This window comes from Lolium perenne, chromosome 2 (genome assembly GCF_019359855.2).
Source record: "Lolium perenne isolate Kyuss_39 chromosome 2, Kyuss_2.0, whole genome shotgun sequence".
In the NCBI taxonomy this organism is placed as follows: domain Eukaryota; kingdom Viridiplantae; phylum Streptophyta; class Magnoliopsida; order Poales; family Poaceae; genus Lolium; species Lolium perenne.
In genome coordinates this window covers 244,078,046-244,149,189 of record NC_067245.2, presented here as the reverse complement: position 1 = coordinate 244,149,189, position 71,144 = coordinate 244,078,046, and the positions used below count along the sequence as shown (strand labels likewise).

The window sequence follows — 71,144 nt, the reverse complement described above, 5'->3', positions numbered from 1 at the left end:
CTCATGAGCTGCTTTACATGATTGAGATTCATATGAGTTTTGTATCACAATTCATCTATGTGCTACTCTAGTGATGTTATTAAAGTAGTTCTATTCCTCCCCGCACGTGTGTAAAGGTGACTAGTGTGTGCACCGTGTGGTTCTTGTCGTAGGCTATGATCATGATCTCTTGTAGATTGTGGAGTTAATTATCATTATGATGGTATTGATGTGATCTATCTGGTTATGTTGATCTATCTTACACTATAAGGTTACTTAAATATGAACAAATTGTGGAGCTTGTTAACTCCGGCATTGAGGGTTCGTGTAATCCTACGCAATGCGTTCATCATCCAACAAGAGTGTAGAGTATGCATTTATCTATTCTGTTATGTGATCAATGTTGAGAGTGTCCACTAGTGAAAGTATAATCCCTAGGCCTTGTTCCTAAATACTGCTGAGTTACTACTGCTTGTTTCTTGTTTCTTTGCGTTACTACTGCTGCAATACTACCACCATCAACTACACACCATCAAGCTATTTCCTGGCACCGTTGCTACTGCTCATATATATTCATACCACCTGTATTTCACTATCTCTTCGCCGAACTAGTGCACCTATTAGGTGTGTTGGGGACACAAGAGACTTCTTGCTTTGTGGTTGCAGGGGTGCATGAGAGGGTTATCTTTGACCTCTTCCTGCCGGAGTTCGATAAACCTTGGGTGATCCACTTAAGGGAAAACTTGCTGCTGTTCTACAAACCTCTGCTCTTGGAGGCCCAACACTGTCTACGAGGAAAGGAGGGGAACGTAGACATCAAGCACTTTTAAAGGCGCCGTTGCAGGGAGGAAAGGTAAAGGTACTCACACTCGGACTTCGGCTACCAAGCTATTTTCCGCCATTGTAAGTACTCGAAGCTATTTCCTTTAGATCCTGCAATTGCAACTTTTTGTTTCTTGTTTACACTAGTTAGGCATAATGGAAAACAACAAAAAAATTGGTGAGCTTTTTAGTCTTTTTCCTGATTTAGAATTGTTTGATGCGAAAATTAAAAAACCTATGGAACCTTATTTGCATGCTAGTAGCGATGTTATTAGTATGAACGCAATTACTGCTAATGCTATGAAGAAGTCTAAGCTTGGGGAAGCTAGTTTTTGTGATCTTTTTAGCTTCCCATCTTTAGGGGAGAAAATTTGTTACGATAATGCTTTATCTCCCATATGCGATAACTCTAATGATGCTTCGATATTTTGAATCCACCTGCTGAAAGTATTCCGTATAAAATACCTATGAAAATTATTGAACGTGTTATGGACAATCACTATAAAGGGGATGGAACTGTCCATCCTAGAGATCATTTCTTGTTTTTGCACGAATTATGCGGGTTATTCAAGTGTGCAGGTATCTCTATGGATGAAGTGAAGAAGAAGCTATTCTCCGTTTCATTTGTGCAGTAAAGCGGCGCATTGGTATAAATTGTTGGAGAATAGGCATTCTCTTGGTTGGGAGGAAATTGCATCTCTCTTTTATTCTAAATTTTATCCTCCGCATGAAGTGCATATTGATAGGAATTATATTTATAACTTTTATCCTCGTGATGGAGAGAGTATTTCTCAAGCGTGGGGGAGATTGAAATCTCTAATGCTCAAATGTCCCATTCATGAGCTCCCCCGTAATGTTATTGTTAATAATTTTTATGCGAGACTTTCAGGACAACACAAGGACTATCTGGACGCGTGTTCGGAAGGATCTTTCACAAGCAAAGAGGTTGAAGCTAGGTGGGATCTTCTTGATCGGATTGAGGACAACGCTGAAGGATGGGAGAACGATAAAGGTAAAGAGTCAGGTATAAATTATGATTATGAATGCATTGAAGCTTTTATGGATACCGATAAATTTCGAAATATGAGTGCTACTTATGGTCTTGACTCTCAAGTTGCTGCAAATCTTTATAAAGCCTTTGCTTCTCATTTTGAATTGCCTAAAAATAATTTTGATAAGTATCATGAACCTTTTAAAGAGGCTTGCATGAAGAATGAAATTTTTGTTAATTATTGCAATAAGCATGCTCAAACTCCTAAAAATGCTATTTCTTATAAGCATGTTAATTTTTGTGGAATACATAGACCTTGTGGAATTAATCAAATCAAAGATGAATATTGTATCCATCATGCTAATGAAAAAACTAGAAAGTGGTTTAGGGCTCTAGATGATCTTGGTAAAAAAGTTTGTGCCCTCTATCCTTTTATTTGTGAAGTTTGCCATGAAGTGGGTCATTTTAATTTTCAATGCTCCTCCAATGATAATTTGAACCCAATGAGTGCTGCAAATTTGTATTGTGATGATGAAATTTCTCCTAATCAGCATGATGAACTTACTTTATTTTTGGGGTGTGAAGAACTATCGAGAAAAATCTCCTTGTTACATATGAGTGATCTTGATATTGATGATGTCCTGCATGGGTGTTTTTCTTATTGCATTGATAATAGCCATACAAATACTTACATACAAAGTATTTTAGAAGATGACACCTTGCCAAAATATGATGGGACCGCTGTGTGTTTTCAACTAATTAATGAAAAGGAGGGAACCTCCCAAGTTTCTTCTATTGTTTCTGAAAGTAAATCAGGTTATGCGGACAAGCCACCCTTCAAGCCTCTTCCTCCTGAAGAAGGGAACGAGGAGAAGGAAGAGAAGAAGAAGAAGGGAAAGAAGAAGAAGAAGAAGAAGAAGAAGAAGAAGGAGAATAAAAAGAAAGAGGTAACGGCGTATCCCCGCGTGAATGAGATAACGCTAGGTAACCGTAAGTATGTTGCTCCTAATGATTATTGTGATAATGAATCTGAATATGATGATCTTCCTATGCCCTTTACATACATTAGCAATCATGATTTGAATGAGCACACTACTTTTGATATCGCAAATCTCTGGGAAACTAATTCTGAAAATGATGATGATAATAATTGTCATAGTATCAGTACTATCCATGCTTCCTCCCATAATGATATAGAAAGCTCTAAGCTTGGGGAAGAGGTTTTTGCAAATCCTTTAGCTACTGGTCATTATGTTCTTGATACATCTCCTTCTAATAACAATAATGGTGTGGACACAGATAAACCGATTGTGAAGGATAACTATTCTATTTCTTATGATGACACTATGCCTCCGATCTCTAATGATTATTATAAAGAATGCTATGATATAGGTTCTAACTATCCTTATGAAACTTGTCATAGTCATGATTGGATTACCAAAAACAATTCCCTTAATAGGCAACTTGTTTACCATGTTCAAATTCTTGATAATAATCTTGGGTAAATACTATATAACGGAGTCCGATGGTAGCTCTTTCGTCGGACCTCTCCGGAGACGTCGATTTAGCTCCCGATCGTGCGGCTCCCCTTCTTTTTTTACTCCTAACCTTCCGAAAAATAATGACGTTTTTGGAGAGTAAATTAGCGGCAGTTATTGCTTCCCTTACCACGCCCAGGCCCAGTTCAGCGCTAACGCCGCCCAGTCGGCCGTCGTCCTCGCCCAGACCCCCATCCCGCTGCTCCCCATCCCGTCGTCCTCGCCCTGTTCCTCGTCGTCCTCGCCCTGCTCCCCATCTCGCCCTGCTCCCCATCCCGCTGCTCCCCATCTCGGGTATCCATGGACGCCGCCGTCCGGCGCCCTAGATCGGCAGCGAAGGCTTAGCCGGGTTGACCAGGCCACAGTCTGGCTGAAGCATCGAGGCTGGAGGCTGCTTCCACGGCAAACGTGCTTCCCCGCCGTTCTTTGATGACGCAGGTGTAGACGGCGCCGTTCACCAGCGAGGGCTGGGCACTCCAGGCAGGTTGCTGCAGCCTAAGTCCCAGCTTGCACGGACCATTCTATGCAGTGATGGCAACATGTGTGGTAGTGCCTCTATTCCTCCATTGGCATAGCTTTTATCCATCTAATTTCTTGTCACTTTTATAGTTTAGATTTGTAAATTCCAAACCATTGATACTTGAAGCACGTTTTTGCGACCATTAGATTACCATTTATTCTGATATCATATATTTTTCTACCTCGTTTTAGTGTGTGTAAGCTCACAAAACCCCCCTTTAATTTGTTGAGTGGTTTGTACATCACACATGATGTGCCCATTTTCTGATAGTAAAGAACTGCTTAATTTCCGATTTCAAGTTTTCTATGCTTCCACTAAAGAATTGTTCTGTCGAGATAGCCCTCATTTCATGCTTCCTTGTTATATCCACTAAAGAATTGTTATGTTGTGATAGCGCTAAAACGATTCCATTTTTGGAAACAAAATCCATGTTTTCCTTTATACATGCATTTCTGAAATCAATTTCACCAATTGATTCATATAACCTATGTGGTCATATCTTGCATGTGCTAGATTTTAGTATTTTCTATAGTGACTACTAATGTTCATGGTGGGGCTTATGTGATTCTGGTTTTGCTGCTTAAATGATAGATTAGGCTTCCATGTGAAATCAATTTTACTAGCAGATTCGCTTATAATTTTTCTGCTTCCATGTGTTGCTTGTTTCGCTGTGTGAGATTTATATGCATGCTTCGAGTTGGGAAAATATACAGATAATTTGGTGGCAACCATTCTATATTTATTTTTTTCAAAGATGTATGCTTCTACAGAGAGCACATGAGATAACCCTGTTTAGTCCTTTCCAATGAGCAATTCTACGTTTTCCACTCCAATGTATTCATGTGCTTCTAATGTACACATGTTCCGTCACAAGGAAATGAATTTGCCAATTCAAATAAGTATGCTTTCACTTCTTGTCGAGTAAGCTTTCTTGATTTTTAGCTTATGCTTCCAATATACTCAAATCACAGATTCAGTACCCAAAATTTGACCGGAAGCATGCCAATTTGGAAAAACTAAATTTTCTCTAGTGCTAGTGCAAGTTATATATGCTCTGATGGCATCAAATCGTTGCTTTACTCCAGCCAAGTTTTCCTACTTGATATTTTCTTCAACTAGTGCCATTGTGTGATGCTCTTATAGTACAATAATTTTGCTTCAACGGCTACGAGTATGTGCTTCCACCATGTGTATTGGCTTGACACACAGTTTTTTACTGTCGCTTCAACATTCCTTACGTGTGCTTCGTGTTATTAACTGATGCTTCTATTATATACACATAATTTTGCCTAACCTGATTCTAATTGTATAGTTAGTGATGTTGCTATACTGCCGACACGCCGCTGCTGGGACACAAATGACTTATTGAGGAGCTTGGAGCGCATGGGAGATCGTCCATGATTAACCCATACAACGGTCAATAATGCTGGTTAAGGAGAAGTGAAAAACTTGTTGTAATAGTGTTTCATTTTGTCAACACAAGAGTTATAATTTTTTGTTTAAATCAAACTAATTTGTTCATTGCTTCGTGCTTCATGGTGTGCTTCCACAGATTTCTCTTGTGAAGCAAATATTTTCATGAGACTAAAATTTGCTTGGTGGCATCAAAAGTAGTATTGGTAGATCAAAATATTACCATGTATAAATAAATATTTGTATTTGTCACAGAAAGAATGTCCCATGATGCGAACAATATGTCTCTAGCGCCACAAAAAAGATGCTTCCATTTGTCTAGATGTGTGCTTTCTTGGTCCAAAAACATGTCGCCATGACGCCATTGCACACGAATGGAGAATAAAGAAAAATGATGCTTCCATCTATCAAGGTGAAAGCTTCTGTCATCAAGAAAAATGCATCCAAATTCCTTTTGTTCAAAACGAATTACTAGAAGCACGCTCCCATTGCTGTTTAAGAAAAAATATTTTTACTGTGAAATATCAAATAATAATTGAAACAAAAATTGTTCCGTAAGAAACCAAATAAGGAAACAGATTGAGCTGGTTGGAAACACAGTTAATCAGAATTAGTCGCCTAAAAATCTGGAAACATTTTTGGAAGTATTTAGTAGGAAACAAATTTTAATTCACAATTAGCTGATATCCCGTGATCTGTTCCATAGAACATGCAATCTGGCCCACGTTCTGTGGAAGCATGCAATCTGGCACTCGATTAACGGAGGCAATCACGCGCGGCACTGGTTCATAATCTGGACAGCTTCAACATCGTATGGCCGTCATCTATTTGATCGTGTGGCCACAGCCTGGTCCGATGGGAAGCGATCCATCGGGTTCCGATGCCTAGCGCTGCCCATAATCTTGCTCCAATTACTATTAATGAGAATAACTCTTCTTATGCCAAATTTAATGATACTTCTATGCATATGAACCATGATAAGAATGTTTTAAGTGATGGGTATATTGTGGATTTCATCAATGATGCTACTGAAAGTTATTATGAGAGAGGGAAATATGGTCGTATGCATCTTAATAATATTAAGTTTCCCCTCTTTATGTTGAGAATCTTGAAGTTATTCGTGTTTTATCCTCTTATGCTTGTCACTTTGTTCTTCATGAATTCATTTGTGTATAAGATTCCTCTTCATAGGAAGCATGTTAGACTTAAATTTGTTTTGAATTTGCCTCTTGAAGCTCTCTCTTGCTTCAAATACTATTTCCCGCGAATGGATTATTAAAACTGCTGAGCCCATCTTAATGGCTATAAAGAAAGAACTTCTTGGGAGATAACCCATGTGTTATTTTGCTACAGTACTTTGTTTTATATTTGTGTCTTGGAAGTTGTTTACTACTGTAGCAACCTCTCCTTATCTTAGTTTTGTGTTTTGTTGTGCCAAGTAAAGCCTCTAATCGAAGGTTGATACTAGATTTGGATTTCTGCGCAGAAACAGATTTCTATCTGTCACGAATCTGGGATTTTCTCTCTGTAGAAAAATCAGAAAAATATGCCAATTTACGTGCGTGTTCCTCAGATATGTACGCAACTTTCATTAGTTTTGAGTTTTCTGATCTGAGCAACGGAAGTATTTATTAGAAATTCATCTTTACGGACTGTTCTGTTTTGACAGATTCTGCCTTTTATTTCGCATTGCTTCTTTCGCTGTGTTGGGTGGATTTCTTTGTTTAATTACCTTCCAGTAGCTTTGAGCAATGTCCAGAAGTGTTAAGAATGATTGTGTCACCTCTGAACATGTGAGTTTTTGATTATGTACTAACCCCTCTAATGAAGTTTATGAGAAGTTTGGTGTGAAGGAAGTTTTCAAGGGTCAAGAGAGGAGGATGATATACTATGATCAAGAAGAGTGAAAGCTCTAAGCTTGGGGATGCCCCGGTGGTTCACCCCTGCAAATTTCAAGAAGACTCAAGCGTCTAAGCTTGGGGATGCCCAAGGCATCCCCTTCTTCATCGACAAATTATCAGGTTCCTCCCCTGAAACTATATTTTTATTCCATCACATCTTATGTGCTTTACTTGGAGCGTCTGTATGCTTTTGTTTTTGTTTTTGTTTGAATAAATGCTTGTGTGGGAGAGAGACACGCTCCGCTGGTTCGTATGAACACATGTGTTCTTAGCTCATAGTATTCATGGCGAAGTTTCTTCTTCGTTAAATTGTTATATGGTTGGAATTGGAAAATGCTACATGTAGTAATTGCTATAATGTCTTGGGTAATGTGATACTTGGCAATTGTTGTGCTCTTGTTTAAGCTCTTGCATCATATACTTTGCACCTATTAGTGAAGAAATACATAGAGCTTGTTAAAATTTGGTTTGCATGAGTGGTTTCTCTAGAGTCTAGATATTTTCTAGTGAGGTGTTTGAACAACAAGGAAGACGATGTATAGTCTTATAATGCTTGTAATATGTCTTTTATGTGAGTTTTGCTGTACCGGTTTATACTTGTGTCTGCTTCAAACAACCTTGCTAGCCTAAGCCTTGTATCGAGAGGGAATACTTCTCATGCATCCAAAATCCTTGAGCCAACCACTATGCCATTTGTGTCCACCATACCTACCTACTATGTGGTATTTCCTGCCATTCCAAAGTAAATTGCTTGAGTGCTACCTTTAAACAATTCAAAATTTATCACCTCTGATTTGTGTCAATGTTTTATAGCTCATGAGGAAGTATGTGGTGTTTAGCTTTCAACCTTGTCATTTACTTTTGACGGACTCTCATATGGACTAGTGGCACATCCGCTTATCCAATAATTTTGCAAAAAGAGCTGGCAATGGGATTCCCAGTCCCAAATTAATTAACAAAAATAGACACTCCTTCATGGTATGAGATTGTTGGCAGGCACCTGAGGATTCGGTTAGCCATGGTTTGTGAAAGAAAGGTTGGAAGGAGTGCCACCCAAAAATAAAATAATTCATGGGAGCCGCTCTTGGAAGTCCGGTTGGCGAGGTAGTTAGTGTACCCATTACCATTCGTTGACAACAACAAACACCTCTCAAAACTTTACTTTTTTATGCTCTCTATATGTTTTCAAAACCAAAGCTCTAGCACAAATATAGCAATCGATGCTTTCCTCTTTGAAGGACCATTCTTTTACTTTTATTGTTGAGTCAGTTCACCTATTTCTCTCCACCTCAAGAAGCAAACATTCGTGTGAACTGCGCATTGATTCTTACATACTTGCTTATTGCATTTGTTATATTGCTCTGCATTGACAACTATCTATGAGATATACATGTTACAAGTTGAAAGCAACCGCTGAAACTTAATCTTCCATTGTGTTGCTTCAATACCTTTACTAAGAATTTATTGCTTTATGAGTAACTCTTATGCAAGACTTGTTGATGCTTGTCTCGAAAGTACTATTCATGAAAAGTCTTTGCTATATGATTCAATTGTTTACTCATTGCATTTACATTGTTTTGAATCGCTGCATTCATCTCATATGCTTTACAATGGTATGATTAAGATTATGTTGGTAGCATGTCACCTCAGAAATTATCTTTTATCGTTTACCTACTCGAGGACGAGTAGGAACTAAGCTTGGGGATGCTGATACGTCTCCAACGTATCTATAATTTCCGATGTTCCATGCTTGTTTTATGACAATACCAACATGTTTTGTTCACACTTTATATCATTTTCATGCATTTTCCGGAACTAACCTATTAACAAGATGCCACAGTGCCAGTTCCTGTTTTCTGCTGTTTTTGGTTCACGTAAGGCGGTGGGGGCAATATTCTCGGACTTGGACGAAATCAACGCCAAACCTCCTATTTTTCCCGGAAGCGTCCGTAACACCGAAGAAGAGTCGGAGAGCGGCCTGGGGGCCACCACACCACATGTCGGCGCGGGCCGGGCCTAGGCCGCGCCGGCCTGGGGTGTGGCACCCCAGTGCCCCCTGCGCCGCCTCTTCGCCTATAAAAGCCCTTTCGACCTAAAAACGCAGTACCAATTGACGAAACTCCGTAAAGACTCCAGGGCGCCGCCACCGTCGCGAAACTCCAATTCGGGGGACAGAACTGCATTCCGGCACCCTGCCGGACGGGGAAGTGCCCCGGAAGGCTTCTCCATCGACACCGCTGCCATCTCCACCGCCATCTTCATCACCGCTGCTGCTCCCATGAGGAGGGAGTAGTTCTCCATCGAGGCTCGGGGCTGTACCGGTAGCTCTGTGGTTAATCTCTCTCCATGTACTTCAATACAATGATCTCATGAGCTGCTTTACATGATTGAGATTCATATGAGTTTTGTATCACAATTCATCTATGTGCTACTCTAGTGATGTTATTAAAGTAGTTCTATTCCTCCTGCACGTGTGTAAAGGTGACTAGTGTGTGCACCGTGTGGTTCTTGTCGTAGGCTATGATCATGATCTCTTGTAGATTGTGGAGTTAATTATCATTATGATGGTATTGATGTGATCTATCCGGTTATGTTGATCTATCTTACACTATAAGGTTACTTAAATATGAACAAATTGTGGAGCTTGTTAACTCCGGCATTGAGGGTTCGTGTAATCCTACGCAATGCGTTCATCATCCAACAAGAGTGTAGAGTATGCATTTATCTATTCTGTTATGTGATCAATGTTGAGAGTGTCCACTAGTGAAAGTATAATCCCTAGGCCTTGTTCCTAAATACTGCTGAGTTACTACTGCTTGTTTACTTGTTTCTTTGCGTTACTCTTCTTTGCAATACTACCACCATCAACTACACACCATCAAGCTATTTCCTGGCACCGTTGCTACTGCTCATATATATTCATACCACCTGTATTTCACTATCTCTTCGCCGAACTAGTGCACCTATTAGGTGTGTTGGGGACACAAGAGACTTCTTGCTTTGTGGTTGCAGGGTTGCATGAGAGGGATATCTTTGACCTCTTCCTCCCTGAGTTCGATAAACCTTGGGTGATCCACTTAAGGGAAAACTTGCTGCTGTTCTACAAACCTCTGCTCTTGGAGGCCCAACACTGTCTACAGGAAAGGAGGGGGAACGTAGACATCATTGACACCCGTGCCTGCATCCTCTCCACCGCAGTCGGAACCTTGCCAGTCGCCGCAGCCTGTTGTGTTGGCTGACTCTAAGTGCGAGGACATAGGAGAATTCTTGGCCCCGGTGTTGCAAATCACGGAAGAGCTACATGAGTTGCGTGGGATTCTCATGTGGTGGTTCCATCGGTGTTGTGCTCTTTTGAGTCCATGGAGGTGTCCACGACACCCTCTCCACCGCAGTCGGAGCCTCGCCAGTCCCTCGCCACTTTGGACCATGGAGCAGTGTTGGTTCCTAGCTCATATGCTCTTTTTGCAAAGGAGCTTTGTGGTTTGCTCGCTAATTTGGAGGCGGCTAGCCCTGGATATGGCAAGGAAATTGCATGCGTCTTAGCAGGTAAAGCCTCAGAGGACATGATCAAGAAGGTGGAGAAGTCCCTTAGAAAGGTGTATATCAGAAGGATAAGGAGGAGAGCCATAACAAGAGAAGTTTGAGAAGTTGTTTAAGTGATGGACTCATTTTGGGTTGTCATGTCCTTTTAGTGGGTCTTTTTTTTTGCGATGTTGTGCTCTGAGGTTGTCGGTTCTAGTTGGTTTAGAGGTTGCTTTCTTTTAGTGTTGTTCTCTTTTGGGTGTGCTCTTGGTGTGGGCTTGACCCTATTGTTGTAGGTTTTCGCTCGGTTTTCTCCTAAAAACTGAGCACCTTCTTCTTAATTAATAGATGAGGCAAAGCTTTTGCCTCCGTTTCAAAAAAAAAAGCTACCCAATGCGCCTGTAGATTTCTACACGGACCAATCTCGCCTACGCCTGCTACCTCATTAGCTTGGATCGCACTTATTTTTTTATAAAAAGCATATATTAATATCGTGAAGATACTAATTACATTCAGTCTCTCCAACAACATCATGCTCTAATGACATAAATGTTGCACACACCCAAAATAGAGAAAAAAATATAGAAAAGAAAGGTTCCGCTACAGAGATCAATAACTTGAAGCAGCAACACTGATACCACCAAGATAACACCAGAAGCTCAGCTTCTCCATAAACGACGTCTCCAAGAAGAAAACCGTGTACAAACGTTGTCGTTGCCCGATCATAGATCTTAGATTTTCACCCTGAAGAAAGTTATCTCTCTCAAAACAATGTCTTCAACAAGAATATTGCCAGGTACAACCAATTAAGACCAGACCTGAAAGATAAGAATCTGAACTTCTCATGTGAAGTTGCCCCCACATACCAGTCGTTGTTACAAGCAATGTTCAAGAAATCGGTAATCGTTAACTGCTCGGTCGGCTTGAGTTAATGGATTAATCGGAAATCAGCCTATTAACTGATTTAATCGGTCGGCTATTAATCGGTAAAAAATTGAAAATTGCAAATTTCGAGCACTAAAATATTCTCTATTTAACGAGTAAAACTTGCAAAAAATACAAAAACAATATTTTACACGAGATTATCTTTAATAATTGAAATGAACTAGACATGTAAATCATTGCAACCTAGGCAGTCACACATGTAAAATGTTTGGTCGAACCTGGCAGCCACACAACAATAAAAAATAATAGGATGGCACTATATGTTACATACGTACTAGCAAAGTAGCAATTGTGCAGTACATCACGGGGCAGTCTATTACTAAATAGGGATTTCTATTTTAGTGCCCTGCTTCGTTAGTTGTACTCAGTTTTCCCCAGCTCGTTAGTTTGTTCTCAGTTTTCCCCTCCCTCTAGTTTGAAACCCCTCGAAGACGCGGGTTGCCGTCAGGTCAGAGGTCTTACCGTTACCGTTAATCTGACGGGTGGGGCTGCATAGAGGGCAGTTCCTCTCTGACCGTCTCGTGCTGACGGGTAGCCATCCATCTACCGCTGACGCGTGGGCCGTTTTATTTCCTGATTGTATACGCGGTGCTGCCAATGACAAATGGGGCTGCTCTATGGGGCTGCCGCAGCCAATGACCAGTGGGTCGTCTATTTATTTATAGAAAATTATATTGCCGCTCTGTGGGGCTTCCGCAGCCAATGACCGCTGTGGCAGGTGACTATTTTCGCAGCTTAATCTAAAGTGACTCTTATGCTAAACATTGTGCATCCCGACGTTGACCTAGCAGTGGCGGCGAGCATAGCCGTTCTGACCATGCCGATATCGGCATCGGCATCGTTTGGAGGATGTGGTGCTCGAATAATAGTGGAAATGTGATATTATTTTTTACATGCATAATATATAGAAAATAGCTAGATCTCTAAATCGATGCATATGAAGCTACATATATATTCTTGGTCATAATCCCCTTATCTAAAGGGGATGGATGCATGGCTTCACGTTGTCGTCGCTTTCATCGTCAGTATCTTCGTCGTCCGAGTAGTAGTACTTCCTGCACATTGTTCCGTCGAACACCTTCACTGTGAGCACATCATCGCCTTCATATTTGAAGTGTACGAAGCAGCCGAAATCCACACCGTGCGCGATGGCAAAATTCTCCCAGCCCTTGTCGAGGTACATCCGGCCTTGACCGTCAAATAGGACCTCCACGGTCCAGAGACGAGGACCACAGTCAGCTGCTCGCAGATATACCTTAGCTGGCTCCTGGCCATCAAGTTAGTCCGCAAACTTTTTTGGAAGAGCCTGCAAAGAGATCGAGCGCCGATCGTTTGAAATTAAAGGTTTTTTAGAACATGCCCATAATTAATCACATGCATCATATATGTGGGAACGCGTACGTACCTTCTTGACCAAAGGGTCTTCATAGACGATGATGAAGAACTTCTCTATGATCAATGGCAGTGTTGACGGTGGTGGTGGCAATGATGATGATCCACTTCCCCTTCCCCTTCCCCTTCCCCTTCCGTTCCGCGTCCGAGACGTGGAAGCCATGGCAATGGATCAAGTGTATGTGAATGAAGAAGAGAGAGACAGAACCTATTGACACAAGGGATGGCCGTGTGGGTGTTTATAAGTGAGAGATGACCGTTGTAGGGGTTTACATAATAAAATAAGGAGGAGGTGAACGTTGGTGGGGGTTTACACAATAAATTAAGGAGGAGATGACCGTTGTGGGGGTTTACACAATAAATTAAGGAGGAGACGACCGTTGTGGGGGTATATATCTCAACAAAAAAGTAATGCGGACTATCTTGACGGAAATGGAACTTCGTGATATAGTTTATCATTTTACCGTGAAAAGTAATGCCTAAAAGAAATGGTAATTCGTGATAGTTTATCATTTACCGTAATGGCTACAACAAATCGTTGATGGTTTATCATTTTTTGCGTGAAAAGTAATGGCTACAAGAAATGGGTGATGGTGTATCATTTTTTGCGTGAAAAGTAATGGCTACAACAAAATCGGTGATGATTTATCGTTTTTTGCGTGAAAAGTAATGGCTACAAGAAATGGGTGATGGTGTATCATTTTTTGCGTGAAAAGTAATGGCTACAACAAAATCGGTGATGGTTTATCGTTTTTTGCGTGAAAAGTAATGGCTACAAGAAATGGGTGATGGTGTATCATTTTTTGCGTGAAAAGTAATGGCTACAACAAAATCGGTGATGGTTTATCGTTTTTTGCGTGAAAAGTAATGGCTACAAGAAATGGGTGATGGTGTATCATTTTTTTCGTGAAAAGTAATGCTACAACAAAACCGGTGATGATTTATCATTTTTTGCGTGAAAAGTAATGGGTACAAGAAATGGGTGATGGTGTATCATTTTTTTACGTGAAAAGTAATGGCTACAACAAATCGGTGATGGTTTATCATTTTTTGCGTGAAAAGTAATGCCTAAAAAGAGTTTATAATTTAGCTCATGAAAAATAATGCAGAAAACCAAACTTTGCGTGAAGCTAACCGACGACAAAGAGAGAGAGGGTGGTGGACCCGACCAGAGAGAGATAGGGGTTATCCTGCCCGTTAGATCATACGATCAACGGTCGGCGGGCACAATCCGCATGACATGGGCTAGACCAATCAGGGCAATGTTGGGCGTCTGTGAGAGTTTGTGAAGGGAGAGGGCAAAACTGAGTAGTATCAAGAAACCAAGGGCAAGTGAGTAGTAAACAGACTAAGGGATTCAAATATGAGATTTAAAAATGGAAAATGCGTGTTTTGTACAATGAAACCCATCTTGGCCTACCTCAAACTATTTGCAATACAAATCTACATGAGTGTGAAAATTATGGCCTCATTCAGACAAAGTATGTTTTGGGGAAAGCTGTTTTGGGTAGGGCTTATTATGGAAAACCATTCACCTTCATAGCTACTAGGTGATTTGAGAAGTGGCAATTTGTGGTAAAGACTCAATGAGTAAGTGCCACTCTTTTTCGGAATTTTTTGCACATTAATAACTCATTTAACTAGTTAATCCCATTTGTTGACTCTCTGTTGTCCAGCCACTTGAGGGTAAAACTGAGTATATTGCACTAGCCAGTATTAGCACTCAAGGCGAAAACTGAGCACACAGAAAATGCTAGTATATGACTCGAGGGTATACCTGAGTATATCTAAATTTCCTGGGTTAGACCCGAGGACGCGTGTTGCGGTGCAGAAGTGGAAGACGTGCCATTGTTGACGCGTGTCGCGGTGCAGATGTGCAAATAGTGGACGTGTAGGACGCGGGTCGCATTTAGGACGCGTAAGCCCCTCCCTCCCTCTGCACACAGTCGTCTCATTCTCGCTCACGCACGAAACCACCCCTCTCACGTCCTATCAACTTCTCCAAATCGAAAAAACCCCAACCGCCCTACGCACGCTACCCTGCCGGCGATGGAGAAGAAGAATGCGCCGGCGGCCGTCGCCTCCGAGCCCGTCGCCTCCGCGCCCGTCGCCTCCGAGCCCGTCGCCGCCGAGCGCGTCGCCGCCGAGCGCGTCGCCGCCGAGGGAGGCGCATCCAAGCGTTGCGCCTCCGTGAACTGGGCCTCTCTCTCGGCTGATGGACCACTTCACAAGATCGACGAATGCTTATTGGAGAACGAGGAGTACGCCGACACCTACTCTGCTATGAGGCAAGTCTGTAGAAATTGGCGCTCAGGTTTGCCTGAGCCCGACGTGCACCTGGACGAATGGATCATGCTAGACCACGCCCTTCCACGCGTCGCTGAGTTCACCTTCCTCCAACTCGGCACATCACGCTACGTCACCATAGATCTATCGGAAGTTCATACAAGGTTCAAATTCCTCCATATCTACCTTTTTATTTTCAATCTTAAACATCTTAGTGCTGAATGTTATCTTCATCAATATATTTTAGATACTACTTCGTCGGCTTTTGCCGTGGCGTCATCGTGCTTGCCCAGAAGAACCCGCCGCACAAGATACGGCTTCTGAACCCACTCACAAAGAAATCGAACACTATGTTTGAGGCGCAGATGCCATCTGTTTTTCTGAAATCAGTCGCTGTTATCAAATCCACGACTATGGTCTTCGTTGCCGTACATTACCCGCCGGAAATTGGTTGGGTCGATGAGAGCACTCCAACTAAGGATATAAATGAAGATTGGGGAGAAGTAAGATTTTCGATCAAGAACCATTGTCTGCGTTGCATTACCCCGTTCAATGGTGAACTGTATGCAGTAGCTGCGGACAATTTTGAGAACGGAAGAATAGTGTGCACCAATCTACAGATTCTGCAAGCCACATGAAAGCACTGTCAAGATGGAGACACTAATTTCATTTCCAGAACTTGGACATCAGAAGTTCTACCTTGTGAAGTCGGATGGTGATCTGCTGCTTGTGTTGTTGGTCAGCAAGGCTTTGGCGGGCAAACCATTGGTGTACCGTGTGGACACTCAGAGCCGCTCTCTCCATCCGGTCAGTAACATTGGCAGTAATGTCTTCTTCATGAATTATATCCGGTGTATCTCCGTCGACACCAGAGTGTACCCGACACTTCGACCTGGCAGCATCTACTACACGGATTTGGGTTATATCAGAGAGTACTCTCATGATACAAAGGCCTGGGATGAGTGGCCACTACGTGTGGACACTACGGTATGAGAAATGAACACATGCCATACCGTTTGGAGGATGTATTGGCCTCACACTGCAGACGGAAGGAGTTCAATGAATATTTCCTTGGGGTAATGCAAGAATGGAGAAAGGAAGAAATATATGAGGAGGAATGAAGAACAAATTCATTCATCCTGGGGTATCCTAATCTTCTTGTTGTCCATACATTGCGTGCGTCTTGTATATTTTTCAGCTTAGTTTGTCGTGAACATTAACAACGTTATTGGCTGCTTTTGGCTGTTGTATGCAGTTTATGTATTATACTTAGTTTTCTGATTATGCTGTTGTGAATTTATCATATACTAGCTTCTAGATTTGCTACCATATTGGGCAAAAAACGAGGGCCAAAAGGCATAAATAACCCCAGAGATTTTCTACTAGATTTGCTGCCATATTGAAGCAAGACAGAAATAGAAGCTTCTCTAGATTTGATACTAATTTGGTGAAAAAGACAGAGAGAGAAAGAGGGGAAAAGGTGCTCTTAAAAATGCCAATTTGGGCCGAGAGAGACAAAACCCAGCTCCTGCTCACGTGCAACCAAACGCTTCTCGTTCTGTCCCACGCGGTCCCTTTCTACCAGCCCCACGCGACGCGGCCCCACACGACGCGGCCCCACGGACGACGCGGCGCAACATGTCAGCACAGAACGTCCAAATAAACGGATTCCTTCCGTCTGAGCTCCTTCTGCGGGTTTCAGACATAGGCTTGGGGAAAACTGAGGAAAAACTAAGGGACTGGGGAAAACTGAGTACAACTAACGACCCGAGGGCACGAAAATAGAAATCCCTATTAAATAGCAAGATGAGGAGACGTGCTACTGCTAGTCTGCTACATGCGCTGTCGGAGGTAAGCTATGGTGCAGCAGCGATTTAATCCTCGCAGTGAAGACAATGGAACGAAGAGTCGAGCGACGCTAGTTACCGAGGCCAAGGAAACTGTGCGGACGCGGTGGGTCAGGCGGAAAATTAATATTTTTGATGTCTTGGCTGACCGGTTAATCGGTTTCCTCCCGGTTAGTCGTCTGTCAGACTGTTTAATCGGAGCTAGCAACTAATCATTCCGAATGGCATTATTCTTATTGAGAAAGTTAATGAAGTCATTTCCTGGCTTGATCAGTTGGAAGAATTCAGAACCTTGTCTCTAGCAGAATGGGATCTTAGAGACACTCTCAAAACTCATCTCATAACTCTTTTACAGAATCAAAATTCTTACTGGAAGCAGAGAGGGAAAATTAAATGGGTCAAGTTAGGTGATGCAAATACCAGATTCTTTCACACAAAAGCCACTATAAATTACAGAAACAACTACATTCCAATGCTACATAATTCTGACCAGGTTGAAGTCTTTGACCATGAAGGAAAAGCAGCAATTCTATGGAAAGCATTCAAGGATAGAATGGGCCAGTCAGACCACCCAGAGATGCAATTTAATCTAGATGCCATCCTTGAATCAAACATCTCTGAAGACATGAATCTGATGTTAGAGGCTCCTTTTTCTGACAAGGAAATTGATGAGGTGGTCAAGCTTTTACCAAATGATAAGTCTCCTGGGCCTGATGGTTTCAACAATGAATTTGTTAAAAACTGTTGGTCTATTATTTCTGATGATGTCAAGCAACTGATAAGAGATTTTCACTCTGGGAACATTAATCTGGAATCCATAAACTCTTCCTTCATTACTTTGGTTCCAAAAGTTGATAGCCCAAGTTCACCTGGGGACTTTAGGCCTATATGTCTGCTCAACTGTGTACTCAAAATAATCACCAAGCTTCTGGCTAATAGGCTACAAAGTATCATTCTTTCTTTGGTGCATAAAAATCAATATGGCTTCCTGAAGAAAAGGTCCATCCAAGTTTGCCTAGGATGGGCTTTTGAATATCTTTTTCAATGTCATCAATCAAAGGAAGATATTCTTATTCTTAAACTGGACTTTGAAAAAGCTTTTGACAAAATTGAACACACAACTATTCTCAAAATCCTTAAGGCTAAAGGTTTTGGGGATAAATGGATTAGCTGGATTGCTTTGATACTGAGCTCTGGGACTTCTGCTGTTATGCTAAATGGTGTTCCTGGGAAGATATTTTATTGCAGAAGAGGGGTCAGACAGGGGGATCCTCTATCTCCCCTGTTATTTGTCCTTGCAGCTGATTTTCTTCAATCTGTTCTAAACAAAGCTATGAGCCAGAACTTACTCTTAAAACCAATTCCATGCCCACCATGTCCAGACTTCCCTGTGATCCAGTATGCTGATGATACACTTCTTGTCATGAAGGCAGATGCCACCCAATTGCTTTGCTTGAAATCCATCCTACATTCTTTTGCTATATCTACTGGGCTCAAAGTTAATTATCAAAAATCTAGCATGATGCCAATTAACATGACTCCAGAGAGATTGGCTCATTTTGCTGCTACTCTGAACTGTAAAGTGGGAACCCTCCCTTTCACTTACTTGGGACTACCTCTTAGCATCTCAAAGCCATCTTTGGAATATTTCCTCCCCATTGTGCAAAGAGTTCAAACAAGGCTTGGTGGTATTGCAGATTTCCTAAACTATGGAGGGAAATTACAAATGGTCAAATCTGTTCTTGCTTCTTTGCCTATTTTCTTCATGTGCTGCCTTGATGTCCCAATCACAATTAAGGACCAAGTGATCAAATACATGAGGCATTGTCTTTGGAGGAAAAAGACCTCTGATGTCCAGGCAAAAGGAAGTGCTCTTATTTCTTGGAAGAAAATTTGCAGACCTAAAGACCAGGGTGGTTTGGGAGTACTTAACCTTGAGGCTCAAAATAAAGCCCTTCTACTCAAAAATCTGGATAAGTTCTACAATAATTCTGATATTCCCTGGGTACATCTTATAAGAGATACTTACTACAATGAAGATAAACCACCTGGTATTAAATTGGAAGGATCATTCTGGTGGAAAGCACATCTTAAGCTTATTGATACTTATAAAGCTATGGCAAGGTGCAATTTGGGTAATGGTAGAACTGTGCTGTTTTGGACTGATCTCTGGGGAGATTCTTGTTTGCACCAAAGATTCCCACACCTCCTTTCCTTTGCCAAGAGGACTGATATTTCTATGAGTAAGGTACTGCACATGGAATTCCTACAGGATCTCTTCCATCTCCCCCTCTCACAACAGGCATTTGATGAGTTTGAACAGTTGGAATCTTTATGTGATAATGTGCAAACGGAGGCACAACAATCAGATTCTTGGACCTACATATGGGGTTCAGACAAGTTTTCTACTATAAGTGCTTATAAATTCATGATTGGGGAACAACATGCACCAAAATTCTTTACTTGGCTTTGGGATTCCTCTTGTCAACCCAAACACAAGTTCTTTTTCTGGCTCTTGTTGCATGACAGGCTGAATACAAGGAATCTTCTTAGGCGAAAGAATTTGCATCTGCCAACATTTAACTGTGCCACCTTGCAATATAATCAGGAAGAGACTTTAGCACATCTGTTCTGGAGCTGCCCATTTGCACAATCATGTTGGGCTCTGGTTTGCCCCCAAGTCTTAAATCAACAATCAGTTCTGGAGGCACTTTATGAAATAAAGGATCACTTATCTATTCCTTTTGCAGTAGAGATCATCATCCTTGCAGCGTGGGCCATCTGGATTATTAGAAACAGAAAGATTTTTGAAGATCAGATTCCTTCCTTAGGTGCTTGGAAGGCAGTATTCAGACAGGAACTCATTCTTTTATCCTTCAGAATGAAGAAAAAAAATGTTGCTGCTTACAAAGCTTGGCTAGACAATTTCCTTTCTTCTCTAGTATAGGTTCTTTCTTTTTCTTTTTCTTTTCTTTTCCTTTATCTTTTCTCTCTTTTTCCTTGTACACCTTGTACAGTTTGTAGCTTTTTTTAGTAGCTTTGTAACTTTATAAATATTTTTTTTTAATAATAAAAATTGCAGTGGGGTTTTACCCCACAGTTTTACCCTAAAAAAAATGGCATTATTCTGCACGGGCACCTCACGATTAGCGATTAGTCGGGCGAGTAATCGGCTAGTCGGCCGATTTTTTTAACAATGGTTACAAGTCACAACCGCCAAACCATTCCATCTCAGCACCAAGATCCGACCATCATAGCTATTTCACCGATCTCGGCTTGTTGACCTTCTCTTCTAGCACCATGGAAAAAAAACGAGCTCCATGATATTAACAGCCAGCAGAGTATGACCAGATAAAAAACATGGGTGACCACGACCGAAATCACTCTATCCAGCAATCTTCAGGCATTATTCGCACAATGAATTTCGCCGGCAGGGCGTTCTGGAACACGACAATCCACCCAGACTGGTTGGAAAAAGCATCCGACAGATCTTCAAACTTGGCCCTGGAATAATCATAGAACCGCCACCTTTATTCTTCGACGCGGACGAACAGCCCCCACGCCGCCATCCGCCGCCCGACAACGACGAAGGAGGTATGCCTCGCTAAGCCATCGACGCCAAGCCCATGGCGACTACAGAGAAGAAGACTCGACAGCAGGTTGCGATCCCCGACCAGGAACCCGGCAGCGCTGCATGGTCCGAAGCAGAACAGCCAGGCCCTCTAGGCCCAGATCGGGCCCAGATCGGACCTGCGACGTCGCCAGATCGCCGCGCCGCCACCACCAGCGTCCTGCATCCCGTCGTCTTGCTGCCTCCTCCGATGCGCCAAGCTCACCCGCCGCCGCACCTCCCCGCTCAGATGCGCCGCCGGACTCGCCGCCTCCTCTGCCCTCCACCGTTTGGCGGGTCGGGCGCCGCCACCGCCGCCAACGGCCTGGCCAGGGCAGGCGTGGAGAGGGACGGGGTCGGGGTAGATGGATCTCCTCCGGAGCCACGGGGGGGAGCGACCCGGGAGGGAGAGGCGTGGAGAGGGAGAGGAGATGAATCTCGAACAATGTTCTCTAAGAGATGGAAATGAGCCGAGTCACAGCAGTTACGTTATTCTTTTCGTATCAGTTATCCGAAGGATCGCACCTAATAGCGCAACATAAGTGGGAATTGGGGATGAGAAGTTGCCACAAACGGAGACGATGTTTCAGAATGCAGTTCAAGTCAACACGTCGACGCCAAGAGTTGCCACAAACGGCCTAGACACACGCACCCTCACGCTGAAATGTGGGCCACACCAGCTCGTCCCTATCCGTTGCTCATAGTGGGGCCCTGCTTCATCTCCTTACTGTCTTACTGAAGTCCACCGCAGCTTCTGAATTCAGAACAAAAGAAGTTCTTGTAGGTGTCACATTCTTTTTTTTGCAAAGTTGTAGGTGCCACATTAACGGATTAACCCCTCCTTGAGACGATTAACGGCCTCCAGGTACCTTCGGCGCGGTACAACGTTGTTGTCGATGGCATTATTGCACAGGCGTACCTTGATTTGAACAAGCACATCATTCGTTCCACTTCATCACCATGCGCCTTGTCGTTCATCTCCGCTCTGGTTTAGCATTTATCATGTCTGACTTGCCATGTACCTCCGCCCAGATCAGAGTGACAACAAGGGCTTAAGCCGCAACACGTGGAACGGTGGAAGATTGTATGCACGAGATTGTTTTTAGGCAGATCCATTTTGTACACTATGGTGTCAATTTTGTACACTCTGGTTTAGCAATTGTCATGTCTTGCCAGGTTGCTCCGGCCGCCAAGACCAGGCTCCAGAGTCCAGAGTACGTAGCAACAAGGGCTTTGGCCACAACACGTGGAAGGCAGGATGCACGCGGCTCTCCTCAGGCAAATCAAGTTTGTACAAGCTCAAAGGCGAGCGAACTCAAGAACTCAAAGGCGAGCTAATCGACATTAAGCTTGATGAATTTCTGCATTGAGGCAGTTGCTCCCGCAGCGCAGGTGAGCCTTGTGCACTTGTGAGCCAAAATCTAAGAAATATTTACTCCCATCTCATGTGTAAGTGTTCTTGTTCCAGTTGGGCATGGCTCCTGAGTTTGGTTCCACTCCGTTCAGTCTTCTGAAGAAACAAAACCGCATAGCAGAGTTGAAGGGCGAGTTGCATGATAAATACTGGCCACGCACCACTTACACACGCGACACACCTGAGCTTAAGAACCTGCCCACCAGAATGTGTTCTGAAAGTGTATTTCTCAGATTTTTAGCCTTCTCTCTGTCTAGCACTTCACCATGAATCATTTTCACAGTTCACATACTTCCCAAGTCTGAAACCTTAAAGTTTCTGAGCCCATCTGCCCACGTGTGTCTGTGCACCCTGAAGTCCTTGTATTCTAATCAACCGCATTATGCATGGTTTTTGGCCTAGCTTCCTTCATAAAACGGGCCAGTCTTCTGTGTGAAGGTGCAGGGACTTCCTTTCCTCTTGACGTGTTTGGAGACAAGAAGAGAAAACCTTTACCTGTGCAGTCCTTGCCGTTCACTAAGTCGTCAGGACCTGATTGAAACCCTAAGTAAGGAAATGCCATTTTGTCAGAGAGAGGGAAAGAGGCCAAGAAACTACCAAGACTAGAGAATATGAAGTCTTTCACAATCTCATCTGACCCAGACGGTGCGACTATAGTACACAATTATTGCCTCGTCTGCTTTCGCAGCACCTGAAGGGTGTAGCCATGACATTGGCTTCTCGCGAGACCGTTTCAAACTTCCAGTCAGTGTGTAACTAGGTTGGAGTTTTACGGGGCTTAAGGCCTGATCCTGGAACTTTTTCCCTATGCACCTGAAAGTGATGTCATTAGATGGTTCAAAGCACTAAACGCAGGAATACGGAAACTCCAACCTTATATTATCCAAAAGGCACTTGCAGGAAAAATCCTTGAATCCACATAAGGCAACGGTAAATGGAAAACTAATGGAAACATACTGTTCATGGTCATTTTAATGCCAGGCAGAAAAACCATCAGGCCAAAAATTTCACAAGTGTTCGAAACAAATTTCTCCACTATGCTTTTACACTGTACACACACACAATTGTATTACAAAGGAAGGCCTCCAAGTGGCTTGAACAAATCACAATTGTATGGAGAATAATGCTCTTGTACATGATTTTCTGCACATGTCAGGGTACAAATCGCCGCCTCTAAACTACACCAAACAACAGTGTTCGCTACTCTGTACCAACTACATGGATGTGGAATGGGGATCCGCGGCACAGAATAGGTTCATCCGGTGACTCAGCCTTTGCCCGAGCACGAAGAACATCCGTGGCATCAATTATAACAGAAGAAGATTGTAGGGAGTAGTCTCCAGGTACTAGGAAGTAGACAGAGAAAGGGTGCACCACCTCCTGCAATGGTGGAACCTCCAGCTGTATGTCGCTAAGAACACCTACACAAAAAGTAGAGCATGTCAAAGTAGAACGGATTGCTTAATAATGTAAGAACTTGGCACTATGAACTGCGTTCCTTAATATAGAAACAAAAAGTCAAAACAGATCATGATGAAATGAAAGAAAATGACAGTATTATTAAAATAGCTGAATTACCAGCCCAGAGGACGGTTGCACTGTTTTCGTCGAAGCAGTTTTCTCCCGCGACATCTTTGCATGAGATGCTGAGGTTCATCCGGATAATTTCCTTCGTGTTGTTCCGAATTTGAACTTCCATGTGGGTCATTTCATGAGCTGATATAGGATCTTTACACCTCAGAACACTCTCACCAGTAGATGGGCCAACATTCTCGTCAGCAGAATGCCCGGAATCATCACCAGTCATAGTCCCGTCTTTAGCAAGTCTAAAGCTAAATGTCAAGGGATCAGGCAACAATATGTCCAATATAGACGCTTGTAATGCTGCCTGAATAGCATCTTTGATATTCAGCTCACCTGAGCTATTTCTCCCAGAGTGCCACCTCACTTTTATTTTTGAAATCAAGTTGCTGATAGAAGCGTTCAACTCTGCCTTGGCATTCTTTTCAGCTATGGTGGCAGCTTTGGACCCCATTGGCTCATCGCTTCCGTTTTCCTTTATGAAAAAGGAAGCATCAAGAACAGGTAATTTGAAGTGCTCAAGTGGTATGAGAACCCTGGCAGAATAGTCCCGGTCAATTCTGGTTTTGTGACAAGCCGCATCGGCAGTGTTATCTTCTGGAAGTAACATTTGCTTTTCATTTGTCCCATCCAACTGGACAGAAACATCAACATCAAAAACAACATCCGTAGGGTTGAAAAGTTCTAGCTCCAGAAGGCGGAGCCCCCAACTTCCTTTATAAGGATCAATCTTCAATAAACTAATGTCATTGTGCAACATATCACTTCCGTTGCTTATATTGTCTTTATCACTGGCAGATTTCAAGTGTGATTCACTAAACCTGGCTGGTATTTCCATGGATAACAGGCGTGCTCTTACAAGGCGCATGCCCTGTACAACACAGATATTCAATGGAACAACAAGGCGCCTTCCAGGTGGGAGAGAAACCTCGCCACTACCTTGATTTGTTGACGGACCTGAAGTGAGAGGAAGTAGAAATTTAGTCCTCGAACCATGCAACAAAACTTACGAGGACATCTGCAATAGGTCACAATAAAAAATGTTCTACACGAGCCATTTATTTATGTACACAAGAGTATGTCCAAGTAATAGGTCAATAGTAAACATGATGACCATTCTAAAGATACAAGCACTACAATAACACATCAAACAAAACTGCATAATGATCAAAAAGAAAGAAAAATAGCTCTGTCCATCGGAACAGTCTAATAGGCGTCAAACTGAGATGAGCACATTAGGAGTCCCACGAAGGAGAGATGGTCAAGAAATATCACATATTAGAGCCACCAGGTATTTTACCCTCATCACCAAGTTGCATGAAGGTTGTTCACCCATAATAAGTGACAAGGGGAAATTAGCAATGACATGGATCTACTTGTTTATATCATACCCTAGTGATTGTTGAACATGTTCTATATGTTCTATATGTTCTATTTATGGACAGAGGTAGTAGTATGAATGCACCAGAGTGGAGGATCATAGACCATGAGAGAAGGTAATATACTAAAAGGATGAAGGAGAAATAGAAGAGTCAGAATTTAACAACATACCAGCATAGTGAATATTCAAGAAGGGATTGATTCCTTCTCTTGCTATTCTCCTTGGATTTGCTGGAGATCTGCTGCCATCTGATTCCAAATCTGTCAAGCTAAGATGCCAGGCTCTTAGTGTCACTTTAAATGTCACTTCTCCACCTGGTTTCATAGGAAGTGCAGACTTCCATGTGCTATGGGCAATTGAAATAACAGAATCCTGGTTCTTTCCTGATAATGCAATATTTGCTTCTTCAACTGGCACAGTTCCAGCATTTGTCAGCGTTATTAAAACATCACGTATTTCGCCTTCATATAGAAGAATAGAACCATCTCCACCCACAACATTGGCAACTAATAAAGGCAGGGGAGGAACAACAGTAATGTTAGGGAAGTTAACGCTCTTAAACTTGCTAGAGCCACAGCATCTGAAAGGATCGGAAAGAACAAGGCCTTGTGCAGCTCCAAGGAGTAAACTGTCAACCTCTTTGAACAGGTGTTCTGTAATAACACCAAAACTGTGGACAATGCACCCAGGAATTGACACTTGTCCAACTTGTGTTGGAATTCCAGATAGCAGAACCAACTTAGAGGTGTTTGCTGGAAGATTAACAGTAACTGGAAAGGCATCAAAATTTCCAGAATGAACGGAGAGGTAAATGCTCTCAACAACTAAGTCAAAGCTGCAGGGGTTTGCTAACTCTATCATAACTTGGACGGGTTCTCCAACAATCCAATTTATCTCTTGTTTGCTACTCCCAGATGTTCCCCCCTTGGTGAAAGGTGTATAAATGAAAGGCCCAGAAGGACCTGCACCAATCCACCACTCCTTTTTGTGTGGATTGCGCTTTACTATTTCTCTTTGTGAAGGGTGAAATGGTAAGGAATGCAACCTGAAAAAATGGGGAATGTGAAAATAAATCCTCAGAAAACAAAAAAATATGCTTATTTTATCAGAAGCTTCTTTCTGAAACAGATGAAATTTTGGAAAGTGTGTGGTCAAAAGTTTCTATCTTTTACAACTAATATAGAGCAAACTATTTAGGTTGGCTAGCTGGAAATGGCCCTGTTAAACCTGTTGCGAAATATACTTCCATAGTATATGGTTTTTATTATTTTTCTAGTATATTAATACAAACGTAAAGGCGAAAGCTGCATACTGGCGATCATGCCTGTGTCTAGAAACTGCATGTATTTACAAATGAGGGAGTAGTTCTAACATCACTCAGGCTCCTTTTGGCATTGTGGTGTATTATGATAATCATGTTTTTTTTTCTGAACAGATTATGCCTACTATCCCATTTGCCTAACCAACGTTTTGCTACTTATCTGGCTATATTTCCACAGCAGATTATAAATAAGTATATCAGGGCACAGTTTGCAACCGCAAACTGAGCCTCTTTCTTGTTTTCCGCAGACATGGTAACAGAAGAAAACGTAGCATGCCTGATAAAAGGAAGATTTCCGCAGAAGATTATAAAATAAGTTTATCACAGCACAGTTCAGCAACCACAAACTGAGCCTCTTGTTTTCCGAAAACATGGTACTCCCTCCATATCGGTTTATAAGCACATTACGTGCTTCGAGAAAAAACATTGAGCATTAATTTGGTCAACAGAATATGAGATATATGCCACGAAAATTATACCATTGGATTCATATTCAAAAGAAGTTTCCAACAGTATATATTTTATGGCATATATTTCATATTTTGTTGACCAAATTAATGGTCAAAAAAATTCTCGAAGCACGTAATGGGCTTATAAACCAACATGGAGGGAGTAATAGAAGAAAATGTAACATGCCTGATAAAAGGAAGACACGGGTCCGCACAGCGTGTGCCCCATGGAAGCCTATCAGCAGAGTTTGAAAGTGAGCTTGCTAGCCCACTCTGACCAGCTGGGGTGATGAGCGGGTAAAATGATCGAAGAAGACGAGCTGCGGCACTCCATGATGTGAGGGGATCCGCGGCACGGATCGAAGACATCAATATCTCTCTCAGAACAACCATTTGAAGGGTACTCCATTGTGACTCAAACAATGATACAACACACTGAGGGTGCGCTTTTCCAGAATCAGTATTGCTGTTGCTGGCACCAGGTTCCTTGAACAAACAAGGCATTATCAATAAAACTATAAATTCAACAGTTTGGTACATGTTATTATCAATATATGTAAAATAAGAAATTAATTTATCAAGATGTTAGGATACGAAATATGATAAGCCCTTTAACATGGCTACGACAAGGATACCTGAACAGTCAAGGAAAGGTGGGTCGGCTTATTACATTATTAGTACTTGTTAGCATCAATTTTACAACTCGCATATACATTTCCTAATCAAGGCAATATTTTTGCTAACAGGCTAATTATGAATTATATTCTCAAGAACCTACTTATCCTACCTCAACCAAACAAAAAAAGAGGGCAAAAGTGAACAAAAGGAAAACATGAAAGTCTAATATACTCTCAGATGACTTAACCAAGTGTTTGGCCATATTTCTATAAAAATGACAGGAAATTTTGGAAATTGGCAAGGTTTAAACTAAGAGTTAAGCAGCAGCACAGAAATAAAAAAGGAAGTTATGATAGAGAAGTTCAAAATAACCTATAAATACACAAGTAAACATAATAAAGAATAATTAATTCTCAGTATGCTGCACGAAGTAACAATCTCACCTTCACTGTGGCATGATCATGTCTGCTAGTCTTCCTGCTTTGAACATGATATGCATTTGTAGTCATGGTTAGAACCTGCATAGCACTCATAGCAGCATATGCATTGTCTTGCTGAAGGTACAACTGTGCAACTTGTCTTGAAAAAAATGCTGCCTTGCGTTTATAGCCAAGAGAACCAAAAAGTCGTGCAATTTCAATATACAGTATCAATCGGTCACTGGCATCAATCAGAGCCTTAGCGCCATCTGCAGCGCCCATTAATAAATCTGACACCTCCTTGGCAACTTCACGTCTGATAAAGAAAAGACATAATATTTTAATCAATAGCTTCATCCTAAGCATTGTATACCTCATTCAAAATGATCGTTTGCAGTACTTATACTTAATCCAGTCTACTAATTATGTTTTACTAAAAAAAGACTGACAAGCATCAACAGAGATATCAGGATGCTCATTCCATAAAAATAACTGCAAATAAATCAGGACAAAAGTAAACTGGCTATGCAACCCATGGGTTGGGAAAACTCACCTGCACAGATATCTAGCCAACTTCAATGCAGCTTCGAGTTCAAAGCTCACAGGTGAAACTCTAGATAAGACATACAGGTGGAGTGTTAGTGCATTAAGTAAATCCACCAAGTTAAGAGCTCAATATAGCATGCAACCATTGGGCCAGTTTTGATGGAATACTAGTAAAGACGACTCTAATAAACAAGTAAAAGAGGAGGGAAGGATAGAACAGAGAAAACCATACTCGAGGACAAGAAAGGGTAAACACTTTATATGTCATCATGAATTTGTCGAAACCAGACAATAATAGTGGCCAACCTAACTAATACAGCAATTCACTGGAGAAAGAAATGGACAACTGTTTTAAAATACGCATGGTTCCTTGTATCAGCAGCTCATAAATAAGTGACAATTGGAGTACTAAAATCTTCACATATTCGTGCAAACAAAAGGGGTTTACTTTATGTAGAATCTAGAATGTAACAACTAAAAGCAGGATATTCGTACATAGAAATTAAAAAAGATAGCACGTCAAATTAGATACCTTTGAGCATTATCTTGTAGAGTTGCCCGTCTGTACAACTGAATAATGGTGTAATAACGATACTTCACTTCATCTTCCAAAACGGGATCACTTTGGCCCATCTTATCAACCTGCTCACATGAACAAAATCATCACCTGATAATAATCATAAGTGCTGCAACTTGCAAGTAGTGGTCCAAGACGCCCAAACCGGACCCATCATCTTTAGACCATCACTTACAAGAATACACAATCACGAGTAAAATGCAATAACCAAAATGCCAACTATCAATCTGACGCATAATTAAAATAACTGGAATGCTCTTTATCCCAAAACCTAATGTGCTGACATGAACACTCACCACTAATGCGCAGACACTGCCTTCGAGAGCTCCAGCATGCCAGAAAACATCCCCTGTCAATCTTGCGAGATCTATTGCTGTGGTGTAATGTGCATTAGCATCAGCAGGTGACCCAGCCAATAAGCAATAATCTCCTATTATCTTTTGTGCACGGCCCAGTCTTCTTTTCTTAGCCTTAATCACCTAGAAAATAGAGAAGTATATTGGCTTATATAAGCAATAGAGTATGGGGTCATTTACACCATCAACATACACTGGTCAAAATACTCGGAACACCTAAAGTATGAACCTCCTCTGAGCCAAGACTGGATTGCGAGTCCAAAGGTGTCTTGAGAATAGTTCCTGTGGACTCCGCGCGTAAGACCCATTTCTCAAACTCCATCAGCAACGAAGCAGAGAGATCTTGGATCATCGTAAGCATATGAAGTTCCAGCGATTTCTGATCGGAAGGCGGGAACATAATGATGCCATCCTTCTTTTCCTCGAGCAACTGCAAATGATAGCAATGCAAAATATTAATTACAGTGGAGTAAGGAGTGATAAAAAGGGCAAGAGTAGAAGGGCATCATCACAACACTGGTACAACCAATAAATTCTTAATGCAGCTCAAATTTAACCAGCAGCATATCAACAGTTCAACACTACATAATCTGCTTGTGAAGTAAGTAACGAAATCGCTGCCATCATGTTTCATGGGTGGCTTCTGAAGTTCCAGGTGTCTAAAATGGGTTTTTTTTTAGCAAGGTGTTATTTCTTTCACACTGGATGGCTTGGGTCTTGAAATGCTAGTGGAATTAAAGCAGGTAAACCTGCACAGCCGAAATGATTATTATCCCTCGAGCTAGAATTGGTGTACATTAGTTGATGATCAGTGTGGTTCGATCACTCAGATCTCATCCAACTAACACTGGTCAGCTTAGTTCTATTCTACTAACCAAGAGCACACGAGCCATCCGGAGAGAGGTGCGATCGCGGCAGTACCTGGGCGTCTGTTGGGCAGAAGGCGAAGCAGCGGGTGACGAGCGCGGACGGGTAGGTGCGTGCGGCGTCGAGGAAGTCTGCGGCGACCTTGGCGAGGTCCGGCGAGGAGGGGAGGTGGCAGATGCCGACGACGGCGAGCACCTTGCGCGAGGACTGGAAGTCCTCCCATGGGGAGGGCACGCAGCCGCCGAGCACGAACTTGAGGCGGAGGCAGCCCGTGTCCCAGGGCTGGTGCGCGAAGGGGCTCTTCTGGTGCTCCGAGTAGTAGGGGCGGAGCGAGGCGAGGTCGACGCGCGCGTGCCGCGCCACCAGCGCCGCGTAGTCCCGCAGGCACTGCGGCGGGATCGCGCCGCCCACCGGCAGCACCACCACGCGGATGGCGGACCCGGACTCGATGCTCAGCCCGGGCTCCATTGTGGGGAGAGAGGGAGCTCGAGATCTGACAGACAGACGGGCGGACGGAGCAGGTCGTGCCGGAGTGGTGGTGAAGATGACATGCGAGATTTGATCCTTCGATCTAAGTTGCATCTCTGGGCCGACTTGGGTTGCTGGCTCCTGGGCCACTCTCGGCTGGATAGGCTACTGGGCCATCTAAATGCTTCTAGTTGGGACTTTTTGGGTTAATTCGGCCCTCTCCGTCAAAAGAACTAGCATGCACAATGGTAATGTCTTTTTTTAAAAAAAAAACGGAGGCAAAAACTTTGCCACATCTAGAAAAAAATCGGCAAAAACCTACAAGGATTGGGGCAAGACCACACCACGCACACGCCACCACAAGGGACACACCGAGCCACCCTGGCTACCCACAGAAGCTACACAAACACAAAGCTCGAGTTAGCCTATGCCAAAACAGATGGCTCCCAAGAAGAGGTCAGCAGCTCCGATTCTGAAAACGAGACCCGGCGAGGAGATGCACAAGACCTGCGAAATAGGACCTTCACCGTCGGACCGCCCCTCAAAGATAATCGTACACCGCCAAGGCCGCTTCAACTTCACAGTGAGAGGAGACCAACCTGATGGCATTCGGACACGCCGGAACGGAGCCGACTAACATGGTCTTGCCGCAACCAAACCTTGCTCATCACCATTGTTGTCGCCACGCAAGTCTGCCCACCGTCAAGAGTCACCTTATCGCCGATGCAACCCAAGATCAAGCAACCTCCAAGATGATGAACATTCGGAGCCGCTGCTCCATCACGTCGTGCGCGTCCACCAAGACCAACACCTTCCGGGGTCGTCGCCCCGACGTACCACTGCTCGCTCTTGAGCTGCAACACCGCACGGACCGTCCACCCGCAACCCAAGCTACACAGGGCAAACGACCGCAGACCACGGGCATCACACCAACTCATCCGGGGCGCCGCCCCGACATAACATCCGACCGTCCCCTCAAGGACGTGTCCGACCGAGCCGACAGCCCTACCGCCCACGCGGCCATGGCCACCACCCAAGCCGCGGCAAGCCGCATCCCCGCGCCATAGAGATGTTGCCGCACCGCCTTCCGGGGCCACCGCCCCGGCTCACTACCACCTATCCGAGGCCGCCGCCTCGACATCCTCCATCGCAGACGGCATGGCAACGCGGTTCGGCAAACAAACCACCATCACCGAGTGAAGGTCATGCACTCCTAAGACGACGCCTGCAAGAAGGGAAGCGACGGAACCGCCGCCTCAACATCCTCCAAGAAGGTATGCCCCTGTCAAGATGTGTACAAAGGGTATATTTTTATGGAAATTTTGGCAACCATTCCTTAATTCCAAATGGCACATAATAATACAGGGATGAGGATATACGGCTCGCTTGCTGACTCAACGGCATTCGGGCACAAAAGCCGTCACTACGGGAGAGCTCCAGTATGCCAACGGCCGCCAGCCGTCGGCACAGCAAGGAAGGCCGTCGGCACAGGCTGTGCCGACGGTGACCGTCGGCGTAGCTTCGTCGGCATAGTTCCGGTCGGGATCGCCGATCACCGTTAACCTGATCGGCGTCGGCACATATTGTTGTGCCGACGGTATAACCGTCGGCATAGTATTTCAAAATTTTCAATTTTTAAAAAAAAAAGATTAAAAATATTTTTTTGAAAAAATATATTTTTTATTTTTTTTCAATTTTCTTCTTATTCTTTTTTACTTGTTAATCTTTCACAATCACACTTACACTTAGTACATCTAATCTTAGGTCAAATTGCACTTGTATTCAAACTTCCCAGTTGGTCACCCATCCTCACACTACTCCTGCCCCAGCACGCTTAACTTCTTGGTTCTCTTCGGATGAGCTTCCATGAAAGAAATGATGCCCTTGTTGTTAATATTACCATATCAATCATATTAACCCTTTGACTTGTAGGATAACGTAGCATAGAAAACAAAAAATTTCCTACCGCGAACACGAAATCCAAGCCAAGATGCAATCTAGAAGATGGTAGCAACGAGGGGATTATCGAGTCTCACCCTTGAAGAGATTCCAAAGCCTACAAGATGAGGCTCTTGTTGCTGCGGTAGACGATCACTTGCCGCTTGCAAAAGCGCGTAGAAGATCTTGATCACGGCGCCACGAACGGGCAGCACCTCCGTACTCGGTCACACGTTCGGTTGTTGATGAAGACGACGTCCACCTCCCGTTCCAGCGGGCAGCGGAAGTAGTAGCTCCTCTTGAATCCGACAGCACGACGGCGTGGTGTCGGTGGCGGTGGAGAACTCCGTCGGAGCTTCGCTAAAGCACGCGGGAGCTATGCAGGAGAGGGGGGCGGCTAGGGTTTGGGAGGGGGTGGCCGGCCACTCAAGGGGGGCGGCCAGGTTGTGGTCTTGGGGTGGCCGGCCCCCTCCCCTTGGCCCCTCATTATATAGGTGAAAGCCCCAAGTGTTGGACTACAAGTCTCCGAATAAGACCCGAACCCAAAACCTTCCATGTGATAGGGAAACCTACCCAAGGTGGGAATCCCACTTGGGTGGGATTCCCCCCTTCCATGTGGGGGGTGGCCGGCCCCCATAGGGGGAGTCCACTTGGGACTCCTCCCCCACTAGGGTTGGCCGGCCATGGAGGTGGAGTCCCTCCGGGACTCCACCTTCCTTGGTGGTTTCTTCCGGACTTTTCTACACCTTCCATAGAACCTTCCGCATCATTTTAATTCACATAAAATGACATCCTATATATGAATCTTATTCTCCGGACCATTCCGGAACTCCTCGTGATGCCCGGGATCTCATCCGGGACTCCGAACAAATATTCGAACTCCATTCCATATTCAAGTTCTACCATTTCAACATCCAACTTTAAGTGTGTCACCCTACGGTTCGCGAACTATGCGGACATGGTTGAGTACTCACTCCGACCAATAACCAATAGCGGGATCTGGAGATCCATAATGGCTCCCACATATTCAACGATGACTTTAGTGATCGAATGAACCATTCACATACAATACCAATTCCCTTTGTCACGCGATATTTTACTTGTCCGAGGTTTGATCTTCGGTATCACTCTATACCTTGTTCAACCTCGTCTCCTGACAAGTACTCTTTACTCGTACCGTGGTATGTGGTCTCTTATGAACTTATTCATATGCTTGCAAGACATTAGACGACATTCCACCGAGAGGGCCCAGAGTATATCTATCCGTCATCGGGATGGACAAATCCCACTGTTGATCCATATGCCTCAACTCATACTTTCCGGATACTTAATCCCACCTTTATAACCACCCATTTACGCAGTGGCGTTTGGTGTAATCAAAGTACATTTCCGGTATAAGTGATTTACATGATCTCATGGTCATAAGGACTAGGTAACTATGTATCGAAAGCTTATAGCAAATAACTTAATGACGAGATCTTATGCTACGCTTAATTGGGTGTGTCCATTACATCATTCATATAATGATATAACCTTGTTATTAATAACATCCAATGTTCATGATTATGAAACTAATCATCCATTAATCAACAAGCTAGTTTAAGAGACATACTAGGGACTTCTTGTTGTCTACATATCACACATGTACTAATGTTTCGGTTAATACAATTATAGCATGGTATATAAACATTTATCATAAACATAAAGATATATAATAACCACTTTTATTATTGCCTCTTGGGCATATCTCCAACAGTCTCCCACTTGCACTAGAGTCAATAATCTAGATTACATTGTAAGGTACCTAACACCCATGGCATTCTGGTGTTGGTCATGCTTTGCCCTAGGGAGAGCTTTAGTCAACGGATCTGCTACATTCAGATCAGTGTGTACTTTGCAAATCTTTACTTCTCCATCTTCGATGTACTCGCGAATCGAATGATAACGCAGCTTGATATGCTTCAGCCTCTTGTCTGACCTTGGTTCTTGTGCATTGGTGATGGCACCCATGTTGTCACAATAGATGACTAGTGGGTCCAATGCACTAGGAACCACACCGAGCTCTACAATGAACCTCTTCATCCATACCGCTTCTGATGAAGCCTCCAAGCCGCTATGTACTCCGATTCTGTTGAGGATTTCGCCACCGTGCACTGCTTCGAGCTTGCCCAGCTTACTGCAGCACCATTCAATATAAACACGTACCCAGATTGTGACTTAGAGTCATCAGGATCTGTGTTCCAACTTGCATCGGTGTAACTTGTTACAACGAGCTCTTGGTCACCTCCATAACAAAGAAACATATCCTTAGTTCTTTTCAAGTACTTCAGGATATTCTTGGCATGTCCGATGTTCCATTCCTGGATCACTTTGATATCTGCTAGTCAAACTAACGGCATGTGCTATATCCGGTCTTGTACATAGCATGGCATACATGATAGAGCCTACTGCCGAGGCATAGGGATCTGACTCATCCTTTCTCTTTCTTCTGTAGTGGCCAGGACCTTGAGTCTTACTCAAGACCTTGCCTGGTAACATAGGTAAGAATCCTTTCTTACTTTCGTCCATTCTAAACTTCTTTAGAATCTTGTCCAGGTATGTACTCTGTGATAGCCCTATTAGACGTCTTGATCTATCTCTATAAATCTTGATGCCTAATATATATGATGCTTCACCAAGGTCTTTCATTGAAAAACTATTATTCAAATAACCCTTTACACTGCTTAGTAGTTCTATATCATTCCCAATCAATAATATGTCATCTACATATAATATCAGGAATGCTACAAAGCTCCCACTCACTTTCTTGTAAATACAGGCCTCTCCATGACACTGTATAAACCCGAAGTCTTTGATCACCTTATCAAAGCGTCGGTTCCAACTTCTTGATGCTTGCTTCAGTCCATAAATTGAACGCTGAAGTTTGCATACTTTGTCAGCATTTTTAGGATCGACAAAACCTTTGGGTTGTACCATATACAACTCTTCCTCAATGTCTCCATTAAGGAACGCCGTTTTGACATCCATCTGCCAAATCTCATAATCGAAAAATGCAGCTATTGTTAACAAAATCCTTACAGATTTTAGCTTCTCTACAGGTGAGAAAGTCTCATCGTAGTCAACACCTTGAATTTGTCGGAAACCCTTTGCGACAAATCGAGCTTTATAGACAGTAATATTACCATCATCATCTGTTTTTCTTTTGAAGATCCATTTATTCTCGACAGCCTTGCGGCTATCAGGTAAGTCTACCAAAGTCCATACTTTGTTATCATACATGGATCCCATTTCGGATTTCATGGCTTCTTGCCATTTGTTGGAATCTGGGCTCATCATCGCTTCTTCATACGTCGCAGGGTCTTCATCATTGTTATCCACAATCATGACATTTAGACAAGGATCATACCGATCTGAGTGGCACGTTCCCTTGTCGATCCGCGAGGTTCGGTAGCTATCTCGTTTGAAGTTTCATGATCATTATCATTAGCTTCCTCTGTTGCTGTGTAGGCGGCACAGAACATCTTCCAGATCGCGCTACTCTGATCAACGAGCAGAGATTCTTCAATCTCATCGAGTTCTACTTTTCTTCCAGTCACTTCTTTAGTGAGAAATTCTTTCTCAAGAAAGGTTCCGTTCTTAGCAACAAAGATCTTGCCTTCGGATCTGTGATAGAAAGTGTACCCTATAGTTTCCTTAGGGTATCCTATGAAGACGCATTTCTCCGCTTTGGGTTCTAGCTTGTCCGGTTGTAACTTTTTTACATAGGCTTCGCAGCCCCAAACTTTTAGGAACGACAGCTTAGGTTTCTTATTAAACAATAATTCATACGGTGTCGTTTCAACGGATTTTGATGGTGCTCTATTTAAAGTGAATGCGGTTGTCTCTAATGCATAACTCCAAAATGATAACGGCAAATCAGTAAGAGACATCATAGAACGAACCATATCTAAGAGAGTTCGATTACGATGTTCGGACACACCATTTCGTTGAGGTGTTCCCGGCGGTGTCAATTGTGAAAGTATTCCGCATTTCTTTAAATGCATGCCAAACTCATAACTCAGATATTCACCTCCACGATCTGATCGTAGAAATTTAATCTTCTTGTTACGTTGATTTTCTACTTCACTTTGGAATTCCTTAAACTTCTCAAAAGTTTCGGATTTATGTTTCATGAAATAGATATACCCATATCTACTCAGATCATCTGTGAAGGTTAGAACATAACGATAACCACCGCGCGATGCTACACTCATTGGTCCGCACACATCGGTATGTATGATTTCCAATAAGTAGTAGCTCGCTCCATAATACCAGAGAATGGAGTCTTAGTCATTTTTCCCATTAGACATGCTTCGCATCTATCAAGTGACTCAAAGTCAAGTGATTCAAGTAACCCATCGGTATGGAGTTTCTTCATGCGTTTCACTCCAATATGACCAAGACGACAGTGCCACATATAAGTAGAATTATCATTAAATTTAATTCGCTTAGCATCAATGTTATGTATATGTGTATCACTACTATCGAGATCTAACAGAAATAAGCCATTCTTTTCAGGTGCTCGACCATAAAAGATATTATTCATAAAAATAGAACAACCATTATTCTCAGGCTTGAATGAATAACCGTCTTGCATTAAACAAGATCCAGATATAATGTTCATGCTCAACGCGGGTACAAAATAACAATTATTTAGGCTTAAAACTAATCCCGAAGGTAGATGTAGAGGAAGTGTGCCGACAGCGATCACATCGACTTTGGATCCATTTCCAACGCGCATGGTCACTTCATCTTTTAGTAGTCTTCGTTTATTCTTTAGTTCCTGTTTCGAGTTACAAATATGAGCAACCGAACCAGTATCAAATACCTGTGTACTAGTACGAGAACCAGTAAGATAAACATCTATAACATGTATATCGATATACCTTCTTTCTTCTTCTTGACAAGGCCGCTCTTCGGATCCGCCAAATACTTGGAGCAATTACGCTTCCAGTGTCCCTTCTCCTTGCAGTAATAACACTCAGCATCAGGCTTAGGGCCAGTCTTAGGTTTCACAGGAGGTGTGGCAGCTTTCTTGCCACTCTTCTTGTTCTTGCCTTTAGACTTGCCCTGTTTCTTGAAGCTGGTGGTCTTGTTGACCATCAACACTTGGTGTTCTTTCTTAATTTCAATCTCAGTAGATTTCAGCATGGAGAAGAGTTCAGGTAACTCTTTGTTCATGTTCTGCATATTGTAATTCATCACAAAGTTCTTGTAACTAGGTGGCAGTGATTGAAGGACACGGTTAATCCCCAGTCTGTTAGGAATCACTATTCCCAAGTCACTGAGTTTCTTCGCATGCCCGGTCATGGCGAGCATGTGCTCACTAACGGAGCTGCCTTCTTCCATCATGTAGCTGAAGAAGTGTTTCGATGCTTCATAGCATTCCACGGCCGCATGAGTCTCAAATATAGTCTTCAACTCATTGATTAACTCATGTGGATCGTGGTGCTCAAAACGTTTTTGAAGATCGGCTTCCAGACTGCATAAGATGGCACACTGAACTTGAGAGTACCGAGTTTTCCGAGTTGCGTAAACAGCTTTTACTTCATCGGTTTGGTTTCGCAGGAGGGTCACCTAGCGGTGCATCAAGCACATATTGCAGATTTCCGCCATTGAGGAAAATCCTCACATGACGGAACCCACGGTGAAGTTGCTACCGTTGCTCTTAAGCTTTTCTTTCTCTAGGAACTGGTTAAAATTGATTGAGGACGCCATATCTACTACATATTTGCAATAGTTTAGACTAATGTTTATGACAAATTGAGTTCAAATTTTAATTCAATATAATTAAAAACTAGGTGAACTCCCACTCAAAACAATATCCCTCGCATTGTCTTAGTGATCACACGAACCAAATCCACCACACCAAGTCCGATCATCACGAGACAAGATGTAACTTCAATGGCGAACACTCAAAGTGTTCATCATATCAATCATATGATTCATGCTCTACCTTTCGGTATCACGTGTTCCGAGACCATGACTGTACATGCTAGGCTCGTCAAGGCCACCTTAGTATCCGCATGTGCAAAGGCGGCTTGCACCCGTTGTATGCACTTGTTGATTCTATCACACCCGATCATCACGAGATGCTTCAAACGACAAGTCTTGGCAACGGTGCTACTAAGGATGAACACTTTATTATCTTGAGATTTTATTGAGACGGATCATCAGAGACTTCTACCGACGCGATCTAAGCAAAAGAAGATGCATACCAGGATTAACATCACATGCGTTCATATGTGATATGATATGGCCCTTTTGTCTTTGCGCCTTTGATCTTCATCTCCAAAGCACGGACATGATCTCCATCATCAACGGGCATGATCTCCATCATCGTCGGCGAAGCACCAAGGTCAATGGCGCCGTCTTCATGATTGTCCTCCATGTAGCAACTATTACAACTACTTTGAAATACTACTCAACATGAAATTTAAAGACAACCATAAGGCTCCTGCCGGTTGCCACAATACAATAATGATCATCTCATACATAGTCATCATCACATTATGGCCATATCACATCACCAAACCCTGCAAAAACAAGTTAGACGTTCTCTAATTTGGTTTGCATATTTTACGTGGTTTAGGGTTTTCGAGTGAGATCCAATCTACCTACGAACATGAACCACAACGGTGATACTAGTGTTGTCAATAGAAGAGTAAATTGAATCTTTACTATAGTAGGAGAGACAGACACCCGCAAAGCCTCTTATGCAATACAAGTTGCATGTCGAACGAGGAACAAGTCTCATGAACGCGGTCATGTAAAGTTAGTCCGAGCCGCTTCATCCCACTATGCCATAAAGATGCAAAGTACTCAACTAAAGATAACAAGAGCATCAACGCCCACAAAACCATTGTGTTCTACTCGTGCAACCATCTATGCATAGACACGGCTCTGATACCACTGTAGGATAACGTAGCATAGAAAACAAAAAATTTCCTACCGCGAACACGAAATCCAAGCCAAGATGCAATCTAGAAGACGGTAGCAACGAGGGGATTATCGAGTCTCACCCTTGAAGAGATTCCAAAGCCTACAAGATGAGGCTCTTGTTGCTGCGGTAGACGATCACTTGCCGCTTGCAAAAGCGCGTAGAAGATCTTGATCACGGCGCCACGAACGGCAAAGCACCTCCGTACTCGGTCACACGTTCGGTTGTTGATGAAGACGACGTCCACCTCCCGTTCCAGCGGGCAGCGGAAGTAGTAGCTCCTCTTGAATCCGACAGCACGACGGTGTGGTGTCGGTGGCGGTGGGAGAACTCCGGCGGAGCTTCGCTAAAGCACGCGGGAGCTATGGAGGAGAGGGGGGCGGCTAGGGTTTGGGAGGGGGTGGCCGGCCACTCAAGGGGGGCGGCCAGGTTGTGGTCTTGGGGTGGCCGGCCCCCTCCCCTTGGCCCCTCATTATATAGGTGGAAGCCCCAAGTGTTGGACTACAAGTCTCCGAATAAGACCCGAACCCAAAACCTTCCATGTGATAGGGAAACCTACCCAAGGTGGGAATCCCACTTGGGTGGGATTCCCCCCTTCCATGTTGGGGGGTGGCCGGCCCCCATAGGGGGAGTCCACTTGGGACTCCTCCCCCACTAGGGTTGGCCGGCCATGGAGGTGGAGTCCCTCCGGGACTCCACCTTCCTTGGTGGTTTCTTCCGGACTTTTCTAGAACCTTCTAGAACCTTCCATAGAACCTTCCGCATCATTTTAATTCACATAAAATGACATCCTATATATGAATCTTATTCTCCGGACCATTCCGGAACTCCTCGTGATGTCCGGGATCTCATCCGGGACTCCGAACAAATATTCGAACTCCATTCCATATTCAAGTTCTACCATTTCAACATCCAACTTTAAGTGTGTCACCCTACGGTTCGCGAACTATGCGGACATGGTTGAGTACTCACTCCGACCAATAACCAATAGCGGGATCTGGAGATCCATAATGGCTCCCACATATTCAATGATGACTTTAGTGATCGAATGAACCATTCACATACAATACCAATTCCCTTTGTCACGCGATACTTTACTTGTCCGAGGTTTGATCTTCGGTATCACTCTATACCTTGTTCAACCTCGTCTCCTGACAAGTACTCTTTACTCGTACCGTGGTATGTGGTCTCTTATGAACTTATTCATATGCTTGCAAGACATTAGACGACATTCCACCGAGAGGGCCCAGAGTATATCTATCCGTCATCGGGATGGACAAATCCCACTGTTGATCCATATGCCTCAACTCATACTTTCCGGATACTTAATCCCACCTTTATAACCACCCATTTACGCAGTGGTGTTTGGTGTAATCAAAGTACCTTTCCGGTATAAGTGATTTACATGATCTCATGGTCATAAGGACTAGGTAACTATGTATCGAAAGCTTATAGCAAATAACTTAATGACGAGATCTTATGCTACGCTTAATTGGGTGTGTCCATTACATCATTCATATAATGATATAACCTTGTTATTAATAACATCCAATGTTCATGATTATGAAACTAATCATCCATTAATCAACAAGCTAGTTTAAGAGGCATACTAGGGACTTCTTGTTGTCTACATATCACACATGTACTAATGTTTCGGTTAATACAATTATAGCATGGTATATAAACATTTATCATAAACATAAATTTATATAATAACCACTTTTATTATTGCCTCTTGGGCATATCTCCAACATGACTGTGCTGCCACATCTCTATATTTTTGAATTCTAAACAATTACTTAAGTAAATAATAATGAATATATATATATAATAATAATAAAGAATTTGAAAAACAATTAAATGATTTAATTTTTGTCTTTTTATTTAATATGGAATAATTAATATCAGTAAATACGAATTTGGCAAATAATATGTCTAAATTGATCAGAAAAATAAGAGGAATACAAATATGACATCCATATCATATTTTGAACCTACAATTTAATTTACCCAAAAATCATGAGCAATAGATTAAGTACCTCTAGTTTAAATCTGGTTGACTTTATCGAAAATGAGGTGGGAAACGGCCTCGGCATGACATAGTTTGCCGAAATGAGGTCATATTTGGCACGTGTGTGGGTCCTAGGATGGGAAGCAAGACCCCGGACGCGGATTTCTAATCCGACCCACGGGCGACCATATTTTCATTTTTAGCGTGCCCAAGCGGTTTTTATTTGTGAAGCAGCTACATGGGGCGCATTTTAGTATGACGTGAAACCTCCGTGCGATGATAGTAGACCACCTACGCACCACCTATCACATGGCATGTACACGCGTTAGCTATTTGAGAACCCATGCAGCTTCCGGCGGTGTCCCGCCGATTCCGCTGGAAACTGACCGGATTTGAACTAGGGCTCAACTATCCGTCACTCCAGAAATTCCGGAAAAAATGTTTTTAGTTCTACGATGCATCATTATATGTGCTAATTTTTGTCCGTTTAGTTTGTTCGCGAATGGGTGCACCCGCACGCCCGGTATGGCGATACCGCATGTCCCTGTTTTGGCCAGATGGCAATTTGAAAATCCCACGGAGCCGCGTGGCGTCATTTCATATGTCATGGTAACTATTCCGTTTGTCAAAAGTGGGATACGGCAATTATTTTGAAAAACCTTCACGAAAAGGACTATCACGTCCGGAGTTCTATGGATTTAAGGGGAAATGAGGTGGGAAACGGCCTCGGCATGGCATAGTTTACCGAAACGAGGTCATATTTGGCACGTGTGTGGGCCCTAGGATGGGAAGCAAGACCCCGGGTGCGGATTTCTAATCTGACACACGGGCGACCATCGTTTCATTTTTAGCGTGCCCAAACGGTTTTTATTTGTGAAGCAGCTACATGGGGCACATTTTAATATGACGTGAAACCTCCGTGCGATCATAGTAGACCACCTACGCACCACCTATCACATGACATGTGCACGCATTAGCTTTTTGGGAACCCATGCGGTTTCCGGCGGTGTCCCGCCGAATCCGCTGGAAACTGACCGGATTTGAACTAGGGCTCAACTATCCGTCGCTCCAGAAATTCCGGAAAAAATGTTTTTAGTTCTACGACGCATCATTATATGTGCTAATTTTTGTCCGTTTAGTTTTTTCGCGAATGGGTGCACCCGCACGCCCGGTACGGCGATACCGCATGTCCTGGGGTGCTGTTTTGGCCAGATGGCAATTTGAACGAAGTCAAAAAATCTCACGGAGCTGCGTGGCGTCATTTTATATGTCATAGTAACTATTCCGTTTGTCAAAACTGGGATGTGGCAATTATTTTGGAAAACCCTTCACGAAAAGAGCTATCACATCCGGAGTTCTATGGATTTCAAGGGAAATGAGGTGGGAAATGACCTCGGCATGGCATAGTTTCCCGAAACAAGGTCATATTTGGCACGTGTATGGGCCCTAGGATGGAAAGCGAGACCCCGGGTGCGGATTTCTAATCCGACCAACGGGCGGCCATCTTTTCATTTTTAGCGTGCCCAAACGGTTTTTATTTGTGAAGCAGCTACATGGGGAACATTTTAGTATGACATGAAACCTCCGTGCGATGATAGTAGACCACCTACGCACCACCTATCACATGACATGTGCACGCATTAGCTTTTTGGGAACTCATGCGGCTTTCGGCGGTGTCCCGCCGAATCCGTTGGAAACTGACCGGATTTGAACTAGGGCTCAACTATCCGTCGCTCCAGAAATTCCGGAAAAAATGTTTTTAGTTCTACGACGCATCATTATATGTGCTAATTTTTGTCCGTTTAGTTTTTTCGCGAATGTGTGCACTCAAGACGCCCGTGCACGGGCGATACCGCATGTCCTGGGGGGATGTTTTGGCCAGATGGCAATTTGAACGAAGTCAAAAAATCTCACGGAGCCGCGTGGCATCATTTTATATGTCATAGTAACTATTCCGTTTATCAAAACTGGGATGTGGCAATTATTTTCGAAAACCCTTCACGAAAAGAGCTATCACGTCCGGAGTTCTATGGATTTCAGGGGAAATGAGGTGGGAAACGGCCTCGACATGGCATAATTTTCCGAAACGAGGTCATATTTGACACGTGTGTGGGCCCTAGGATGGTAAGCAATACCCTGGACGCGGATTTCTAATCCGACCCACGAGCGACCATTTTTTCATTTTTGGCGTGTGTGAAAGCCATGAAACCTCGAACATTATAGCTCATTTATAAGAAAATTTATTTAGGTATTTGAAATATTCCATTTTTGATATTTTTCTATGATAGATCTTGTTTTTCTGCAAAATTTGATATACTATACTTATTTTTCTCAGTTAGAATGATTTAGTTATGCTTTTTTGAAGACTGCCGTTGAGAAATAGGAAAAAGCTATGCCGACGGTTTAACCGTCGGCACAGTTCTGTAGTGGAAAAAAAAAAGTTGTGCCGACGGCCAGAGCTGTGCCGACGGTGACCGTCGACACCTCCAGCCTGTACCGACGGCCAATTTAACGCCGACGGTCATCCTCGTCGTCGCGCTCCGGCGGCTACTGTGCCGACGGCCCCGACATTTGGCCGTCGGCACATCGCCTGGCCGTCGGCGTACGGCAATTCTCCCATAGTGCGTTGGCAGCATCATAAATCACAACAATTTGTTTTTTAATTGGAAGTGGTTCATATTGTAGTTGTTTGGGCACTTCTATGAACCTTGCACCTCTATTGAGTAATGCCTGAGTCGCAGCATCAAGGTCTGACCCAAATTGAGCGAAGGCGGCCACTTCGCGATATTGTGCCGATTCCAGTTTTGAACTACCGTCGCACAGACAGGGAGACATATTTAGGAGGTCGTTCCCTTATGAGCACCTTCATTGGTGGTGGTCAATCCGATTTCATCTCCAAAATAGGTCGATCGGCCTGAGCCTTCCAGGACTAATACTAGGTAAGCTTATTCTGGCTCTTCTTCATTAAATAGCTTCATGGCACCAAGAACAGCTTTGCCTTTTCTTGCCGGTCGTTTAATTTACGTAGATGATCTAGCTAAGCTAGGTTAATTCGTCAAATTCCTCTTGCATTTTCCTTTGAGAATTGAGATTCAGATTAGATTGCAGCGTTGGCCTGTTTGGAGACCGTACGTACCTGCTGCGTCCTTGTCAGGAGGGAGCAATAACACGCAATCGACATGAACAAAACAGCCGGGTAAGAAGAGCTTTCGCATGCATGGCATGCAAGCTCCGCATGCAATTCTGTTGGAGACTTCCCTTTCATTTCGATCCTTTGTTGGCTTAGAGAAGAACGCTATTTGGTTCTCGTAATCTTGGTTCGAAAATCGAAACCATAACTATAGTCTATAGAAGAACAGCGGTCGACGTTGTTTCTTCTCTGCCCAACTTATTTCTTCAGAATCGCACTTGCTCACATGCCCCATATGGCCATATCTCTTCAGGGTGCTTTGCTTTTCGCGTTGTTCCAAGCTCTGGTAGGCGTCATGGGGGAAGCGAATGCTGAACCTACGAATGTAAGCCTTCTATAATTAGCCCGCAGGATCATGTTCATTAATTTACTCTATCTCATTCTCACATGCCATTTTCACACATGATCCTCCTCTATTCATTCCTTCACAGTGTGCCTATTTCCTTTTCTTGTGCAGAGCATCACCGTAGACGTGAGAGTGTACATGCACTGCGACGCCTGCGAGAGATTAGTACGCCGCACCATCAAGAAGATGGATGGTAAAAACAAGAAGAAAATACTGAATTCCAAGCCTGTTCATGTGATGTCACTAACGTCTGATCACCATCCATCTGTAGGCGTCGAGACGGTGGAGGTGGACAGGGAGGAGAACAAGATAACGGTAACAGGGGATTTCAAAGCCCACAAGTTGCTGAAGAAGATCAAGAAGAAGACCGGGAAGAAGGCGGAGATATTGGTCCCGGAACCTGAGGTAAATGAGGAAGAACACCAGGAGGAAGCCGAGGAGGTTCATGCTCCTTACAGCGATCCGGTGCCGGACATGGACCATGTTCTAAATAACGAGTTCCTGCGGCCGGCACGATGGGACCATCATTACTTCGATGACGAGAACACGGAAGCGTGTAGGATAATGTAGCCGTAGCGATACTGTTAGGAGCGGTCCTTACTAACTATGCATTGGTTACTTATAGCTTACACTTGTAAACATATCACAGCAGGCCTATTAGCTCAGCTGGTTAGAGCGTCGTGCTAATAACGCGAAGGTCACAGGTTCGAGACCTGTATGGGCCATTCTTTTTTCTGAATTAGCTTTCCTGAAGGTCTGGAATGTTGTTTTTTCTGCAAATAAGCGGGTTCGAGACCTGTATGAGCCATTCTTTTTTCTGAATTCTGAATCCTCCAGGAACTGGAATGTTGTTTTTTCTGCAAATAAGCGCCAACAAAAAAAAATCTCTAGATTACAAGCACTGAACATTACTGGCCGTAAACGCCTCCAAACAAAAACAAGCATGCATTGGACCAAAAAAAATTCTGAATAGTTCCTGAAGGTAACTAGAATGTTGGCTTTTTTGCAAATAAGTGCCAACAAAAAAATGATGTTACTTCCAGATTACAAGCACTGAACATGAACATTACTGACCGAAAACAAGCATGCACTGGAGAGCATTTTTGTGTAAATCATGAAAGTGATGCTTTTATGGGTCAATCTTTGTTTCCCCCGAAGGTAACTGGAATGTTGGTTTTTTGCAAATAAGCTCCAAAAAATGATATTATTTCCAGATTACAAGCACTGAACATTACTGACCGAAAACACCTCCATAGAAGCAATAAAGTGGGCAGCATTTTTGTGTAAACCCATGAAAGATAATGCTCCCTGAAAATGAGTCAGATACAGAGAAAAGACTTCTTCCATAAGACTGCTAACACAAATAGTCTCAAGATTGACACTGTGGCTCAAACTTCCAAAAGGTGTAAAAATCTTCCGAAGCACATAACTGTCTTGCGAGCGAGACGCGACACTACATTGTATGTCTTCAATAATGTTGACATAAGGTTTGGATATTGAATCAATGTACAATAGTTACAAATATAAGGAATGTACATTGTCTAGAGTAACAGTACTTCATCCGAACAACTCACAAACTCATAATACATATGCAGACAATACACGTGGTCATTGACCGGTACACTTAACGCTCCATGGTTTGGCGGCAAGAGGTCTACCAAAAATAATTTTCCGTGTGTAAGAAAACTACAACGGCCTATCATAGGGTGGCGGCTCGAGAATCCTGCCAGCCCAATTCACGAGCTCGTCGTTCCCAGATTGCAGTCAGTTTCTTCTCCTTGGAGATTGCTCCCTCAGACTTCTCCCTAGCTTCCTCACAAGTCTCTGTAGCCGCATTACACTTCTCTGCCTCTCGCTGGTACTGGGTAGCCTGCCTTTTTGCCTCCACAAGAGTGGCGTTCATGTGATGGCTGTGCTCCTCAGCTACAACCTGCTGCAGCTTCAGTTCCTCATTAAGGAGATCAACAAACTGCTTCTCCATCTCTTTGTTACGCTCAGGATCATTTGTGCCGCAAGCTGCATATTCAACTTCAAATTATTTTTCGATTCAACAAGATTGCCTGATAACAGCAGTAACAGAAGTAGAACGAAACCGACGCCACCATACGAAAAGGAGTTCACAAGAAAAGTTCCAGCTCACAAGTACTTGGACAGAAATGTGGCAAAAGGTTTACACTATCCTGTTCATGCAGAGCATTTGCAATTTCACCATAGAACTTATGATAGTTATGTAGGTGAAAGCTTTATGTGCAGCAGCAATATAACACTTCGTCAGCACACAGTAAGCTGCATGGCATGCAAATTGGTGCAGGGGAGGAGTCATCATCCCTTACTGGAATGGAAACAGCAGGAAGTAATCCACGTTCAGTTGTGATGTTAATGCGTTACTGGAAATTTGCAGGCTAATGTGTTACTGGAAATAGCAGGAAGTATTTCATGTTTGGCTGCAATGTTACTGGGAAATATAAGGAAGTAATCCATGTATGATTGCAATATGTTAAACCCCATCACAGATGTGTGGTGTGGGTGGTATGTGCATAACGAAGTACTATTTTGGACTGAAGCTCGTTAGCATATGATGCATACCATCATAGACTGAGAACGACATCGTCATTATCCTTCTTGTGTACTTGCTCATGTATAGCTAATACCACAAGCACATCAAAATTCTATGCAAATATAATGAAAAAACACACGATTTTCTCAATCACATTTGGATGCTGTAGCAGTTGTAGAGTAGGTCATTCAATAGGTATATCCCAGTTCCCAAATATTCCATGCTTAAGTCATTAAGGCCCAATCTTACAGAAACTGCAAAATGATTTAGGCCAGCCTGATACGTAGCATGCCAGCAGTTTAAAAGAGCAATATCAACATAGTAAAACGGACGAACTGATGATAAACTGTTAAAGGATGAACTAATTTATCTAACGCTTCATATAGAGTAAAACAACACTCTCAAAGGTAAGGGAAATGTCAAGAACGACACTAGTAGAATAGCATGCATTGTAATAACACCTGGACATGGAAATTGTGCTGGGGGAGATAAAAGTCCAGGAACAGTCTAAAGTTGCAGGTGGAATTGTTTGGTAGAGAAAATATCATGATGAGAACTTGGCCAATTATGTCAACCAGGCCTTAGCAATACAACCGTTATGTTCGACCAATTGCAGTGATAAGACCGCATAATATACTGAAATCTGAGTTGAAGTGAGTATGAAGGAGGAGCTCAAACCTGAAATTGAGAAGTTCATGAGCCCTGCAAAGGAAGGAAAATGTACAATCCTGTCAGTTCTGAAGGTGGAAGACATGAATAAGCAGTTGATTTGGCCTATTGCTATTATTAGTGCAGAGTTCAATTCACCCACTGCATTCATGAGCAGCTGCATTCATGTAGGGTAACACCAACCCGTGCCCGTGCCCGTGCCCATTTTCTTATCTACAGAACTTTGAGGCGTCGGCGGGCGCAGATCTGAGGAGAGGGGGCGGGAGCGGAGGCTCACCGGGCGCGATGGAGTGGAGGGAGAGGGGCGGCGGGCAGTCGCAGGTGCAGGGCGGGCACGTGGGGGAGGAGGAGGAGACGGCGGCCGTGAGGGTGGCGGCGGAGGAGGAGAAGCCCTTCTTGTAGCGCCAGTAGAGCGCGGGCCCGGAGACGCCGAGCGCGGAGGCCACGGCCAGGATCACCAGGCACCACCGCCCGCACGCCGCCGCGCGGCGCCCCCCGACGGCCATCGCCGGCGCGCGCGCTCGGGTAATGTGTCCGCGCGCCGTGCCCGTGCGTGCTGGGTTCTACCGCGCGCGCGTGGTTGCGGTGATTTCTTGGTCCTGCAGCTCTGGGCGCGGCGTCGTGCTTGTAGCAGTGGTGGTGGTGGTAGCGATGGTGGGTGAGGGAGACGAGCAGAAGGAGGAGAGTGGTGGGGTGGGGGGAGTGTGTGAGTGGGAAGTGAGCGAACAGCGGGGAGTGGTAGGCTGGTCGGAAAGCTCGTCGGTGCGGTGGCGCGGCGGTGAGGAATTCACTCTAGTTTTTTTCCGCGTCACCCTTGGTGGAGACGGACCGAACCCAGCATTTTATCCCGTCGACGAGTCCGGGGACCCAGCTTCCTCTTCACGGCTGCCCGCCGCGTTCGTGGGTGCACCATATGTTAGGGCATCTCCAACCGGGCGATCCAAACGGACGCGCTGTGCCGTCCGTTTTAGACCGTTTGGGTGGCCGAGCGAACACGCGGACGCGGGGAGGCGACCCAAACGGACGCGCTGCGCCGTCCGTTTTAGACCGTTTGGGTGGCCGAGCGAACACGCGGACAGCGGCCCGCGTCCGCGTGTCCGTTTGGGTCGCACGCTGCGCCCAACGCGGTGACCCAAAAAGACGTCACGTGGTTCGTCTTCCTTGCGCGGCGCTGCGCCATGGTAGGCCTTGACGGGACAGCAATGGTGGGCGGTGGAACGCACGGGAAAGTTCCCGCACGCGCCAAGGTTCTCGCGCGCGCGAAAAGGCCATTGGCGTGCGCTCGCGCCCAAGTTTCCCGCCAGGCCGCCGGCTATAAAAGACGGCGGCGGTCTCTGATACGTCTCCGACGTATCGATAATTTCTTATGTTCCATGCCACATTATTGATGATATCTACATGTTTTATACACATTATATGTCATATTTATGCGTTTTCCGGAACTAACCTATTGACGAGATGCCGAAGTGTCAGTTCCTGTTTCTCATTGCTTTTGGTTTCAGAAATCCTAGTAAGGAAATATTCTCGGAATTGGACGAAATCAACGCCCAGCATTTTAGAATCCCCGGGAGCTTCCAGAACACCCGAGAGCCGCCAGAGAGGGGCCACAGGGGGCCCACACATGGTGGCGGCGCGGCCCAGGAGGGGGGGCGCCGCCCTAGTGTCTGGTGGCCCCAGACCCCTTCTGACGCCGCCCTTCCGCCTACTTAAGATCTCCGTCGCGAAAACCCTATACGTTCGACGAAACCAGAGAAAACCTTCCAGAGCCGCCGCCATCACGAAGCCAAGATCTGGGGGACAGGAGTCTCTGTTCCGGCACGCCGCCGGGACGGGGAAGTGCCCCCGGAAGGCTTCTCCATCGACACCACCGCCATCTTCATCAACGCTGTTGTCTCCCATGAGGAGGGAGTAGTTCTCCCTCGAGGCTAAGGGCTGTACCGGTAGCTATGTGGTTCATCTCTCTCCTATGTGCTTCAATACAATAATCTCATGAGCTGCCTTACATGATTGAGATTCATATGATGATGCTTGTAATCTAGATGTCATTATGCTAGTCAAGTGGATTTTACTTATGTGATCTCCGGAGACTCCTTGTCCCACGTGTGTAAAGGTGACAGTGTGTGCACCGTGTGGGTCTCTTAGGCTATATTTCACAGAATACTTATTCACTGTTATGAATGGCATAGTGAAGTGCTTATTTATATCTCTTTATGATTGCAATGTGTTTTGTATCACAATTTATCTGTGTGCTACTCTAGTGATGTTATTAAAGTAGTTTATTCCTCCTGCACGGTGTAATGGTGACAGTGTGTGCATCGTATAGTACTTGGCGTAGGCTATGATTGTGATCTCTTGTAGATTATGAAGTTAACTATTGCTATGATAGTATTGATGTGATCTATTCCTCCTTTCGTAGTGTGAAGGTGACAGTGTGCATGCTATGTTAGTACTTGGTTTGGTTATGTTGATCTGTTATGCACTCTAAGATTATTTAAATATGAACATTGAATATTGTGGAGCTTGTTAACTCCGGCATTGAGGGTTCGTGTAATCCTACACAGTTAGTGGTGTTCATCATCCAACAAGAGGGTGTAGAGTCTAGCATCTATCTATTTATTCTGTTATGTGATCAATGTTGAGAGTGTCCACTAGTGAAAGTATGATCCCTAGGCCTTGTTCCTAAATATCGCTATCGCTGCTTGTTTATCTTGTTTTACCGCATTTATACTGCTCGCAATATTACTACCATCAATCGCACGCCAGCAAGCACTTTTTCGCGCCGTTACTACTGCTCATATTCATTCATACCACTTGTATTTCACTATCTCTTCGCCGAACTAGTGCACCTATTAGGTGTGTTGGGGACACAAGAGACTTCTTGCTTTGTGGTTGCAGGGTTGCATGAGAGGGATATCTTTGACCTCTTCCTCCCTGAGTTCGATAAACCTTGGGTGATCCACTTAAGGGAAACTTTCTGTTGTTCTACAAACCTCTGCTCTTGGAGGCCCAACACTGTCTACAAGAATAGAAGCACCCGTAGACATCAAGCACTTTTCTGGCGCCGTTGCCGGGGAGGAAAGGTAAAAGGCACTCATACTTCGGTCCCAGGTAACTAAGTACTTTTCTGTTGCCGTTGTGTGTGTGCTCGAAGCTATTTCCTTTAGATCCTGCAATTGCATCTTTTTGTTTCTTGTTTACACTAGTTTGGCATAATGGACAACAATGAGTTTCTTATTCTATTTCCTGATTTAAGACATGGATGGTTTGATGCGGAAATTAAAAAACCTATGGAACATATTAGTATGAACGCTTTGAACACCATTGTTGCTAATGATATGGAAAATTCTAAGCTTGGGGAAGCTGGCTTTGATGAGCATGATATTTTTAGTCCCCCAAGCATTGAGGAGAAAATGTACTTTGATGATACTTTGCCTCCTACTTATGATGATTATAATGATAGTGGTCTTTTGGTGCCGCCTACTATGGAGGATAAGTTTAATTATGATTACAATATGCCTCCTATATTTGATGATGAGAATAATAATGATAGCTACTTTGTTGAATTTGCTCCCACTACAACTAATAAAATTGATTATGCTTATGTGGAGAGTAATAATTTTATGCATGAGACTCATGATAAGAATGCTTTATGTGATACTTATATTGTTGAATTTGTTCATGACACTACTGAAAGTTATTATGAGAGAGGGAAACATGGTTGTATGCATCTTAATAATGTTAAGTTTCCCCTTTTTATGTTGAGAATTGTGAAGTTACTCTTGTTTTATCCTCTTATGCTTGTCACTTTGTTCTTCATGAATTCATTTGTGTACAAGATTCCTTTTCATAGGAAGCATGTTAGGCTTAAATTTGTTTTGAATTTGCTTCTTGATGCTCTCTTTTGCTTCAACTCTTATTTCTTGGGAGTGCATCATTAAAATTGCTGGGCCCATCTTAATGGCTATAAAGAAAGCACTTCTTGGGAGATAACCCATGTGTTTATTTTACTACAGTACTTTTATTTTGCATTTGAGTCTTGGAAGTTGTTACTACTGTAGCAACCTCTCCTTATCTTATTTTATTGCATTGTTGTGCCAAGTAAAGTCTTTGATAGTAGGGTTGATACTAGATTTGGATTACTGCGCAGAAACAGATTTCTGTCTGTCACGAATCTGGGCCTAATTCTCTGTAGGTAACTCAGAAAAATCTTCCAATTTACGTGCGTGATCCTCAGATATGTACACAACTTTCATTCAATTTGGGCATTTTCATCTGAGCAAGTCTGGTGCCACTTTAAAATTCATCTTTACGGACTGTTCTGTTTTGACAGATTCTGCCTTTTATTTCGCATTGCCTCTTTCGCTGTGTTGGATGGATTTCTTTGTTCCATTGACTTCCAGTAGCTTTGGGCAATGTCCAGAAGTGTTAAGAATGATTGTGTCACCTCTGAACATGTGAATTTTGATTATGCACTAACCCTCTAATGAGTTTGTTTCGAGTTTGGTGTGGAGGAAGTTTTCAAGGGTCAAGAGAGGAGGATGATATACTATGATCAAGAAGAGTGAAGAGTCTAAGCTTGGGGATGCCCCCGTGGTTCATTTCTGCATATTTTAAGAAGACCCAAGCGTCTAAGCTTGGGGATGCCCAAGGCATCCCCTTCTTAATCGACAATTTATCAGGTTCCTTCTCTTGAAACTATATTTTTATTCAGTCACATCTTATGTACTTTACTTGGAGCGTCTGTGTGCTTTTGTTTGTGTTTTTTGTTTGAATAAATGCTTGTGTGGGAGAGAGACACGCTCCGCTGGTTCGTATGAACACATGTGTTCTTAGCTTTTAATGTTCATGGCGAAGGTTGAAACTGCTTCGTTAATTGTTATATGGTTGGAAACGGGAAATGCTACATGTAGTAATTGGAAAAATGTCTTGGATAATGTGATACTTGGCAATTGTTGTGCTCATGTTTAAGCTCTTGCATCATATACTTTGCACCCATTAATGAAGAAATACATAGAGCTTGCTAAAATTTGGTTTGCATATTTGGTCTCTCTAAAGTCTAGATAATTTCTAGTATTGAGTTTTGAACAACAAGGAAGACGGTGTAGAGTCTTATAATATTTACAATATGTCTTTTATGTGAGTTTTGCTGCACCGGTTCATCCTTGTGTTTGTTTCAAATAACCTTGCTAGCCTAAACCTTGTATCGAGAGGGAATACTTCTCATGCATCCAAAATCCTTGAGCCAACCACTATGCCATTTGTGTCCACCATACCTACCTACTACATGGTATTTCTCCGCCATTCCAAAGTAAATTGCTTGAGTGCTACCTTTAAATTCCCATCATTCGCCTTTGCAATATATAGCTCATGGGACAAAATAGCCTTAAAAACTATTGTGGTATTGAATATGTACTTATGCACTTTATCTCTTATTAAGTTGCTTGTTGTGCGGTAACCATGTTTTCTGGGGACGCCATCAACTTTTTACCTTTGTTGAATATCATGTGAGTTGCTATGCATGTTCGTCTTGTCTGAAGTAAGGGCGGTTTTCACAATCAAATGGTTTGTGTATGCATACTGTTAGAGAAGAACATTGAGCCGCTAACTAAAGCCATGAATCATGGTGGAAGTTTCAGTTTGGACATAAAACCTCAATCTCTTATGAGAATATTATCTGTTGTTGAATGCTTAAGCATTAAAAGAGGAGTCCATTATCTGTTGTCTATGTTGTCCCGGTATGGGTGTCTAAGTTGAAGAATGATCAAAAGCGAGAAATCCAATGCGAACTTTCTCCTTAGACCCTTGTACAGGCGGCATAGAGGTACCCCTTTGTGACACTTGGTCGAAACATATGTTATGCAATGATAATCCGTGTTAATTCAAACTAATTAGGACAAGGTGCGGGCACTACTAGTATACTATGCATGAGGCTTGCAACTTGTAAGATATAATTTACATAATACATATGCTTTATTACTACCGTTGACAAAATTGTTTCATGTTTTCAAAATAAAAGCTCTAGCACAAATATAGCAATCGATGCTTTCCTCTTTGAAGGACCTTTCTTTTACTTTTATGTTGAGTCAGTTCACCTATTTCTCTCAATCTCAAGAAGCAAACACTTGTGTGAACTGTGCATTGATTCCTACATACTTGCATATTGCACTTGTTATATTACTTTACATTGACACTATCCATGAGATATACATGTTATAAGTTGAAAGCAACCGCTGAAACTTAATCTTCCTTTGTGTTGCTTCAATATCTTTTACTTTGAATTATTGCTTTATGAGTTAACTCCTATGCAAGACTTATTGATGCTTGTCTTGAAAGTACTATTCATGAAAAGTCTTTGCTTTATGATTCATTTGTTTACTCATGTCATTACCTTTGTTTTGATCGCTGCATTCATTACATATGCCTACAATAGTATGATCAAGTTTATGATGGCATGTCACTCCAGAAATTATCTTTGTTATCGTTTACCTGCTCGGGACGAGCATGAACTAAGCTTGGGGATGCTGATACGTCTCCGACGTATCGATAATTTCTTATGTTCCATGCCACATTATTGATGATATCTACATGTTTTATACACATTATATGTCATATTTATGCATTTTCCGGAACAAACCTATTGACGAGATGCCGAAGTGCCAGTTCCTGTTTTCTGCTGTTTTTGGTTTCAGAAATCCTAGTAAGAAAATATTCTCGGAATTGGACGAAATCAATGCCCAGCATCTTAGAATCCCCGGGAGCTTCCAGAACACCCGAGAGCCGCCAGAGAGGGGCCACAGGGGGCCCACACATGGTGGCGGCGCGGCCCAGGAGGGGGGCGCGCCGCCCTAGTGTCTGGTGGCCCTGCACTTCCTCGACGTCGCCCTTCCGCCTACTTAAGGTCTCCGTCGCGAAAACCCTATTACGCTCGACGAAACCAGAGAAAACCTTCCAGAGCCGCCGCCATCACGAAGCCAAGATCTGGGGGACAGGAGTCTCTGTTCCGGCACGCCGCCGGGACGGGGAAGTGCCCCCGGAAGGCTTCTCCATCGACACCACCGCCATCTTCATCAACGCTGCTGTCTCCCATGAGGAGGGAGTAGTTCTCCCTCGAGGCTAAGGGCTGTACCGGTAGCTATGTGGTTCATCTCTCTCCTATGTGCTTCAATACAATAATCTCATGAGCTGCCTTACATGATTGAGATTCATATGATGATGCTTGTAATCTAGATGTCATTATGCTAGTCAAGTGGATTTTACTTATGTGATCTCCGGAGACTCCTTGTCCCACGTGTGTAAAGGTGACAGTGTGTGCACCGTGTGGGTCTCTTAGGCTATATTTCACAGAATACTTATTCACTGTTATGAATGGCATAGTGAAGTGCTTATTTATATCTGTTTATGATTGCAATGTGTTTTGTATCACAATTTATTTGTGTGCTACTCTAGTGATGTTATTAAAGTAGTTTATTCCTCCTGCACGGTGTAATGGTGACAGTGTGTGCATCGTATAGTACTTGGCGTAGGCTATGATTGTGATCTCTTGTAGATTATGAAGTTAACTATTACTATGATAGTATTGATGTGATCTATTCCTCCTTTCGTAGTGTGAAGGTGACAGTGTGCATGCTATGTTAGTACTTGGTTTGGTTATGTTGATCTGTTATGCACTCTAAGATTATTTAAATATGAACATTGAATATTGTGGAGCTTGTTAACTCCGGCATTGAGGGTTCGTGTAATCCTACACAGTTAGTGGTGTTCATCATCCAACAGGAGGGTGTAGAGTCTAGCATCTATCTATTTATTCTGTTATGTGATCAATGTTGAGAGTGTCCACTAGTGAAAGTATGATCCCTAGGCCTTGTTCCTAAATACTGCTATCGCTGCTTGTTTACTGTTTTACTGCATTTATACTTTGCAATATTACTCCCATCAACTGCACGCCAGCAAGCACTTTTCTGGCGCCGTTACTACTGCTCATATTCATTCATACCACTTGTATTTCACTATCTCTTCGCCGAACTAGTGCACCTATCAGGTGTGTTGGGGACACAAGAGACTTCTTGCTTTGTGGTTGCAGGGTTGCATGAGAGGGATATCTTTGACCTCTTCCTCCCTGAGTTCGATAAACCTTGGGTGATCCACTTAAGGGAAACTTGCTGCTGTTCTACAAACCTCTACTCTTGGAGGCCCAACACTGTCTACAAGAATAGAAGCACCCGTAGACATCAGTCTCACATACCGCATCACACCCGCTCTACCGTCCTCTCCCCCTCCACCTTCTCCGGCGCCCTCTCCATCGCCATGCCGCGCACCCTGCAGGCCACGTGGGCCAAGCTCTCCCTCGCCACCCGCGCCAGGTTCCCGCGGACGGAGGAGGAGGAGCGCGCGGACTCGCGGTGGGTCGCCGACGACGAGGCGCTCCGCATCGCTGCCGAGGCGGCGGCGAAGAAGGGAGAGGACGCGGAGATGGTGGAGGCGGCCGCGGACGGCTGGCACGAGACCGCGGACGGCTGGTACGAGGCCGCGGAGGAGGGGGCGGCCGCCGCGGAGGAGGTGCCCGTCGACGAGGAGGACCTCGCGTTGGCGAACATCAACGCCGCCATCGAGGAGCGTCTCGCCGACCTCACGCGCGTGACGAAGGAGCACGAGGCCACCTGCCGGGCCGGCCGCCGCCGATTAGGCGACCTCCTCGGCCAGAAGAACGAGCTGCTCGCTATGCGAGCAGCCCGCCACCTCATCCAGATGTCCTCGCCCGAGCGGCGCGCCTGGGAGACTGCTGCGTCGGTGGAGCGCGGCCGACAAGAACGCATGCGCCGGCGGAACGAGAACCACGAGGCCCAGGCCGCCGGCCGCGTCCGCCTGGAGGCGCGCACCGCTGTGGAACGAGCCGCCCTGCAGGAGCTGGAGCTACGCGGGAAGCGGATGGTGCCGCCGCAGGAGGCGGAGCGCGAGCGCCCGAGGCGCGCGGGCGGAAAGGAGGAGGATGAAGGCCTCCGCCGCGCCACCCAGCTCGTAAGCTGGAGTGGAATCCTCACGCATACAGGCCGTCCGCGTCGAGTGAAATCCACGGCCCCGACGGCGAGCCGGCGAGGAGTCGCCGGCGAGGCTGCCGGCCCCGTACGTAATAGGATAGAAGTAGTAGGCTAAAAAAAAATGTAATGGTTCCTTTGAATGAAAAAAAGTTTCTATTTCTATGACACGCGGGCCATGGGCGGACAAGGGGCGGACAAGGGGCGGACGCGAGCGACCAGCATTCGGCGTCCGCGGCCACGTAAACTCGCCCCAGATTTGGGCGGGTTTGGGTCGTCCCGGACGTCGCGGCCATCCGTTTTAGGGATGGGTCCGCGAGCTGGGCCGCGTTTTCGTCCGGTTGGACCCATCCGGATGCGCGGGCGCGGTTTGGATCGCCCGGTTGGAGATGCCCTTAGGGCGAAGCTTGGCAAGGCATGGCAGCTGCCACGTCATTTTTACCGAATACATTTAGATGTGCATGTTTTTTCTGAATAATTTTAAGTGCTCATACCTCCAAAACAGATTTGGTATGAAAAAGTTATGCTTGTTTTAGTGAACACCACACAAAATCGATTTCAAACCGAGAAGATGAACTAGCTATATAAAAAAATATAGACTCATTCTCTGTGTTTAATGTGGATAAGATTGCTTGACTTACAGAGAATTATCATGAATTTTACTATATACACGATACATTGAGCCATTTGTTATTCATTACATGGAGAATTGGCGGTTTTAAAGATTTCTTGACATTTGAAAGGCATAACGTGTTTCTTCCAGTGACATTATCAGCTCACTGAATTGGTTTCGCTTTTTTCGGTGGCGACGATGAGAATTGAAATGTATTTTCCAACGATAAAGATCATCAAGACTGAGTTGCGCATCAAGCGAGAGATGTTCATAAGTCTTGATCCATAGAAATACAAAACATTCTTTTTAAAAGGTAAAAACTTTGCTATTGAGATGAAAATTTGGTATGTTTGTAAGTTCTACTGATAATCGAATATGTTTATATTTTCATTGTTCTAACTGACGTGTTAGAATCATTTATATCATTAATAGCTCATGACTATTTATTTTTTCTATCAGCGGGGAGGGGGGACTCTCATTTCTTTCCTCTCCCTCTCTCTCTAACCCGCTCCTTGAGAGTCTCTCCGCACCCGGCTCCTCTCCCTCTTCTCTCTGGCGGCCTCGCCGGCCAGAGACAACGGGGGAGAGGAGGACGGCTCTTCTTGTACGTAGTAGCTTCTCCAGGTCTACCCATGTGGAGTATGGCTTTATGCCAATAGCTTGGAGCAGAATCACATCTTGGCGGTCAAATCTGTGTCTTTTTTAGGGTTCTTTCTTCTTCTATGTTTGCTTCTCTGGTTGAAGATGGAGGTAGAAGAGATGGGAGCCACTTCCCTCAATAAGGTTGTGGTGCTGGGGCCTTGCTCTGTTCTGGAGATCTGACGTGCGGTGGACTTCTCGGGCCGGCCTTGGTGGCGAGGGGAGGAGGTGGCCTGCCGTTTTCTTCTCTGGTGGAGCAGGTTCGTGGTGGAGACATGCGGCTGCAACTACTTTCTGGAGTGTTCATCAGCAAGGGACCGATGCTAGCGTCCATGCCTTCCCCCTGCATCCTTTGGCTGAAGGGCAGCTACCCTCCAGAAGTCCAACCTCCATCTGGAGGCCCTTCTTCTGGGCCAAGCGCTAGAGCTCGCCATCAACTCACCTCTAAGTGGTTTGTCCCCGGAGGTGTGAAGATGGCCGGCGTCTTTGACTCATCGTCGGCAAGAAGAGAAAAACGAGGATCCCTCTCTTGGATTTCTTTGTGGCTTCTGCCCGGAGGTCGCTGGCGAGCGGCAGAGAAGAAGCCCAAGGCAATGGATTGTTTTTTTTTATTTTTATGTCAAGGTTCTTTTTGTAAAGTGGAAGGCCTTACCTTTTATTTCTAGATCTTTTAGGGCAGTAGAAGCTAAGGGGCCTTCCTGTAATTCTGTACCTACCGGTTATTAATGCAGCTCTAGGCCTTTTTCAAGGCCGATCTCTGTTTAAAAAAAAGACTATTTTTTTTTTTGTCTTTGCATCATTTTCACATTTTCAAGAGTTCACCGCCATACCTTAGATTATGTAGTCTAATCTCCAGATCTGGAGCAAGAAATGCAATCATTGGAACGTTTGTAAATACAATGTACTCCCTCCGTTCCACAAAGGTTCAGAGAACCTTTATGGAACAGAGGGAAGTACCACTTTGCCCAATCAGAGACGCACATAGAAAACATGGATGGGGCAAACCAAACAGTTAATTCACAGAGCTCGATTGGACCTTCCACGACTGATTTACATGTCGGGCTCTTGAAGCTACAGGCTGACTACACACCGGTGACTCAAGCAACAAAGTGTAGTTTACTGAGATACATAGCATGAGAGAAATGCTAAATCGGAGCAGATGATTAAACACATCACCAAACTGCTACACTGGCCTACAGCACCCAGCTAAAGCCTCACTAACCATCTACGCACGGTCTATCTCGTGGAAGCACAACATGTTTTACAAGGTTTCAATTCATCCACAGGGCCATAAATCAGCGTTGACGACCAAGCACTGCCGCACTACACAACCACACATCCAAAGTTGCCAACAGACACCAGCTACACTGAACACAGCGCGCACCAAACAGCTCACTCACTGATCGATTCCGACGCCAAGAATGCACTGCGCGAGATGGGTCAGGTACGGCTCGGCCTGCGAACTGTTGCTCAGCGTGGGAACGAGGCTCTGAAGCTCCAAGTTGAACTCCGCTTCAAATTTCCTGCAGCAAACAACAGGCCAAGATTGGCGTTATATATATCCTGAATCGGCAAGCAGCTTGTGAATTGACTGAAATATGAGATACGTACAGGATAGACTCCGACATCACAACATTCTCAGATGCTAGCTTCAGTTGCTGGTCCCTCTCCTGTGCTTTCTTGATTCTGGACGATTTCGACATCACGGATTTTGATCTCCTCTCAGGGGCTGCAACCTCGATGGACGGTATCAAGAGCTGGATGGAAGTGGCGTACTGGAGACATAAAGACTTCAGCTTCTCGACTTTCTGCACGTGACAAATAAACGGATAATAAGATGTTGCTTTTCGAGAAGCAGGATGCCAAATGGTGCTCCGCTTCAGAAATTATTTCTGGACCATAGATAGTTATGTTTCCCAAACATATTAAGCACGTGTTAGTTGTTGTTCCAAAAGACGCACCCAGGTTAATTATTCTGCAGAACAGTCCCATCCAACAAACTAGAGTTATAACTTCTATGCCTCCCTAATGGATAATAAGGATGAGACCGATAAGCTAAATGTTGAACTTTGGCCACAGGTACATACATAATTCACAATCAAGCCAGGACACACCATGCCTCCACTCTTTAGAGTTGAACGGACAACACTATTGTTATCTAACACCCAGATGAGCTGATCAATAAACTAACCTGCCTAGAAACTAAACCAAACTGCTTAGTCACAGTTAGTTTTGAGCATGTGCGGATCATGATGACAAGCAAGGTCACTGAATTTAACAGATAGTTCAAAAATAACAAAAAGAGCTAGTACAATTATTGATACATGGCAATCACTTTTAAAACATAATTTCCTTTTATTTTGAACAAAGAGACAAAGAGCAAGGGCAGACCACAAGGAGCTCAGGCAACAACAGCAAGCATTCTTTTAGACACTTCTGGAGGAAGAAATCGTGGATCTGGATGACCTGTAATCAGCATCACAGAAAAGGTAATGCAATCTGTACTGTCAGCAACGCAGATAACTTAATCATAAGAACATGGTTAAAACCTCATCTATGCTCTTTGCCTTCTGAAGGCTGTCATGCATCGAATGCCAGTTTGGTTCAAGAACCTGTGGGCGAAAAGAAAAAATAGCTATTTTATCACATACAGTAATAGTTGGTATTGTGGTACTGGTATGGATGGTTTACCTCAAATGTTAGATAATGCAAAAGGCTGTTTACAAACTTGAGCATGCTGCGGCAAAGAATTGATGACCGTAGAATTGGTGTTCCTAGAATCTTGACAGAACGGAACCCCTGTTTGAGAGTTTTACATCAGTCAATGTGAATATGTAAAAAAACATAAGAACCAAACAGACTTGATGGATAAAAAAGTTATGTTGCACCTGTTGAATTTGCCATGCTTGGCACAGTTGGCGACTAACATGTTTGCAGTGAAATAATAGCCGAAATATCAATTGGTACTTCGTTAAAGCCTTCCTTGAAATTACAAGAGATAGTGGCCATGGAATCTGCAATATTGATCATCGGATCAGGAATATCATTTCACTATCACAAGATAAACACAACGAGAATTTTTTAAGGAAGGTACAAATAAAACCTTGTAGCCAAGGCAGAACGTCTCCAAGCCAGTCATGCTTAATGTCATGGGCTGGTCAAGATCAGTTGCAGCAAACTTGTCTGAAGAGTAAGCACAGCCCAAGTCTTTCAGGGTTGTCAGCTTTTTAAGTAGGGAACTTCTTTCCTGTTTCACAAGATATGTGAAATATGATAATCAACAGATACTGTACAATCTGACTAGACCCAGATAATAGACTTACAACACAACAAGTCAAATCTTCATGACTTGGATCTGAAGCGGCTGCCGTACTCCGCAAAGCAATGTCAACAAGAGACTGCCAGAGAACAACACAAAAACAGAGAGTTAGCTCATCAGTTATCATGACACGAGCTGCAAAAAAACAGTGTTCACCATGACAAGTAAAAAACAGACAACATAGCACAAAAGGAACCTGAAGTTTTTCAACGGATATCTCTTCTGGTTTCTTTGTAAGCTCCTCTCGGGCAATATCCATAAAATGAACCAAAAAATCACCCTGCAAAACTAAAGGCACCAAATTAGATGACTAGTGCGAAAAAATAAACAGGGATGTGTAAAATCAAGTTGAGCAGCACGAATCAATCTCCCTGTTAAGGCATTCATATAGCAGAATACAAAGAATATGGTTTCAGTAATTTAACAAACTTGTCACACATAATATGCAAAATCGTAAAAAAATGTAAATCAGAAAGTACTCATATGGAGTAATAACGCAAAATTATGAAGAGTAGATGTTCTGCATACTTGGTCAAGAAGTAGATAGCGCTTCAGGGATCGCAGTTTCCCAATGAGATCATACTGTATATATAGATGCTGAATTTAGCAAGTGATCTTAGGAGAGAATGAAATTCAATAGTAAATTAACTACGGACAGTTGTTACCTTGTCTTTCATTAGAGTCAAGAGCTCACCACTTGCAAAATCATAAGCAGATTTGATGCACTCAAGATATTGGTGGTTTGAACTAAAGCTCATCAGCTTAGAATTTTCTGACAGGGAAACCTAAATAACATATCCAACGTAAGTGTGATTTTGTAAACACACATATAACGTCGCATTTTATAAATTGAACCCTAAAATAATCATGCATACCTGAACATTGTGCCCACATTCTCTCATAACATTAAGGTACTTTCCTGTTGTCAGAATGGTGGCAGCAACATTGTTAAGGAAACTAGGGACACCATCTTTTAGGCTGTACCTTTGCTTCCAATATTGGGCATCATAATCTTGAGTGAGACTCTCCTACCAAAACAAAAAAGATGGCAAAGCAACTGCTTAACTTACAACAAAAAATGCACAGCATTTTAGGTTAAAACAGAGAACAGTGGACATGAAGTAGGTCAAAAATTCTACAAGACAGTAAGTACCTTCTGAAGAGATTTGTTTTCAGCAATGAAGAATTCACCATAAGGGTCATCTATGATACCCTCATACACCCACCTAAAATGACAATCAAAGCTGAAACTATTGGCGCACAGCAAACAAGCTTACTGGACATTTTGTTTCTACCAACAGTCAACATTATAACTCTAAATATGACAAACTAGCAAATGTACAATTTCTATCGAGTTCAAATCAGATGTTAAGAGCTGATGAATAGGAAACAATTGAGAAAGTGTCTTCCTAAAAAAAATGAACCATAAAGGTAGTTATGAACCATCACAAACCTTTCTAACATCCTGAGGTATGCTGCACTTGCACACTCTGTCATCTTCTCCAGTAAGGACCGAACAGCACTATCACCAGCCATCGCCTTTGCCTAAGTTGAAAAATATGACGATTAAATTACATTGTGAAGAGATAATCATGTGAGGAGATAAGTTACATAGAAGTTGTTCAATCAATAGAAAACAAGAGGAACAGACCAGGTCTGTTTAGCTAGAAGGGCCGTGGGAAATTTGTTTATCAGGGATCTAAAATATAACCTCTTTCTTCAAAGTACCTGGCTTTGGAGTAAATTAAGTGTCGCAGAACCACTAGTGTCATTTGACATAGCCTTCTCTATTAGAACAGCCAGTGCATTCAATGAACTCATCATCCGCTGCAAAAGAAACACGGGAATTACAGTGCATAAAACAGTAACCAGACTTGGAAAAGTTCATAGATCATAGATTAAATGCATAACATACCTGACAAAAGAACCATAGTCCTTGAACAGAGAGCCTTCCAAGACGGAATTGATGCTCCAGTTGAGCAACCATTGCCTGATAATCCTGTTATTAAAAAACAAGACTTAATGATCTGGTGCCAAATTCACATAGAAGCGCCAATATTCTCAAGAGAGATTTCTTGAGAACAATCTAATAATGTCAATGTCTATCAGTGGGATTATGTCAGCAGCAATACAAATTATGGAAACAATACAAAAATGAACCCTCAAACACATGATTACAGTAAGCACTTTATTCATTTTCCGCTTTTCCAGATAGAAGAATGTTTGTACACATGTCGAAATCAAAATTATCTTTCTCAGGAAAGGGATTATACCAGGAGGAATGCCCTTAGAGCTGCGGCTAGAGCATGGTTGACCAAGCCATTTTTGAAATGTGACCTGGACTCCACAAACTGGCTCACTAATACGAAATCCTCACATAGGGGGAAAATTCGGCGAGTCAACTCCTGCAAGAGCAAGAGCAAGATCAGCCAAACGCCAAACATATCCTCTCTTTTTCCGCACGGTCAGGGCTTACCTGGAGTGCAAGGTCCATCGAAGAATCAATCTGGAAGACAACATATCCATCCTTTCCGTGTACTCTCTTGATTGAAATATATCTTCCCTCAATACCCACCAGAGCTGATAGCAAATCATCGATAACTAAAAGCTCCTGCATTTGAATTAGGGCAGTAACATTAAATAATCTTTTATGCTTTGCAGCTGGTCTATGAGAGCTCCACTAATTTAGCATTTCTAACAATTAAAAATACAGATGTTAAGCCATTTTCGGAAATGGTGCAAAAATTTAGCAAGGTTCTGTGGAACTATCGCACTTCAGCAAGATATTGAATGCACCATTTCACAAAGCACCATAAACCTACCAACATCTATACCCCGAATGCAAAATTGCAACAAGTCAAACAATTGACCAGAAACAGCGTATTTGTAGAAGAGACTGCCTTCAATGTTCAATCCCACGCCAAATTGGCCACAAAACCCCAAAAATATAAGGTAATGACTAAGTAAGAACTAGTGAATTACTGAAAATAGGGACATCAGTTTCTCAACAGACACATTGAGCCCCTTGTAATTACCAAATCACCGAGCTCGAACTGAAAACCAAAACCCTAACCCCAGTTCAGCGCACAAAACAAGTAGAGTCATGCTCAATTTCGCCGACTGAACTGTTTCAAGACCACAAGTCCTCTTACCTGGACAGAAACAGCGTACGATCCGATGACACTCCCAGCGCCGCCGCCAGCGCCGCGGCTGCAGATTCAGACCGAGTCCAGGCATCAGAGACCACGAGGCAAGTATCTAAACGACACGGAATTTATCCAGCGGGACGCATGTACCTGAAGGAGTCGAGGGAGAAGGGCTTGGATCCAGGCGCCTGTGCCGCCAAAGAAACCTTCGCCTCCTGCCAGGGCAAGCGGGGGGGCGTGTGAGGCCGGGGCGGAAATGTGGGCGGGCTGGGCGTTGCTTGGAAGAGGAACGGCGTGCGTACCTGGTGGAAGCGCCCGGTGAGGTAGGGCCGCTCCAGGTTCCAGCGAGGGGTCGCCGGCGCGGGATCCATTTCGAAGCGGGGCGGCGCGGGGAGCGGTGGCGGGTGGCGACGGGGACAAGTGTGGGGCGCTGTGTGGGAGAAGAGTCGAGTTTAGGCAACAGATCCCGGCCATTTGTTTGAAATCAACGGTATAGCTTTCTCCCTCCTTCGGTCATGCACTCATGCTTATGACACTACAATAAGTATTTATAATTTTTGATGATCCACTTTGTTTTACACCAAATCATATATGTTTTGTTTACATTTTGTTGCACTTTTATACATTTTCTGCACTAACCTATTAACAAGATGTCACACTGTCAGTTCTCTTATTTTCCTGTTGTTTTGTATTTCAAAAAAGTTGTGCAGGAAATATTCTCGAAATTGGACGAAACAAAAGCCAAAATCAATATTTTACCGTAACGAAGACAGAGTCTAGAGGGGGGAAGAGGAGGCGCCACAGGGTGGCCAGACCACCCCATGGCGCGACCAAGGGTGGGCCCGCGCCAAGGGGTGGTGTGGCCCCCCAGGCGGCCACCGACCTCGCCCTTCCCCCTATTTATTCACGATCTCGGAAAAAAAAACCTAAACACTCGAGCCTCCATCCACGAAAAGTTTCGTCGTGGTCGCCATCGCAGACCCTAGCTCGGGAGGGTTCTGAAGCTCTTCTCGGCACCTTGCTGGAGGGGGAGATCATCACCGGAGGCCTCTACATCGTTATGCCCGTCTCCGAAGTGATTCGTGAGTAGGTCATCCGTGGACTACGGGTGACATAATCATGCCGGAAGGGCCTACCGAATAAAGTACCCGAGGTTATCTGGAGGCCCACATCCCGAAGTATTGAAGGCCCAGAAGCCCATAGATCCTCGATAAGAAAAATAGAGTTGTATTAGGAATCATGTAGCAAAATAGGAAAGGCTTGACGTGCCTATCGACAGTGTAACTTGTACGACACGAAAGCCTCGGCTCTGCCTCCTATATAAATGGGAGCCGGGGTGAAATAAAGGATCCCCATTGTCAACACGCACCATATTTTCTAAGTCGAACACCTTTTCGGCTGAACCTTCGAGATCTACTTGTCCTCTACTTTCTACGAAACCCTAAGTTTACAATTTGTAGGCATTGCCAAGTTAATCCCTTGTCAATTGGCGTTGTTTGATACGTCCCAAACGTATCTATAATTTCTTATGTTCCATGCCACATTATTGATGATATCTACATGTTTTATACACATTATATGTCGTATTTATGCATTTTCCGGCACTAACCTATTAACAAGATGCCGAAGAGCCAGTTGTTGTTTTCTGCTGTTTTTGGTTTCAGAAATCCTACAAAGGAAATATTCTTGGAATTGGACGAAATCAACGCCTGTGGTCCTATTTTGCCACGAAGCTTCCGAGAAGACCGAAAGGGAAACGAAGTGAGGCGACGAGGCGGCGACACGCCGGGCGGCGCGGCCCACCTCTGGCCGCGCGGCCTCGTTGTGTAGGCCCCTCGCGTCGCCTCCGACCTACCCTTCCGCCTACTTAAAGCCTTCGTCGCGAAACCCCGATGCAAGAGAGCCACGATACGGAAAACCTTGCGAGACGCCGCCGCCGCCAATCCCATCTCTGGGATTACGGAGATCACCTCGGCACCTGCCGGAGAGGGGAATCATCTCCCGGAGGACTCTTCACCGCCATGGTCGCCTCCGGAGTGATGAGTGAGTAGTTCACCCCTGGACTATGGGTCCATAGCAGTAGCTAGATGGTCGTCTTCTCCTTATGTGCTTCATTGTCGGATCTTGTGAGCTGCCTAAAATGATCAAGATCATCTATCTGTAATGCTATATGTTGTGTTTGTCGGGATCCGATGGATAGAGAATACTATGTTATGTTAATTATCAATCTATTACCTATGTGTTGTTTATGATCTTGCATGCTCTCCGTTATTACTAGAGGCTCTGGCCAAGTTTTTGCTCTTAACTCCAAGAGGGAGTATTTATGCTCGATAGTGGGTTCATGCCTCCATTAAATGCAGGACGATGTGAGAAAGTTCTAAGGTTGTGGATGTGCTGTTGCCACTAGGGATAAAACATTAATGCTATGTCCAAGGATGTAGTTGTTGATTACATTACGCACCATACTTAATGCAATTGTCTGTTGTTTGCAACTTAATACTGGAAGGGGTTCGGATGATAACTGATGGCGTGTACAGCACACGTCCGTTGGGAACCCCAAGAGGAAGGTATGATGCGCACAGTAGCAAGTTTTCCCTCAGAAAGAAACCAAGGTTTATCGAACCAGGAGGAGCCAAGAAGCACGTTGAAGGTTGATGGCGGCGGGATGTAGTGCGGCGCAACACCAGGGATTCCGGCGCCAACGTGGAACCTGCACAACACAACCAAAGTACTTTGCCCCAACGAAACAGTGAGGTTGTCAATCTCACCGGCTTGCTGTAACAAAGGATTAACCGTATTGTGTGGAAGATGATTGTTTGCGAGAAAACGATAAAGAACAAGTATTACGAGATTGTATGCGATGTAAAGAATAGGACCGGGGTCCACAGTTCACTAGAGGTGTCTCTCCCATAAGATAAATAGCATGTTGGGTGAACAAATTACAGTCGGGCAATTGACAAATAGAGAGGGCATGACAATGCACATACATGATATGATAAGTATTGTGAGATTTAATTGGGCATTACGACAAAGTACATAGACCGCTATCCAGCATGCATCTATGCCTAAAAAGTCCACCTTCAGGTTATCATCCGAACCCCTTCCAGTATTAAGTTGCAAACAACAGACAATTGCATTAAGTATGGTGCGTAATGTAATCAATAACTACATCCTCGGACATAGCATCAATGTTTTATCCCTAGTGGCAACAGTACATCCACAACCTTAGAACTTTCTCACATCGTCCCAGTTTAATGGAGGCATGAACCCACTATCGAGCATAAATACTCCCTCTTGGAGTTAAGAGTAAAAACTTGGCCAGAGCCTCTACTAATAACGGAGAGCATGCAAGATCATAAACAACACATAGGTAATAGATTGATAATTAACATAACATAGTATTCTCTATCCATCGGATCCCGACAAACACAACATATAGCATTACAGATAGATGATCTTGATCATGTTAGGCAGCTCACAAGATCCAACAATGAAGCACATAAGGAGAAGACGACCATCTAGCTACTGCTATGGACCCATAGTCCAGGGTGAACTACTCACTCATCACTCCGAGGCGATCATGGCGATGAAGAGTCCTCCGGGAGATGATTCCCTCTCCCGGCGAGGTGCCGGAGGTGATCTCCGAATCCCCGAGATGGGATTGGCGGCGGCGGCGTCTCGTAAGGTTTTCCGTATCGTGGCTCTCGATGCATCGGGGTTTCGCGACGAAGGCTTTAAGTAGGCGGAAGGGTAGGTCAGGAGGAGACGCGAGGGGCCCACACAACAGGGCCGCGCGGCCAGGAGGTGGGCCGCGCCGCCCTGGCATGTCGCCGCCTCGTCGCCTCACTTCGTTTCCCTTTCGGTCTTCTGGAAGCTTCGTGGCAAAATAGGACCCTGGGCGTTGATTTCGTCCAATTCCGAGAATATTTCTTTACTAGGATTTCTGAAACCAAAAACAGCAGAAAACAGCAACTGGCTCTTTGGCATCTTGTTAATAGGTTAGTGGCGGAAAATGCATAAATACGACATATAATGTGTATAAAACATGTAGATATCATCAATAATGTGGCATGGAACATAAGAAATTATCGATACGTCGGAGACGTATCAGCATCCCCAAGCTTAGTTCCTGCTCGTCCCGAGCAGGTAAACGATAAAAAAGATAATTTCTGGAGTGACATTGATGCGTGTGGTTGACACGTCCGTTGGGAACCCCAAGAGGAAGGTGTGATGCGCACAGCAGCAAGTTTCCCTCAGTAAGAAACCAAGGTTTAATCAAACCAGTAGGAGTCAAGAAGCACGTTGAAGGTTGATGGCGGCGGGATGTAGTGCGGCGCAACACCAGAGATTCCGGCGCCAACGTGGAACCTGCACAACACAACCAAAGTACTTTGCCCCAACGAAACAGTGAGGTTGTCAATCTCACCGGCTTGCTGTAACAAAGGATTAACCGTATTGTGTGGAAGATGATTGTTTGCAGAAAAAAGTAGAACAAGTATTGCAGTAGATTGTATTTCAGTATAGAGAATTGGACCGGGGTCCACAGTTCACTAGAGGTGTCTCTCCCATAAGATAAATAGCATGTTGGGTGAACAAATTACAGTTGGGCAATTGACAAATAAAGAGGGCATGACCATGCACATACATATTATGATGAGTATAGTGAGATTTAATTGGGCATTACGACAAAGTACATAGACCGCTATCCAAAGATGCATCTATGCCTAAAAAGTCCACCTTCGGGTTATCATCCGAACCCCCTCCGGTATTAAGTTGCTAACAACAGACAATTGCATTAAGTATTGCGCGTAATGTAATCGGTAACTACATCCTTGAACATAGCACCAATGTTTTATCCCTAGTGGCAACAAGACATCCATAATCTTAGAGATTTCTGTCACTTCCCAGTTCACGGAGACATGAACCCACTATCGAGCATAAATACTCCCTCTTGGAGTTACAAGCATCTACTTGGCCAGAGCATCTACTAGTAACGGAGAGCATGCAAGATCATAAACAACACATAGACATAACTTTGATAATCAACATAACAAGTATTCTCTATTCATCGGATCCCAACAAACGCAACATATAGAATTACAGATAGATGATCTTGATCATGTTAGGCAGCTCACAAGATCCGACAATGAAGCACAATGGGGAGAAGACAACCATCTAGCTACTGCTATGGACCCATAGTCCAGGGGTAGACTACTCACACATCACTCCGGAGGCGACCATGGCGGCGTAGAGTCCTCCGGGAGATGAATCCCCTCTCCGGCAGGGTGCCGGAGGCGATCTCCTGAATCCCCCGAGATGGGATTGGCGGTGGCGGCGTCTCGATGAAGGTTTTCCGTATCGTGGCTCTCGGTGCGGGGTTTCGCGACGGAGGCTTTAAGTAGGCGGAAGGGCAGGTCAGGAGGCGGCACGAGGGGCCCACACCACAGGGCCGCGCGGCCAAGGGGGGCCGCGCCGCCCTAGGGTGTGGCCACCTCGTGGCCCCACTTTGTCTCCTCTTCGGTCTTTTGGAAGCTTCGTGGTGAAATAGGACCCTGGGCGTTGATTTCGTCCAATTCCGAGAATATTTCGTTACTAGGATTTCTGAAACCAAAAACAGCAGAAAACAGCAACTGGCACTTCGACATCTTGTTAATAGGTTAGTTCCAGAAAATGCACGAATATGACATAAAGTGTGCATAAAACATGTAGATAACATCAATAATGTGGCATGGAACATAAGAAATTATCGATACGTCGGAGACGTATCAGCATCCCCAAGCTTAGTTCTGCTCGTCCCGAGCAGGTAAAACGATAACACAAATAATTTCTGGAGTGACATGCCATCATAACCTTGATCATACTATTTGTAAAGCATATGTAGTGAATGCAGCGATCAAAACAATGTATATGACATGAGTAAACAAGTGAATCATATAGCAAAG

At 43.9% G+C, this 71,144-nt stretch overlaps 4 protein-coding genes and 1 non-coding gene across 7 annotated transcripts; 2 read left to right on the top strand and 3 right to left on the bottom strand.

Annotated features, from left to right (window-relative positions):
• Positions 1-23,185: 23,185 nt before the first annotated feature.
• Positions 23,186-30,834, bottom strand: LOC127335455 (trafficking protein particle complex II-specific subunit 120 homolog). 2 transcript variants are annotated; one of them, XM_051362103.2, is made up of 10 exons: positions 30,350-30,834; positions 29,622-29,858; positions 29,369-29,551; positions 29,028-29,137; positions 28,503-28,562; positions 27,974-28,265; positions 27,100-27,398; positions 25,313-26,187; positions 23,759-24,718; positions 23,186-23,601 (listed from the first exon to the last, which is right to left on the bottom strand). In XM_051362103.2, the coding sequence occupies exons 1-10, from the start codon at positions 30,761-30,763 to the stop codon at positions 23,381-23,383; spliced, it is 3,651 nt and encodes a 1,216-aa protein (XP_051218063.1). In that variant the 5' UTR covers positions 30,764-30,834; the 3' UTR covers positions 23,186-23,380. The 2 variants fall into 2 exon arrangements, with proteins under 2 accessions (XP_051218063.1, XP_051218064.1); XM_051362104.2 differs by having other exon boundaries at positions 29,658-29,858.
• A 13,720-nt stretch (positions 30,835-44,554) lies between these two features.
• LOC127330548 (heavy metal-associated isoprenylated plant protein 20) lies at positions 44,555-46,049 on the top strand. 2 transcript variants are annotated; one of them, XM_051356726.1, is made up of 5 exons: positions 44,555-44,630; positions 44,800-44,887; positions 45,135-45,206; positions 45,339-45,420; positions 45,499-46,049. In XM_051356726.1, the coding sequence occupies exons 3-5, from the start codon at positions 45,177-45,179 to the stop codon at positions 45,795-45,797; spliced, it is 411 nt and encodes a 136-aa protein (XP_051212686.1). In that variant the 5' UTR covers positions 44,555-44,630; positions 44,800-44,887; positions 45,135-45,176; the 3' UTR covers positions 45,798-46,049. The 2 variants fall into 2 exon arrangements, with proteins under 2 accessions (XP_051212686.1, XP_051212685.1); XM_051356725.1 differs by lacking the exon at positions 44,555-44,630 and having other exon boundaries at positions 44,643-44,887.
• TRNAI-AAU (transfer RNA isoleucine (anticodon AAU)) lies at positions 45,879-45,952 on the top strand. The gene has a single exon. It is a non-coding gene; the product is annotated as a tRNA-Ile (tRNA).
• A 655-nt stretch (positions 46,050-46,704) lies between the features above and the next one.
• Positions 46,705-49,283, bottom strand: LOC127335453 (uncharacterized). Its single transcript, XM_051362102.2, has 3 exons — positions 48,731-49,283; positions 48,463-48,486; positions 46,705-47,243 (listed from the first exon to the last, which is right to left on the bottom strand). The coding sequence occupies exons 1-3, from the start codon at positions 48,957-48,959 to the stop codon at positions 46,927-46,929; spliced, it is 570 nt and encodes a 189-aa protein (XP_051218062.1). The 5' UTR covers positions 48,960-49,283; the 3' UTR covers positions 46,705-46,926.
• A 10,436-nt stretch (positions 49,284-59,719) lies between these two features.
• On the bottom strand, positions 59,720-65,659 carry LOC127335452 (gamma-tubulin complex component 2). The gene is made up of 21 exons (XM_051362101.2): positions 65,505-65,659; positions 65,353-65,417; positions 65,209-65,266; positions 64,533-64,667; positions 64,330-64,461; positions 63,972-64,055; positions 63,785-63,883; positions 63,510-63,601; positions 63,210-63,282; positions 62,932-63,084; positions 62,722-62,841; positions 62,585-62,638; positions 62,253-62,336; positions 62,061-62,135; positions 61,841-61,984; positions 61,626-61,751; positions 61,429-61,536; positions 61,287-61,349; positions 61,129-61,203; positions 60,349-60,545; positions 59,720-60,260 (listed from the first exon to the last, which is right to left on the bottom strand). Exons 1-21 carry the CDS (start codon positions 65,571-65,573, stop codon positions 60,134-60,136), a joined length of 2,133 nt encoding a protein of 710 aa, XP_051218061.1. The 5' UTR covers positions 65,574-65,659; the 3' UTR covers positions 59,720-60,133.
• Positions 65,660-71,144: the final 5,485 nt, after the last annotated feature.

Coding starts and splice junctions, on each gene's coding strand:
- LOC127335453 (XM_051362102.2), bottom strand. CDS start 48,959: ATGGCCGTCGGGGGGCGCCGCGCGGCGGCGTGCGGGCGGTGGTGCCTG. Junction 48,487..48,730: donor CCTCCACTCCATCGCGCCCG/GTGAGCCTCCGC, acceptor CTTCCTTTGCAG/GGCTCATGAACTTCTCAATT. Junction 47,244..48,462: donor CATGAACTTCTCAATTTCAG/GTTTGAGCTCCT, acceptor TTGAATATGCAG/CTTGCGGCACAAATGATCCT.
- LOC127335455 (XM_051362103.2), bottom strand. CDS start 30,763: ATGGAGCCCGGGCTGAGCATCGAGTCCGGGTCCGCCATCCGCGTGGTG. Junction 29,138..29,368: donor GCAGTGTCTGCGCATTAGTG/GTGAGTGTTCAT, acceptor TCATGTGAGCAG/GTTGATAAGATGGGCCAAAG. Junction 28,266..28,502: donor TTGGCTAGATATCTGTGCAG/GTGAGTTTTCCC, acceptor TTTCTTTATCAG/ACGTGAAGTTGCCAAGGAGG.
- LOC127335452 (XM_051362101.2), bottom strand. CDS start 65,573: ATGGATCCCGCGCCGGCGACCCCTCGCTGGAACCTGGAGCGGCCCTAC. Junction 63,085..63,209: donor AAAACAAATCTCTTCAGAAG/GTACTTACTGTC, acceptor TTGTTTTGGTAG/GAGAGTCTCACTCAAGATTA. Junction 60,546..61,128: donor TGTTGCCTGAGCTCCTTGTG/GTCTGCCCTTGC, acceptor TGTCACGTGCAG/AAAGTCGAGAAGCTGAAGTC.
- LOC127330548 (XM_051356726.1), top strand. CDS start 45,177: ATGGGGGAAGCGAATGCTGAACCTACGAAT. Junction 45,207..45,338: donor CGAATGCTGAACCTACGAAT/GTAAGCCTTCTA, acceptor TTTCTTGTGCAG/AGCATCACCGTAGACGTGAG. Junction 45,421..45,498: donor CACCATCAAGAAGATGGATG/GTAAAAACAAGA, acceptor ATCCATCTGTAG/GCGTCGAGACGGTGGAGGTG.